We start from the raw sequence: 68,784 nt of genomic DNA, 5'->3' as shown, positions 1-68,784 counted from the left end.
CGGCATTTCTCTATGGTCCTGACGGCCTACAGCGGTGGTGTGCATTAGTGTTGTTAACCCCATCTCGATTGTTCAGGCATTCGGCATTTCTCTATGGTTCTCCAGTCTCCACGCATCATCACGCTGCTCAATTTGGTGGTGGCGATAGGACAGACACTGATGAAGGATGGGCCTGCACTGCGTTCAAAATGAGATTGGAATGCCGCCGCTGGCCACTGCCATGTGAGTGTGACCTGCCGACCATTGGGAGCCTAGCCTGTCCGTCTTTTGCTTCTATCTTTTCGCCAGACCACGTACGCGCGGTGTGTTCCTTCCTGAGCTCTCGAATTGTTTATCCAGACAAGTACTAATGCCATATCGCGATGATTGCTAGGTGTATCGTCATGATCGCTGATCCCGTATTATAATCTGGTTCTGCTCACGGAATCGGTCATTAGACATCAACCGGCCAGCTCTAAACATTCAGTCGATCAGGCATCGATCGGACGGGGCTAGCATAGCATCTGAGATTCCAAAGATGATCTGTATCGGAAACGAGCAAGCGAGCAGAGACCTTGGTAACGTCTCACTAGAGATGAAAACGGATCGGATATGGACGGATATCATCGATATTACATTTGTTTTTATATTTATGTCCGGATTCAGATTCGAATACGGATAGTGTCAACTATGTCGGATAGGATACGATTGGATATCGACATCATAAATATGCGATTTGAGTATTCGGATACAGATACGGTATCGGATGTTGGATATCCGGACTCGGATACGGACAGATCTCAACCCATCTAAACGGATTTGGTTTCGAATACGGTCGGAAAATATTCGTACCGTTTTCATCCATACGTCTCACGGAGCCGGCGTGAGCTTCTCGAGGATCGGCAGTGCACTGACGACGTCATGATCCCTGATCCCGTATTACGATATGATTCTGCTCTAGGAATCGGATCGAGACATACCGCATACGGTCATGGGAGCAAACTGTTAGATTGATCTCCCAACCAATAAGCCCAACGGCCTATTAGGCCTTGGTCACGCGCTCTGATCGGGGGCGCCCAACCCTACATGGTTGGTGGGCCCCCGTCGCACTGCGCTATATAAAGAGGTGGGGGCCGGCGGCTCGAGATACGAGGTTCGCCGTGAGCCGCAAACCCCACCGACAAACCCTAGACCGATCTAAGAGGGCGCGCAGCTAGCGACGGGAAGCTCCGCTGACTTCGCCGTCGTCACTGCTACGCCATCCGTCTGCACTGCATCGACGTCCGTGCAACCTCTACTCCAACCGTCGCTGCCCGTGTGCTGCCTCCATCAACGAACCAGCGATGGCCAGCTCAACCACGACTTCCTCCGAAGGCTCAGGTTCAACACCAGCACCCCTCTCCTTCCTCCCACTCTCTACTTGTTCTAGTTCATCATGTTCAACAACACATCCGCCTAGATCTACCCTAGTCGATCCATAGAAGTACACAATGGTACCGGAGCCTTTCTAGCGGTAGATCTGGATCGGGGAAAGAAAGAAATCGAACCCTAACCCTCAATCGGGTACGGGAAAAGTGCGAACAGTTTGAGACATGGTCTCAACATCAAACCCTAACCCTAACAGTTAGTCAGCCTAGGGTGGAGATCTCAGTTTTCCGAATCAAAAGCAACGAAAGATGAATGAAAAGAAAAGTGAATTCGAACTCGATTCGAATTCAATGGAAGCAACACCTAACCCTAACTCTAGAGAGCTCGGGAAAAGGAAAGAAAGAACCGATTTCAAATCAGGAGAAAAAGAAAACAGTGGCCATCCCAACCCTAACCCTAACCCTAATCGGCAAATCGGGTCAAATCCGAACAAATGAATCAATCAAAAGAAAGAGGAAAGGGGATGGCCTACCTCGGCGTCTGCGCGGCACTGCAGTCATGCCGGCGCGCGGGGAAAAGAAAGGCCGGCCGAAGGGGGCACGGCTCGTCGGGATCCGGCCACAGGGGCGCCGCGGCCAGGTCGCTCGACGGCGGCGCGCTCACCCGCTGGGGAGCGCGCACGCCGACGAGGGGGCCGGCGACGGCGCCGGGACCTCGCTGCTTCGCCATGGTTGCTCGCTCGGTGATTCACTGAGGAGAGAAGGGGAGAGCAGTGAGGCGAAGAGAGAGAGTGTGCGCGTGAAATGAACCTAGGGTTTCTGGAGGGGTGCGGCCGGGGCGTTTTTTATCCGGCTGAAAAGCGAGGAGCACCGTCGATCTGAGATCAACGGCCAGGAGGGCTCGGGCCTCTTTTGGCCCAGGCGGGCGATGCTGCTCGGCCAAAATCCCGGCCCAGGCCCAGGTTGCGGCCTGGGCGTGGGGGAGCGCACTGATAGCCGCTGCAGCCGTGGGCCGTGGGCCGGTTGCGCTGCTCTGGGCCATGAGTATTGCTGCTGGATCGGGCCGAAATGGCCAAACAAACAGTAAAGTCACAGTTTTTTATTTTCTTATTTTCCAGAAAACAATTTGATTAATTTGAATTGAATTTTTATGATAATTTTCTATACAAAATTTATCCAACGATATTTTTTGTTCAGTAAATAGTAAAGTTGCTTCTGGAAAATAGGAAAATGATTATTGAATGTTAATGTTTCCGCTGCATATTTAAAGTAATTATGGACTTTTAATTAAATTCGAACCAACAGGAGAATTTGATTTTAAGAGCCAAGAGATAAAAATGAGTTGATTATGATATTGTTATTTTCTGACCAACGTTGTTAATAGCAATATTATAATTTTAATGATTATGCATTATTTCTATTTCTGCCCAACGGTGATGTAGATTTAATGTATAAAATAATTGTATGTTTTAATTTTGACCAACGTTAAACTAAGGCATGCAATTATTGTTGTTATTTCTGTTCTCACACTATTTGAATTGTGTTTTCAGGAGGATACAACTTGATGAGTTGTATCAAAGAGATCCCCACTCTAAAAAGTGATAACTATATTGAGTGAAAGAAAAAGATAGACCTAGCTTTTATCCTCGCTGAGGTGGACTGGGTTGTCATTACACCGTGTCCCAGAGAACCAGTGGCACCGGTGAGGGAGACAGATGAGACTGATGCTGCATGGCAGAACAGAGAGCGGGATTTTGCTCCCGTAAAGATGTCCTATGACCTTGAGCATAGGAAATGGGTCACTGCCAACAAGAAGTGTTTGGCAGTAATAAAGAACACGATTGAGCCTGCTATTGTGGGCTCAATTTCAGACTGTAACACGGTCATAGAGTACCTAGAAAGAATAAAGAGTCAGTTCACTGGCTCTTCAAAGACATATGCAACCCAGCTGATCACGCAGTTGGTTATAGAAAGGTACTCTGGTGGCGACGGTGGCATTAGAGAGCACATACTGAGAATGAGCAATCTGGCATCTAAGCTCAAACCAATGGATTTGGCACTCAAGGATGAGTTTCTTATTCATTTGATTTTTGCTTCTTTGCCCAAAGAATTTGACACCTTTGTTGTTAATTACAACATACAGCCTGAAAAATGGGATTTAGAAAAGCTCATAGCCATGTGTGTGCAGGAGGAGGAAAGAATAAAAGTTTCACAAGGTGGTACTGTCAACTACCTAAAAGATAAGAAAAAGAACTATAATAACAGCTCTTCCTCCAAGTCATCTGGAAAAGGTCCCATGCAACAGTCTTAGAACAAGCAATTCCCAGTGGATAAAGACCAGTGTCTCTACTGCAAGAAGATGAGACATTATAAAAAGAATTGTCCTGATTTCTTAAAGATGATTATAAAAAATAAAGGTGAGAACATCATTACATTTGTAAATGAATCCTTGTATGTAAAGTTTTCAAAATCTACATGGTGGATTGATTCAAGTGCAACTATTCATGTTGCTAATTCATTACAGGGATTCCGTTCGATGAGAACTTTGCAAAGAAGCGAAAGTTTCATTAAAGTCGTAAATGGAGAACAAGCAGATGTTGAGGCCGTTGGCAATCTTCCTCTAGAGCTTGCTGATGGCTTCATAATTTTTCTTAGAGATGTTCTTTATGTACCTTCTTTGCAAAGAAACTTGATTAGTGTATCAAAGTTGGACCATGATGGTTATGATTGTCATTTTGGAAATGGCAAATGTCAGATATTGTTTAATAATAAATATGTTGGTCTTGCATTCCGACAAGACGAGCTTTATTTGTTATCACTTTGTGAAAATGTGAATTCCGTATGTGATGTGAATGAAAATGTATCCTCATCGAACAATGGAAACAGAAAACGAAAGAGAGCTCACGATGCGTTGTCGAAATTATGGCACTGTCGTTTAGGCCATATTTTGAGGGGGAGAATAGAAAGACTAGTTAAGAATGATATTCTTTCTCCATTAGAGCTCTCAGATTTAGAACAATGTAGAGATTGCATAAAAGGAAAGTATGTAAAGAAAATTAAGAAAGATGCTAAATGAAGCGTAGGAATTCTATAGATTATTCACACAGACATATGTGGTCCTTTTCCTGTGAAAAGTGTGGATGGTTCTGATTCATTCATAACATTCACAGACGATTACTCTCGCTTTGGCTATATTTATCCAATTAAAGAAAGAACAGAAGCATTGGATAAATTCAAAATATTTAAAGCAGAAGTTGAAAATCAGCATGGTTTAAAGATTAAGATAGTCAGGTCTGACCGTGGAGGAGAGTACTACGGTCGGCATACCCCATATGGACAAGTTCCTGGACCTTTTGCAAGGTTCTTACAGGAGAATGGTATAGTCGTCCAGTATTCAACACCGGGCGAACCTCAGCAGAATGGAATAGCTGAAAGACATAACCATACCCTGATGGATATGGTGCGTAGTATGATAAGTTACTCTACTTTACCGATGAGTCTGTGGATGGAGGCGTTAAAAACCGCCATTCATATTCTTAATAGAGTACCAAGTAAGTCGGTGCCCAAAACACCGTATGAGTTGTGGACAGGAAGAGTACCCTCACTTAACCACTTGCGTGTGGGGGGAAGCCCTGCTGAGGCTAAAGTTTTTAACCCAAACATTAGAAAGCTAGATCCCAAAACAGTAAGTTGCCATTTCATTGGCTACCCAGAAAAGTTAAAAGGTTTTCGTTTCTACTGTCCTAACAGACATACAAAGTTTGTGGAAACGAGACACACTGTCTTCCTAGAGGATGAAATGATTAGGGGGAGCATGGTAGCTCGAGAAATTAACCTTGAAGAGAAGCGGGTGTATGCACCCGCTCCGATCATTCATGAGCCATTTTTCTCACTACCTGCTGTTACTGCACCGACAGTACAAGACACTGTGGTGCCAGCACCTGTTGTTATCCTGCCTATGGCAACAATGAATAATGATGAGGAACCTGTTCCTCAGGATCCTATATAAACTATTGTCACACATGAGGGGGAGCAACAACAGCCTCAAATAGAAAATGTGCCAATTGAGGAGGCCCCTAGAAGGTCTCAAAGAGTCAGAAAATCAGCTATTCCTGCTAATTATGAAGTATACAACACTAAAGAATTTTAAATAGAGGATGATCCCACCTCATTTGAAGAAGCCATGAAAAGTGATCATTCATCAAAGTGGCTTGAGGCCATGGAAGATGAGATGAGATCAATGAATGCAAATAAAGTTTGGGATTTGGAGATAATTTCTAAAGGAGCCAAAACAGTAGGCTGTAAATAGGTCTACAAAACAAAACTTGACTCTCAAGGGAATATAGAGAGATATAAAGCCCGACTTGTGGCAAAAGGCTTTACACAAAGAGAAGGGATTGATTACAATGAGATATTTTCTCCAGTCTTATGTAAGGATTCCTTCAGAATCATAATGGCATTAGTGGCACATTACGATTTAGAATTGCATCAGATGGATGTAAAGACGGCATTTCTCAACGGAGACTTAGAGAAAAATGTTTACATGGCACAACCGAAAGGTTTTGTCATGGAAGGAAAAGAACATTTGGGATGCCGCCTAAAGAAATCCATTTATGGATTAAAACAAGCTTCAAGACAGTGGTACTTGAAGTTTGATCAGACAATAAAGAATTTTAGGTTTAAAGATAATGTTGAGGACAATTGTGTCTACGCAAAGTTTAAGAATGGGAAGTTTATCTTCCTTGTCCTGTATGTGGATGATATCTTACTTGCTAGTAGTGATGTCAGTTTACTACTGGAAACAAAGAAGTTTTTGTCCTCAAAATTTGATATGAAAGATCTTGGTGAAGCTTCGTTCGTTCTAGGGATTGAGATTCACCGAGATAGAAGTAAAGGGGTATTAGGACTGTCACAAAAGGCATATATAGAAAAAGTCTTAAAGAAATTTAGTATGCACAAATGTAGTCCCTCACCTGCTCCTATAGTCAAGGGCGATAGATATGGGGATTTTCAATGCCCCAGGAACCAATATGAGATCGATCAAATGAAAGTGGTTCCATATGCTTCAGCTGTCGAAAGCTTGCAATATGCTCAAGTGTGTACGCGCCCTGACTTGGCATTTGTTACCGGGTTACTTGGCAGATTCTAGAGCAATTCTGGAATAGAACACTGGAAATTGGTAAAGAAAGTCTTGCGTTATTTGTAAGGAACGAAAGGCCTCATAATGACGTATAGAAGATCTGATTCACTCCATATAGTGGGATATTCAGATTCTGATTATGCGGGAGATAATAGAAAATCCATGTCTGGATATGTGTTCACTCTCGTAGGGGGAGCTATTTCATGGAAAAGCTCAAAGCAAACCGTCACTACATCGTCCACAATGTATACCGAGTTTGTAGCGTGTTATGAGGCAACGGGGCAGGTGAACTGGCTAAAGAAGTTCATACCCGGTTTGAAGGTGGTTGATGACATCAATAAACCACTGAAGTTATACTGCGATAATAATCCAGTAGTACAGTATGCTCACAACAATAGGTCAAGTGGTGCTGCCAAACACATTGACATAAAGTATTATGTTGTGAAGGATAAAGTCCGAGATCAAATGATAAGTCTTGAGCATATAAGTACCGAAAAGATGCTCGCGGATCCGTTTATAAAAGGCTTACCACCCAACGTGTTCAGAGAACATGTAGCCGGCATGGGTTTAAGGGAAAGCCTATGATTCCTGGACTATAAAGGGCCTAAAAGTTAAAGTAACTATTTCAGATCAGAGACGTACATTGTAGCTGTTAAATCTATCGGCGATTGACCGTGACGATGAAACATGCTCTATGCATCATCTGTGAAGAAATGAGTAAGGATGAAAGGATTGAAGTTTAAAGTTTAAAGATAAAAGTAATAGTGAGATTAAGGGGAAGAATGTTAGATTGATCTCCCAACCAATAAGCCCAACGGTCTATTGGGCCTTGGTCACGCGCCCTGATCGGGGGCGCCCAACCCTATATGGTTGGTGGGTACCCGTCGCACTGCGCTATATAAAGAGGTGGGGGCCGGTGGCTCGAGGTACGAGGTTCGTCGTGAGCCGCAAAACCCCACCGACAAACCCTAGATCGATCTAAGAGGGCGCGCAGCCAGCGACGGGAAGCTCCGCTGACTTCGCCGTCGTCACTGCTACGCCATCCGTCTGCACTGCATCGACGTCCGTGCAACCTCTACTCCAACCGTCGCTGCCCGTGTGCTGCCTCCATCAACGAACCAGCGATGGCCAGCTCAACCGCGACTTCCTCTGAAGGCTCAGGTTCAACACCAGCACCCTTCTCATTCCTCCCACTCTCTGCTTGTTCTAGTTCATCATGTTCGACAGCACATCCACCTAGATCTACCCTAGTCGATCCACAGAAGTACACATGCCATCCTAGCCATGTCATGATCACCGGCAACTGGGACCACATCTCCATGATCTGGACATTCTCAGACGAGCTCTAAACATTCAGTCAGGCTTCGATCGGACAGAGCTATAAATAAGCCTGTAACATAGTACGAAGCATCTGAATTCCAAAGTTGTGCTGTATCATCGTAAACGAGCAAACGGTACCGTGGACCCTTGGTAACGTCTCACGGAGCCGGCGAGTGCAGTGGCGTCAGATGAACGAACGTCTTCTGTGACGCTTGCCACTGCTTGCAGTTTGGAACTAGTTGACGCCAGAGGGAAGGGGACAAATTGCAGTTCGTTCCAATACCGTCAGAAATTCAGATCCAGATAGGCTATCTTCCCGGGCCCGTTCATGGCTATCGGACGGCCTTACAGAAGGCCCAAATTTCGGTTCTGAAGTCCACACTTATCAGTATAGGCCACCGCGACTGTAGCCTGTGAAAATCAGCGGCGTCTGACGGGCCGACGAAGATATCTGCACGGGCCGGCGGAGAACGAAGGTTCGGCCTGGGCTTCTTATCGTATCGTCGTCCTAGCTGTGTGGGCCGCATGGAAAGCCGCCGGCTGGGCCAGGGCCACGACCACCGCCCACGCGCGGGGCCATCCATGGACTCGGGCTCCTCCCCCCGCGCGCACGCCGACTGGCCGAGCCGAGCTGACAGGCTACGTGCACGGCACGCCGGACACCAAGCACGCCACGGCTAGTCGGCTACGCTAGCTCCCCAACTTCCATGCAATTTCGCGCGTGGCACCAAGTGCAGACCTGCAGTCAGCAGACCGTGTACCTCTACGTGGACAGCCATGCCGACATACTGTGGCCAGTGGCCTCACGCGTCCGTTCGGTTCGAGATCTTCCCAGCAGGTCGGCAGTCCACGAGGCACGAGCGCATGGGCCACCATGGCCAAGCCGAAAGCGCGGTTGGTTTGTGGATCTTGCTTGCCGAAAGCGGAGTACATATCCGTAGGAGTAATTTGGGCATGAATCGTCAGATGATTTGGGCTTGTCTGCACGTAATCTCGGTTCCGGAGAGAGGGACAGGGACGGAGGCCGGGGCCGGGTCCCGTGGAATGGAACACGAGCGACACTGAGGCCTTGCACGGGGTGTAAAGTTGCGAGGTGTCACATCAGATATTATGTAGGGTGTCGTATGGGTGTTTGGATACTAATAAAAAAATAAATTACAAAATTCGATAGTAAATCGGAAGATAAATTTATTAAGTCTAACTAATCCATCATGAGCATATGTGTGTACTGTATTGTATTAAATATTTGATAGTGTACTGTATTGTATTAAATATTTGATAGAATATGACGTAAAGTTTGGGAAAGGAACTAACCATGGCCTGAGATATCGGCGGGGCGGTGACGTGATATCGGCCGGCGTGGCGCGTGCGCGTGCGCGTGGGCCCCCGAGCCTGGACACCGCGGTCGGTCGTCCCCCATCGTGATCGTCCAGGTGGTGCGTTCGTTCGCTTTCCCGTTTTAGAACATGGTCGTTGTCAGTTTGTCACTGAGATCTTTTACGAATACTCCCTCCGTCCCACTAATAAAACTACATCTACCATAAGTTTTTTTCCAAAATAAAGGTCACCTGTAACTATCACATCAAACTATACCAGCCACAGGTGAGATCAAAAAAATAAAAAATTAATTAATTTATGTCACAAATAAAAAAAAGGAGAGAACCAACGATCTCGTTGGACTCGAAGGCTCTTGTAAGCTCTCTAGAAGCTCCTTGTCTTGTTCACAGGAACGCAGCTTCATTCTCCCGTTCAGCCTTCCGCGCCACTCCTTCCCCTTCCCCGGACGGCCTCCACCCAACCTACAGTGGCTGTCCAGCGCGAAGGCCGCGTGCAGCGGTTGCAGCCCCGCGTGGGGGGCGAGCGCGTGCAGCCGACGAGCACCCGCGGCGTCGGCCCGATGGCCCTGTCGCCGGCGCTGCCCAGTACCACGTTGCCACCGTCGAACTCCTCTGTCACCTCTCCGACGTCGTGGCCCAGGCAGCTCTGTCCGCTCCGCACACTCGCAGCACTGTGGAAGAGGAGGCGGAGATGGGCAATGGCGCGTGGGGATGAGAGAAGGGCGACATCGACGCGACTTCTACGGAGGAGGCGGTGGAGAGGTGCGGCATGTCATGGATGCGGCGATGCGGTGCGAGCAGTGAGAAGGGGAGGTAGATGGACCGGAGATTGGATTGGATTGGGATTGGGATTGGGTGTTGGGCGAAGCTCGACCAAGACGGCGGTGGAAGATATTTCGTAGGGGCAATTTCGTAATTTTACCTTTTTCTTGGTTTCCGCGCCAGAACCCAGACGTGCAAATATTAGTGGGACGGAGAGAGTATATATATTGGAGTTATATTTTGCTCTAGTTTGTGGCCAGACGTTTCGGTTTCAGGATGACACGGAACTTTACGATTACGGCCAGTGGCGGATGCACGATGCAGGATAAGGGGGGGCTAAAACAATGGAGATGTTGATTTGCATGAAGATTTAATGGTGAAATCAAGCTTTTGCTACAGTGATTAGTGGTGAAATCAAGCCATTAGGGGGGGCTGGAGCCCCCCAGCCCCCCCCTTTGGATCCGCCCCTGGTTACGGCCTAGCTATACTCCACTCTCCTATTATTTAGTATTTCGGTATAGTAAACAAGAAATATGTTGTTCAGTGACGTCAGCAACGGAGCTCATGCTCGACTGCATGCTCCGCTGCTCGTGTCACCACTCACCAAAGCTCTCCGGCTCCAACACGCAGGATAGCTAGCTAGTCAAGGTCAATTATCCGCGGAAGGGAAAAACGGGCACAAATTCCTCGTCTTCCCCTACTCCGAAAAAAACATGTGCAAGTTCAAAGCTAGAATTGCGACCGTCTTGCGACGCAGCCGTTGAAATCTTGGAACCACACACCGGGGCACCGGCACACCCTCCTCCTCGAGCTGTCGAGCGCATCAGGGAGGCGCGTCATCAGGGATCCTAGTTGTGCTTGTGCCGACGGCCGAGCCACACGGCGCGCATGGCAGACGGCACACCATCCAACCTCGCCCCGCCCAGAGTCCGCCGGGCCGCGACGCGTAGCGGAGATGGGGGCGGGTGCCGCCCGCTCCCCCGCACACGTCGTCACGTCGCGCTTGCCACGCGCCGGCCCCTCCGAGCTTGCCTTCGCGCCGAAACACTTTTTTATACTGATTAATGGACGAACGGAAGTTCTCGTCTGCGGGTCTGGGCAACCTGGCGGCGGCAGGCGTTGGGTAGTGCTGGCGGGAAACGGACGCCTTGTCGCGACGCCCGGCGCCGTCGCGCGCTCCCACGCCACGCCCTGGTTCGTTCGGGCGTTCCTAGGCGGAGCGGGGTGGTGCAGCCTGTCTGTCACCATGGGGGAGCGGGCGGAGGACGACGATACAGTGCTGCTGGCTGCATAGAAAACAGCCCGATGTTTAGTTTCAACCTAAAATTCTAAAAAGTACTACAGTAACCATCACATCAAATGTTTACGGCCCGTAATTAAATGTAGACAGAAAAAAAACTAATTACACAGTTTGGTGAAAAATTACGAGACGAACGTTTTAAGCCTAATTAGTCCATGTTGAACACTAATTACCAAATAAAAACAAAAGTGCTACAATAGCCCCAAATTCCAACTTCCTGAACTAAAAGCGCGCACAGTCGGCTAATGTGCGGTGTTTAGGAATACGTAGGAAGTTAGGAACTGCTCCTTGACTGATTTCGTATCTGAGCCCAATTCTAGATTAGCAGGCGTCCATTCAGTGCGGACGAAATTTTTTTTTATTGTGAGCGTACGGATGTGTATTTTCTATTTGTTCTCATGTTCACGTGTGCAGAACTTACAGAAGAAGGCGACATTATCTTCCTATAGGAGTAAGTACAGTATGTCTTATCTACAGTACGCGTAACGTTTCTCTTGCGATCTGGTATTTTCTTGCACTCCAAATAAACCCATAAAGTCGGACGGAGGGAGTAGAATAGAATCTACTCCTAGAAAGTGTTTAGCCCTTGTTTAGTTCGCAAAAAGTTAAAAATTTGGCTATTGTAGCACTTTCGTTTTTATTTGGCAATTAGTGTTTAATTATAGACTAATTAGACTCAAAACGTTCGTCTCGTAATTTCCAACCAAACTGTGCAATTAATTTTTTTTCGTCTATATTTAATGCTCCATGCACGTTTCGCAAGATTCGATGTGATGGATATTGTAGCACTTTTTGGGAAACTTTTCGTGAACTAAACAAGGGCTTAGTTCCAAAAAGTTTTCCCAAAAAAGTGCTACAGTAGCCATCACATCGAATCTTGCGATACGTGCATAGAGCATACGAAAAAAAACTAATTGCACAATTTGGTTGAAAATCGTGAGACGAATATTTTGAGCCTAATTAGTTCATGATTGAATACTAATTGCCAAATAAAAACAAAAATGCTACGGTAGCTAAATTTCTAAATTTCACACAACTAAACAAGGCACTAGTTCGTACATTGCTGCACAAACAATAGGGAGCACAATGAATGAATGATGCCACACTGATCCACGCTCTCGCACATGGCTCTGGCTGCACAAACATTAGGGAGCACAACGTAGCATAGCATTCGCCGGTCCCTAGTCCCAACACATACTCTGGAGTAGAAAAACACCATCACTGTGTCTGGCCATTGGTTTAGGGTTTGTCAAAATTTTTTGTGAAGTATTCATCACATCGAATCTTGCAGCGCATATATGGAGTACTAAATATAGATAAAAAAAACTAATTGTACAGTTAGGTAAGAAATCGCGAGACGAAACTTTTAAACCTAATTAGTCCATAATTATATACTAATTGCCAAATACAAACGAAAGTGCTATAGTTGCTAAAATCAAAAAAAATTTGATCTAAACGGGGCCTTATTCCATCGCGCAATATTTATGTCCCGATTCCCGAACCAAACCGGCCGATGCAAAAGTGCGTCCAGAACTCGAGATTACGAAATGTCAACAGGAGCACGTGCAGCCGGCATGGCACTTGAGGACGAGCAGATTGGTGATTGGTACACGTAAGCAGTTTTACAGGTTGTCTCGTACAGTGTCACTTAGACTTTTAGGTGACATGGAAGAGAGTGCGACCGAAAAGAAAGAAGTGGTTGTTTGGGAAGCAACTACCTCGTAAACTAAAATTTAGATCTACGAGATAATTTATACACCATTGTATAATGGGTTGTTATCACCTAGTAACTCACAAACATTCCTTTATTATATGCATAAGGACTATACTTGACTAGCTGGGCCAGGCATGATGGGCCGGCAGTGGCACGGCACTAATAAGCACGGTCTAGGCACGGCATGGCCCCGCTCACACCGTGCTCGTGCCTGGCACAACCCGATCGTAGCGCCGTCCCTGGGCCGCCATGTCGACATGTAGTGATGGCCCAGGCACGGCACGGATAACAGGCTGGTACGATGGTGGCCCGGTTATTCTTAATCGTTGGATCATCTTCAAGTATTCCTTGCCATTGGATGTAGCTCTTCATAGAAAACCTAGGTATAAAAGCTACATCCATCCTCATTCTCTCTCATTTTCCTCCATCCCAGCCGTAACTCTTTCGCTCGGTCCTTCTCTGAGTCCCAAACGGTCGAAGCGCCGAATCCTCTCCACCTCTCACTCACTAGGCCAGTGGCCGCATGTCCTAGGCCACTCCCTCTCCTACTCCCTTCTCCCCTCCAGACATGGCTACGACGACAGCGTGACGACGTGGCAAGGCACGGCGGCCTGTGGCGGCGCGGCGGCGTTCGCCTGAGGCGCTGCTGTGGTGGCGCGACAGCCTCGCGCAAGGCATGGCTGCTGCGGTGGCGGAGCGGCGGCCACGAGCGCAAGACGCGGTGGCGGCACGACATCCTCGAGTGCGAGGCACGGCTGCGGGCCGACACGTTCACGCGCGGGCTGCCGTGCCTCCAAGCATGGCACGACACTGCTAACCTCCCTTAGTGCCGTGCCTGGGCCACGACCTTGCCACGGCGGCACTAACAGGCACGGCACGGCTAAGCTGTCGTGCCTGGTCGTGCCCGTGCCCATGGCCGTGCCGTGCCATGCGGCCCGGTTGGCCATGTATAATAATGACCATAGAATTACTATAATACAACTTAAAAAAATAAACTATTATACACGTTACCTCTTAAATCGTCTCACAATTACATGACAATGCATGAGACCGAGGGCCGGCCACCCTGGGCCGGTGCCCGGGCTCCTCCGCTGGTGGCTGCACACACCAATAGTTAGTCATAGCTATCGTACAAACTTCCCTCAAAACAAAAAACAAAAAAAAAACTATGTACAGACCCTACTCAAAAAGAAAAGCTGTTTCTAAATAAAACTCAAAAAGAAAAACTACACAGAGATGAGGTAGGGAGCAGGCGGCGCCTAGGACTTGGTGATTATTTTAGTTTAAAAAATTTAAAACTACTTTGATTGTCTAATCTTGCTTGTATATTATATAATTATGTGTCCTATTTTACATAGCTTTGTTAGAGCACTAACAATACTAAAAACCATAGATAATTTCTATGTCTATTAATTTATGTAGACAATATACATAGAAACTACTCTCTCCGTCCCACAAAGAATGCCATTCTTACAAGTAAAACTTTTTTAACTTTGACAATTATATATAAAAGAATATTAATATTTATAATACATAACTGGTATCATTAGATAAATCTCTAAATATATTTTCTTAATAAATTTATTTAGTAATATAAATGTTGCTAATATTTTCTATAAAGCTAGTCAAATTTAAGAAAGCTTGACCAGCACGCATCTCATAACGTCTTTCTCTTTTTGACGGAGGGAGTATATTCCTATTGGATAGTTTCTACATAATAATCTTTTATTCAATGATATATCTTTTCTCTCCCTCATCTATCTATCACAACTCTTCATATCTTAGTTTTCGTGTAGACATGGTTTCTTATTAAAAAATAATTTCATTCTCTATTTTAATTACACTATCACATCATCTTTTTACTTAGTTGATATCCTAATTAATGATTTCTTTGTTGGAGTGACCTTACTCGGCCTGTTCGCTTGTTGGTTTCAGCCAGCCCAAACCAACCAGCCAACAGTGTTTTTCTCTCACAACAAATCAGCACCAGCCAACCCAAACCAGCCCAGAAACCAACCAGCGAACAGGGTGACTATTAGAATGGCGTTTTATCTCGCCCAGACTCCATAAAAATTCTGGCTCCACCACTGCATGTGACTATCTACGAGACAATACCAATGTGCTTGCCCTAATCTCTAGCTCGTGGTTTGGAACTCACGTGGGGCCCGTTGGTCAGCCTCTAGCAGAGTTAATCGATTACGAAACAGTGCGCTGTTAGCCTGTGACAGTCCGTACCCTATGCTAGATACGGCGCTTCATGTGTTTAGCAATGTCATGCCGAACCAAACCCGAGGTATTTGTTGGCCTAATCTCTAGCTCGTTGTTTGGAACTCACATGGGACCCATTGATCAGCCTCTAGCGGAGTTAATCGATTACGAAACAGTACGCTGTCAGCCTGTGATAGTCCGTACCGTCGTCGTTCGAAACGCACGGGGACCCATTGATCATCCTCGAGCGGAGTAAATTGATTACGAAACAGTGCGCTGTCAGCCTATGATGGTACATACCCTGCGCTAGATACGGCGCGTCATGTGTTTAGCAACGTCATGCCGAACCAAATCGAGATTTTTGCCAGCCTAGGGAGTGTTCGGCTGGCCGGCTTTGGCTGGCTGGTTGCTTTTTTTTTTTTATCGGAGCAGTGTTTTTCTCTCACAAAATTTCAATATGAACAGTATCTTCCAGCATAAACAGTGAAACTTAATCTCTACCTCGTGGTTCGGAACTCACGTCGGACCCATTGGTCAACCTCTAGCGAAGTTAGGGGCTGTTTGGTTCCTTCCCCTCCTCCTAAAATTCCTGTCACATCGAATGTTTAGACACATGCATGGAGTATTAAATATAGACTAATTACAAAACTAATTACATAACTTGTGACTAATTTACGAGACAAATCTTTTAAGCCTAATTAGTCCATGATTTGACAACATGGTGCTACAGTAAACATGTGCTAATGATAGATTAATTATGCTTAAAAAATTCATCTCGAAAATTAACCTCCATCTATATAATTAGTTTTGTAATTAATTTATATTTAATACTCCTTATTAACCTCTAAACAATTGATGTGACATAAATTCCTAAAGAACCCAACACTCCCTTAATCGATTACAAAACAGCGCCCTGTCAGCATGTGACGGTACATACCCTGCGCTAGATACGGTGTTGTCACATGTTTAGCAACGTCATGCTGAACCAAACCGATATATTTAGCTCTTGATTCGAGACTCACGTGGGACCCGTTGGTCAGCCTCTAGCGGAGTTAATTGATTACGAAACAGCGTGCTGTCATCTTGAGACGGTACGTATCCTGCGCTAGATACGGCGCACACGTGTTTAGCAATGTCGTGCCGAACCAAACCGAGATATTTGCCGACCTAATCTCTAGCTCGTTGTCCGAACTCACCTGGGACCCGTTGGTCAGCCTCTAGCAGAGCTAATCAATCATGAAACAGCGCGTTGTCAACCTGTGACGGTACGTACCCTACGCTAGATATGGCACGTCAAGTGTTTAGCAATGTCGTGCCAAACCAAATCGAGATATTTAGGGCCTATTTGGTTCATCTAGTAACTACTAAATTTAATAGCTTTTAGTCACTTTAGTAACTTTTTAACCAAACGCTATGGCTAAAAGCTACTAAAAGAGCTTTAGTCCTATCTAGTAACTCTGGAATTACTAAAAGTGACTAAACCGTTTAGTAGCTACTATAGTTTAACAGTTTAGTAGCTCGAACCAAACACCTTAGTTCGTGGTTTGGGACTCACGTGGGACCCGTTGGTTAGCCTGTAGCAGCAGAGTTAATCGATTACGAAAAAAGCGCGCTGTCTGTGACGGTACGTACCCTGCTATAAATACGGCGCGTCACGTGTTTAGTAACGTCGTGCCGAACCAAACCATTATATTTGCCGGATTAATCACTAGCTCATGGTTCGTAACTCACGTGGAACCTGTTGGTCAGCTCTAGCAGAGTTAATCGATTACGAAACAGCATGCTGTCAGCGTATGACGGTACATACCCTGCGCTAAATACGACGCGTCACGTGTTTAGCAACGTGGTGCCGAACCGAACAAGATATTTAGCCGACTAAGGATAGTCTCAATGCTTATATCTATTAATTTCTACCGACACTACGTATAGAAACCGTAGTCCCAATAAATAATTTATACATAACATTTTTTTATTCAATCACATATATTTTATCTCCATTCTCTACCAATCACATTTATTCGTATCTTGGTTCTCGTGTAGATATAGTTTGTAACTTAGACCCGATTTCTATGATTTTTGCTCTCTCTCCAATAACTATCTTACTACATCAGCAAAACGCTTAGATGATAGTACAATTAGAGAGTGTTTGGTTCCATGGACTAAATTTTAGTCCATGTCACATCGGACGTTCGGATGCTATTTAGGAGAACTAAATATGAGTTAATTATAAAACTAATTACATAGATGGAGACTAATTTACGAGACGAATTTATTAAGCCTAATTAATCCGCCATTAGCACATATTTACTGTAGCACCACATTGTCAAATCATGGACTAATTAGGCTTAAAAAATTCGTCTCGCAAATTAGCCACAATCTATGCAATTAGATATTTTTTTGTCTATATTTAATACTTTATGCATGTGTCCAACATTCGATGAGACAGGGACTAAAATTTTCCTGTAGTAACCAAACATCCCCTTAATATCTATAGAAACTACAATGATTTTTTTTTTTAAGTAGCCCAACCGCTCGATGCGACACGGGAGCCGCGTGCCTGCGTCGCGATACCAAAAGCGTTTAAACCGTTGTTAAAAATCCCACCAGCGCACGGGACGGCGAGGTCAGTGGGTCACGGTCACGGCCAAAGCAAAGCGCGCCTGTCAGACAAGTTCGTAGAGTCTGTTAGTTTTCTTTTTCGCCTCTCATCTAGGTATAACTGTGGTATCGGTTCGTCGTAGAGTCTGTTAGTTGGTTGATTTCTGAATTAATAAGTTGCTACTGATATATTGCGAGAAAAAAACGCTGGCCAATAAGACATGGCTGAAAAAAAAAACATGCTGGCAGTGTGGAGGTCCGGGAGGGCCCCGGAGAACTTATCCCCTGCACCGCCCGTTTCCCACCGCCGATTCCGCGATTCGTTTCGGTGCCGCCGTAGTGGAGTGCCGCGCGCGTCCGGGGCCGACCGAGCGAGCGAGAGAGTGGCAAGGCAAGTGGGGATTGCGGGAAGGAAGGAAACCCCCCCGCGCGAGACTCGCGTCGCGCCTCCGGCCTCCTCCTCCTCCCCTCTTCCCGCCCCTGCGTTTCGGATTCTGTTGCGCCCTCGCCGAGCAGGCGGTGCGCGCGAGCGGCGGAAACCCCGGCGGTGATGGCGATGGCGAGCAGGGCCGCCGGGGTGGTGGCGCCGGCGGGGGACCCCAGCAGCCCGAGCGCGAGGGCGTGGGGCGGCGGCGAGGACGAGGCGGCGTACGGTGCGGGGAAGGTGAAGCTGATGTGCAGCTACGGGGGCCGGATCGCGCCGCGGCCCGGGGACGGCGCGCTGCGGTACGTGGGCGGCCAGACGCGGCTCATCTCCGTCCCGCGCGCCGCCTCCTTCGGGGAGCTCCTGCGGAAGGTGGAGGCGGTGGACGAGGCCTCGGCGTCCTCCGGCGGCGGGGTGCTCGTCAGGTACCAGCTCCCCGGGGAGGACCTCGACTCGCTCATCTCCGTCTCCGGCCCGGAGGACTACGACAACATGATGGAGGAGTACGAGAAGCTGGCCGCCGCCGCGCCCGACGGCTCCGCCAAGCTCCGGGTCTTCCTCTTCCCGGCCTCCGGGTCCGGGACCGACGCGGCCGGCGGCGGCTCGGGGCCCCACCACCTCGCTGCCGCCGCGGTGGACGAGTCCGGGCAGCGGTACATCGACGCCATCAACTGCGTCTCCGCGGAGGCCATGGCCGCGGCCATGCGGCCTAAGGACAGCGTCGCCAGTGCCGGTTCCTCCGCGCACAACTCCGAGGCATCCGAGTATAGCGGCCTGGTGGAAGGTATGTCGCCGCGGGCGGTGCCGCCGCCTGCGGCCGTCGCTACTGAGTATTCGTATTCAGGTGGGGGCCATTACCTTAGTGCTTTCCCGGAGTCGGTTGGGTTCGCTGCAGTCTCGGTGTCACCTTCGGCGATGGGCATCCCGGCTCAAAATCCCATCCTGGTTAGGACAGAGCCATCAACGTTGCAGCCTCACCAGGTTGCTGCTGCTGCTTATGCAACACCGCATCAGCCGCCTCAAGTAACCACTTATGTGCAGCAGCAGCCTCAACTCACCCATTATGTACCACACCAGCAGCCTCAGTCTGCTTCTTATGTGCAGCAGATGCCGCAGTCGTATATAGAGCCGCAGCAAGTACACTACATCAACACCCAACAATTTGGTGTGCGTGGGGTGCCACAATCTGTCAATTATGTGCCTGTGCAAATGAGCCAATTCATGCCCAGCATTCCTGCGACGGGTTCTATGGCGACCACTGCTGCTCAAGTCGGTACGTTCAGGCCTGCTTCCGCAGGTGCAGAACCTGTTCTGGAGACCACGCAGTTCACAAGGCCAGTGCAAGCTCAGGTTGATCAGAGTTACCGTGTGGTGCAGACTCCACTGTCGCAGCTTCCTCCTTTGTCTTCTGTGCATCTGCAGACAAATGATGCGCAGAGGCAGAGATTTGGTGTTCAACCTGCGATGACAAGTGCAGTAAGCATGCCAGTGGTGACCAGCTCAGGCACAATTCCTGTGGTGGTTAGCTCGGCCACTGTTCCATCGTTGAGGTATGATGATTGCACAATGTGCCAAAAAGCATTGCCACATGCCCATCCGGATAATATTATCCGGGAGCAGGGAAATTCTCGTGCAACGGGCAACCTTGAGGCAGCTCCAATGTTTTACAGTCCGCATCAAGACAGTGCATCCAACAAATCTAGTCCAGGTGCAAGCTCAGGAACACCCACGAACTATCTGACGGAACCAAGAGCTGGGAACACAGCAGTGATAACACAATTTGATCCGACTCTTCCTGCCAGAAAACCTGCAGTCCAGGCAACTACATCTCTAGATACAGGTGTGCCGGTTCAACCCACCATGATTGCTTTACCAGTGTCTAGTGCACCTGCTTCAAATGGAGTATTTGTGGGCCATTCTCCTCCGGCTGGAGCTGAAGATCATATCAGGTACCAGCAGCAACCGTTCTCTTATAGCATGCAACCACCGCAAGTTCCAGTGAATGGCTCACAAGGCATTGATGCCAGTGCATACAAGGATTCAAATCATCCAGCAGCGGAACTGCTTAGAGAATATGCACATGATCTTCCTCATGACTATGCCAGAGCTATTGATGCACGAATGCAAGCAGTTCATTTGGGTCCTATTGCACCACCAGAATCTAGTGTGCATGGAAAGCCTTCTATTCCTCATGGTGTCATTGATCATGCCAAAGTTGGGAAGCCACCTGTAAATATTGATGGTAGTTCTATCTACAAATCTCAAGCTGGAGGGTATCATATGGGGATTACAAATGCCTTTACTGCTCCTGCTTTGACCCAAGAGGACAACATTGCCAGGCACAGTGAGCAGCCACCTTATGCTTTTGATGTTGGTGCACAAAATGTCCATCCTGACATAATCCAGCGACCACCCAATCTGCCTGTCCAGAGCAACCTTAGAGTTCTGATTGAACCACCTGTTTCTAATGAAAAGATTACTGTGCAACCACCTAACTCTGGTGCTCAGGTTCCTGCTGGGCCTCCCCTACAGCATCCCAAGGAAATGCCCAATCACTTGGTTTCTGCTCCTCCCAATGGAAGCAGTAAATTTCCATTGCAGGCTACTGTTGGAATTGATCCTGTTGAAGCTACACAAGAACCAGCTTACACAGATTCACTTTTCTCAAATCAGGATCCTTGGAAAGCAGTGGGCAATACTTCTTTAGTGCCTCCAAGACCAAGCAAGTTAACTAAGGAGCCTGTTGTTTCTGGAGGTCAATATACTGATGGCCATATGCCTGACATGAACACACATGCTGCCGTACTCTTTGAAGAAGACCCAACTTTTAAGGATATCCACACAGTTAAATTGAACAAAGGTTGGTACGCTCTGTCATCCTATACTATTTGGGCAGTATTACTTACTATCATATTATTTCAAAATCATAATGGACTAAGCAACAATTCCTCTGCCTCTCTCTTTCATACTTCTTTTACTTCTGAAAGGATTTGGAGAAGATAATATTAAGCAACAATTACAAGCTGTTGCTGAAGGGGTAGCAGCATCAGTTCTTCAGCCACCCTTTCCTGAAAAACCAGCTGCATTCTCTGGGGATCACATTGATTCACATGGAGCAGTAGTTGATGCTAAAGTTCAGGTGGGAGATGTTTCTATCTTCGCTGGCCTAAATCATTGTTCTTTGGTTGGTTGTAATCTTTTGGTTTACTTTTGGGTTCAGGATGAAGGGAATAATCAGTCAGACAAAACAAGCCTTCAGGTTTTTGTCTAGCTATTATTTGTTTCCACATTTTATGCGAAATTTTAAATGTGTTGTCCTTATTTTCCACTTTGTTGATAACAGATAATAAAGAACAGTGACCTTGAAGAATTGCGTGAACTGGGTTCTGGAACCTTTGGTACTGTTTACCATGGAAAGTGGAGGGGTTCGGATGTTGCTATAAAGAGAATCAACGATCGATGTTTTGCTGGGAAGGCATCTGAGCAAGAGCGTATGGTATGAAATGTTTTGTTTTAAATTGAATCCACCATGTTCTAACCTTTCTTTTGTCTGTAGAGGACTGATTTCTGGAGTGAGGCAGGCAAGCTTGCATCTTTGCACCATCCAAACGTAGTAGCATTCTACGGTGTTGTTCTAGATGGACCTGGTGGATCTGTTGCAACGGTAACGGAGTACATGGCTAATGGCTCACTCCGACAAGCATTGCAAAGACATGAGAAGTATACTACTCCTTTCAATGCCAACATAATGCTTTTCATATGATGACAACTCTAAGCTCATCTTATCCTATCAGCAGGATCTTTGATCGGCGTAGGCGTCTATTAATTGCCATGGATGTTGCATTTGGAATGGAATATCTCCATGGGAAGAATATAGTGCATTTCGACTTGAAGAGTGACAATCTGCTTGTCAACCTAAGGGATCCTCAACGGCCTATATGCAAGGTGCTTATCTTCATAAACACCCTCCCCCCTAATTGTGCATGCACAGTAAACTAGATCAGAACCCTTAATAACTTATGCCAGTGAAGTAATGCACTTGTATCTTATGCTTATACTTGAATGTGTAGTTTTTTTTAATTTGTCTTTAAGGCAGCAAGTGACTAAGTAAGGTCCAATCTTTTTTTCACTTGTATATTAAATTATTAATCAAAAGCACACTCCCACTCATATGGATGAATGTGTTTATGGAGCACAATATTATATTTATTTTATAGAACGTGCAATCTTTGAATGTGAGAAATGTCTTCGACTCTTGCCATACCAAGGATGTAATTCTTTAGAGAATTGTTGGTTCCAGCACTAGCAGAACAGCATGCAAGGTTTTAAGCATCTCTGATATTCTTGGTTGCGCTCGGACATGAGGATGACCTTCCTATTTTTGTAGGTTGGTGATTTGGGATTATCAAAGGTCAAATGTCAGACTCTAATCTCTGGTGGAGTAAGAGGAACACTTCCTTGGATGGCCCCTGAGTTGTTGAATGGCAGCAGCAGCCTTGTCTCTGAAAAGGTTTGGTTCCGTTGCACCCTTTGGCCTAATGTGTGCACTCCTTTTTCTTTGACCTGCGTCTGGAGGAATATGTTCCTGTTCCCTGGGTGACCATCACATTCTCTGGATGTAGGTTGACGTTTTCTCGTTCGGCATTGTGATGTGGGAGCTACTTACGGGTGAAGAACCTTACGCTGAGCTGCACTATGGTGCCATTATAGGTACGCGCATAACTTATGCTGTTATTATATCTTACATACTTGGGGAATCCAATGCCATTCTTGTCCCTGAACTTTCTGCCAACTTCACTCAGGTGGAATCGTGAATAACACGCTGCGACCTCCGGTGCCCGAGCCCTGTGATCCCCAGTGGAGGTCACTGATGGAGCAGTGCTGGTCAGCTGAACCCTCGGAGAGGCCGAGCTTCACCGAGGTTGGCAAGCGCCTGCGCGCCATGGCGGCGGCTGCTCCTACCAAGGCACAACAACAATCGAAATAGATGCTTTAGCCTTCTGCCTCTGGCGCCCTTCTGTTTAGCAGACTGTTTCAGTCTTCAAACCGAGGTGGTGCCATGACTAGCTGGGTTTTGTACATGAATAAGTTGAAGAAAGATAGGAGAATGTGGCATGCTTATAGAGTCGGTGGTTGGTTGATGCTTCCTGTCTTGCTTTTGGCATGGATCGTGGAAATATATGGTAGTACAGCGTAGTGTAAGAGAGCCGTGAGCATGTAGATCAATCAGTACATGAGGTGTTACGGGAGCGGTTGGCGAGTGATGCTCATGCGCTCTCGTCGACTCGTGCATTACGATTTCTTTTTCGTCCGTGTTAATGTACCAGTGCCGTGGAAAAGAAGTGCTGTTTGTGCCGTCTCACTTGGAGGTGCAGAGGTTGAAGATTCGTCATGAGTGGAGCGTTTCAACAGAAAACAAGCAGAGTGACCGCAAAGTTGTGAACTTTGTGCGGTAGGAGTACAATCCAAATGTAACACGCCACGTTTGTACTCTTTGGACTGTGATGGTTGTCCGCAAATGACAAAATTGTGGTACGGTCTCTTTTGGACTGTGATGCTTGCCCGCAAATGACAAAATTATGGTACGGCGTCTTCTGTTTTGTGGTGGAACCGGACGTGTCTAACGCGACGTAATGCCGTGTCAGTCAAGAGGAACAAGACAAATGACTGAACTTCGAGTTGGTTAACAAATCCAAGCACCCTCGTCCTAACATAAAAGCGACGAAAGCTACGGACGTGAAAAAAAAGGAAGGCTAACTGCGAAGCGTTGATTGTCTGTCATTTTTTTTTTGTTTTATTTTTGGACTGAGCTGCTTCTATTGATATAGCAGAGAGTATAGGTGGGTAACCTTATTTTTATTGTGTCTGTCAATATGTGTGTTGTTGCGTAGCAGTGTCTGCTACGCTGAAATTATAACGCACAATTGCACAAAGCATCGTTTTTTTCTGTAACTTAATGGTAGCTTGTTGAGAATCTTGGAATGACGCTTATTTGATGCACACGATTGATGTTTTTTCTTTCTTTCTGATGGTTGGAAGATAACAAATAAACTCGACTGGTGTTGAGGAAACTTTCAGTTTTCAGCCGCTGCTAGCTGCTGCCGGCAACAATTTGGCTCGTAGTTGTAGGATCGATCGTGTCAGATTGTAAGAGTATCCAACATTTCTGGTGATACCACAATCAGGTTGAGAAGGGAATGCACACCAGAGATTGAGATTTGAGAGAAGGCCCGTAGAGCAAATTCAGATGCCGTTAGAATTTGTGAGACGTTCAGAACTCCAAACTACGCCTTTCAGTGCATGAGAAGCACTTGCTGACTTCGGACGATCCAACCATTCCACCATTGCGGCGCGTGCAGAGGACACAGGATAGATCATATGCTAAGGATCCGAAGAATCCGATTGTTATGACAGGATAGAACATCTGCAGAGAACAGGATAGAGTATGAAGGTTTTTTTTTTTGACAAGAAGAGCATGGAGTTATTATTACTCCTATAGACTATCAATGACCTGGAGCTCTTCTATCTGTGAATGAAAATCTGCCTGATGAAGTAGCTAGCTGACCTTGGCTGTGAGAGCATCAATAAAAGCATTTCTAAATCTCACTATCTAAATCATCATTTAGAGCGTCATTTACATAAAAATCGTTTTCTATATCTTTTCACTCTCCAATAGTCTTTCTATATCTCATGCGCACTCTAGAGAGCCATTCTCCAATAGTCTTTCTATATCTCATGCGCAAGTGTTTCGTATGGAATTTGCAAAAGTAGATCGGGATGTTGCATATGTTGCAATGGTTGTATATGTACGTTGCAAACGTCTGTTCCCAATGTTTCATCTGTTTTTTCAGATGTATGTTGCAAGTGTGTTTGTCTGGACGTGGCATATATTTCACACTCACACATATGCATGTTGCAAGTGTTTTATCTGGATTTTGCGTATATGTTGCAATGGTTTTTCAGACGCATGTTTCAAGTGTTTCATTTGTCTTCAAACGTATGTTGCAAGTGTTGTATTTGGATGTTTCAAAAGTAGATCGGGTTTGTATCTCCCTCCTCGCCTTCTGCTACATCGCCTTGGTGTCTCCTCCTCGCCTTTTGCTGCCTTGCATCTTTCTCAGACTGTGGAGGGGTCACGGCGGGGCCGGTGGAGGGGGCGCGTTGCCATCCCTGTGGAGGGGTCACGGCGGGGGGGGGGGGGGGGCAGTGGAGGGGGCACGCCGCCATCCCGCGGCGTGAACGCGAGCGCACGCGCGCCCCTTCTGTTATGCGGGTAGGTAGCTTCGGTCCCTTCAGTTTTCTGTTATGCGGGATGCTGAGATGGGACGGTCCTTCTGGTGGTCCACAATGCCAGCCCACAGTTCGGTTGGTTGAGCTGCATCTGGACGCGCTGCTGGCGCCGAACGTCTGGGCGCTAGTACCTCTGTTCCTCTGTTTCTAATATAAAGGAAAACATAATCTGGTCTTTGCACTCATTGCTGAGTGTATGCAGCCCAATAATGTTACAGACGAAGTAGCACTTAGGCTACAACACACCACGTAAAGGACACATTTACAAACTAGCAACAAAAGGAGATAAATCTAGGCTTCAATTATATTGCTAAATTTCCAACCAATCCAAATACACGTCGGACACACAAGGTGATGCATTATAGGGAAATACATATGAATGGGGATGGGAAAATATGCAAAGTAATGTCTACCACAAAAGGATAAAGTTTTACATTGAGTACTATGTTAGAATATGAACACATGAGCAAGGAGTGTGTGTGTGGTGTGTGTGGGGTGGGGGTGGGGGGCTGGCTATAAGTCACATATATATGCTTATCCTGTTTGGTGTATGTTTGCGATGAAGTTTGTGTTGTGTTTTCGATTCCTCTATGGTTTACTGTTATATTATAAGTACAATATAAAAGCTACAGTAAAGCATACTTTTTTTACCTTCAAGTTATATGTTAGTCTGATTTTCAACCCTAAACTACGAATCTGGATAATAGGAACCCTCTGACTATTGAAACCGAACAAATTTGGTCCTCTGGCGGATTTCAAATGTGGCTATCTTTTTTTAAAAAAAATATATGGATTGATCTATAAAAATCCATGGTTAGTTTATTTTAAACCAGAAAATTATGAAAATGGTTCTAATTTTCTTCTTAAAATGTTAACTATCCATTGAAAATAGACTTTACCCTAAAAGGTAATACTCAAAGTTTGATAGATATCTATAGAGATCTTCTTCATGCTAAGGTCTTGTGGAAGGCGCAACAATTCTATTTTTTTCTAAGTAATACGTGCATGCTGCCTACCCTTTTAGTTAGTGGTCAACGTACTGAAGTCCACATAATGTTAATTAGATATCACCCACGACTTGGTTAGTGATCAACGTACTAAAGTCCATATAATGGCAATTACGTAGATATCACCCACGCACGCCCTCTCCTATTTAAATCACAGGGGCCGTAGTGTTTGTTCACAGCTACCAGCAACTAAAGCTAAGGATCTCCATCTCTAGAGCTTGCTTTCCACAAATCCAGATAGCAAAGCTAATACTTACTACAGTCTTTAGTTCCTCTTTGCATTCTCTGCAATGGCCAAATTCCTCGCCCTCGTAACCATCACCGTTGCCGTTGTCAGCTCCTGCCATGTCTCTGCAACGGAACCGGCTGGCGCCGATCGTAATGCGCTACTCTCCTTCAAATCTAGCGTCCAAGGTAATAGCCTTTCCCATTGGGGCTCCCATAGGACTTGGAAAAGTGTTAAATGTGACTCAAGAGGGCGTGTAATCTCCCTCGAACTCTCTGGCTTCAAACTCACCAGCGTCATCTCACCGGCGATCGGCAACCTGTCTGCACTTGAGATTCTTGATCTCAGCGCCAACCAATTCTCTGGCGTCATCTCACCGGTGATCGGCAACCTGTCTGCACGTAAGATTCTTGAACTCAGCGCCAACCAATTCTCCGGCGTCATCTCACAGGCGATCGGCAACCTGTCTGCACTTAAGATTCTTGATCTCAGCGCCAACCAATTCTCCGGCGTCATCTCACCGGCGATCGGCAACCTGTCTACACTTGGGCTTCTTGATCTCAGCTACAACCAACTCTCCGGCAGCATCCCCCCAGAGCTTGGCAAGCTGTCACGGCTGGGGTATCTGAGCCTTCACAACAACCTTCTCACAGGGGTAATCCCTGAAACGCTTGGCCTTCTAAAAAGCGTGACTTACATTTCCCTCTATTACAACAATCTCACTGGTGACATCCCAGATATCTGCAATTGCCACTCCATGACCACCATTATCCTATACGAGAACAACCTCACCGGAGAGATTCCTTTCTCTACACGATGTCAGCTTCCACACCTAGATACGCTCGACCTCTCCGACAACAGGCTCGTCGGCGTCATCCCGTCATCAATATCGAATTTTACGAACCTTACCATGGTGCACCTGGATGACAACAAAATTAGCGGTGCAATTCCTCGCGCCATCGGAAGTCTTCCCTTGCTGGAAACTTTAAACCTATCCAACAACATGTTGGAGGGCCCAATCCCCTCAGAGATCTTCCAACTGCAAACGCTTAGTGAATTAGACTTGTCATATAACCAAATCAACGGAGGAATACCAGAGACCCTGTCCAACCTCACTGAGCTGAACCAGCTTATCCTTCGCAATAACCGGATCAATGGTGAAATTCCCAAATCCACAGGCGCAGCTCAACAATTATTTTTTATCGACATATCCTATAATTGTCTTCAAGGTGCGATACCGGAAACCTTGTCGAACCTCACTTATCTGCAGCATCTTGTTCTCAACGATAACCAGCTCTCAGGCCCCATAGCATGGTCTTAGCTGAAGCAAGAAGCATGCAGCCTGTTCGATTGGCTGGTTCGTATCGTTGCTGGTTTGTTTATGTGAGATAGAAGTACTGCTGACTGGTTCATATGAATAGTATCCATGTGAGGAAGTTGGCCAGCCAGCCCCAGTTGATCGGGCTGGGCCTTACTAGTTACCAATAGCATATATTCAAGTTACTATTACCAATAAACCTGGTCTGGGCATAACGCCGTCAGAGTCAGTCAGTGTTGTGCAGGCACCTAGCAACAGATAGCAGTAATATACATGCGATGGTTCGTGAGGGGGTTCGTGAGGGGGTATGTCCCCCGATATCTACAAGATAACATGGGCCGCACCATCAGAGGTGGCACAGCCCACAAGATCAAGACGTGCACGGCGCTGCTCGGCGTGCACCGCAAGCTATTGTATAGTACCAAATAGGATACTTTTCTTGTAACCCTACCCCTCCAGAGTATATAAGGAGAGGCAGGGTCCCTAGCGGACATGATAAATACATCTGCAGTCACGCGATATCATACGGTAGCTAATACAAACCAACATCGCGTCCATGCTGGTCTCCATGGCGCGGTCGTGGCCTTCTCCACGGCGGCGTGGTCTCACCGGACTCTCCACGGCACTCGCCCGCGCCGGTCTCCATGGCGCGCGCTCCTTCACGGCGCACCCGCGCCCTCCACGGCGGCAAGCGCGCGCCCAGTGCGAGCTGCCATGGGGCGGCGAATGGAGGCGGCAGATAGAGATAGCGAGAGAGAAATGCAGTAAGAGCATCTCCGGTAGTCCCCCGATAGAAATGTATTGGTGGTCATCTATTATTGGAGGAGATGCTCCATTAGATTACCAAAGATCTTCTCCCAAAATGTGGGACCCACCTGTCATTAATTTTTTTTTATTTTTCCCTTTCATTTTCCGCTCGGTTCATCTCTCCCACGTCGTAGAGGCTCGTAGCAGATCTCCATGCCGTCGTCCATAGCCTCAACCTCCACCGCTGGGTCAAGCACAGGGAGGAACCTCCGCCGCCGGGTCGAGCACGACAAGGAACCTCAACCTCCAGCGCCTCAACCTCCAGCGTGGCCCTGGCCCCGGCCGCCGCCACGTCCACTGCTGTGCGCCCAGACCCACCCCCGGCTAGCGTCGCCCCCATCCTCGGCGCCAGCAAGCGCCATGCCCAGCTTCGGTCATAGCCATGGCGACCGGAGATGGAGATGGAGGTCGAGCGGGTGGAGGTGGAGGTGGAGCGGCTAGAGGTGGAGGTTGAGCGGCCACGTGGTTGTCCTAGCGTAGGAGGTACATGGAGCTGCCGGAGCAGGACACCGCTTCGTCGTGGTCGTCCCGGAGTCGAAGAAGACGTGGACGCTTCTTCCTCACGAGGTACGCCCGCACTGTGGAGGACGACGGTGGCCTGTCGTGGACGAGCTAGCGCATGACGTGGGGGGCCAATGCACCACCTCCTCCAGACCGCTGCCGCGTCCATCCAATCCACAGCCCCCGCCGCGCCCATGCCCATCCCCATCCACCACCACCGTGCTGTGGGGGCTCTGTTGGTCGGGTGTCTTACGAGGGTAGGAGATGACAGTTAGGTGGGCCCCACTATTTTTGTTGAGATGCAACTCTCCCTCTATTTGAGGGGAGATGGGGTGTCTTTGGTGGCTAAAAAAAGACCATATTGGAAGCTGTTGAAGAAGGAAATTTAACTCATCTCTCCCAATATAACAGTTTTACGAGGATTGGAAGTTCTATTGAAAAACTGTTGTACATGCTCTAAGCCCGTAACAAAGAAAGCAGAAGAGGATAGAGCAAAGACATCTCAGCTATCCACTGTGATCCACCAGTTCAGAGCAAACTAGTGTTAGAATTGGGCCAGGCTTGGATTGGTTTAGGCCACTTTGGGCTGAATCCAGACCTTTATTAAACGAAAATACTTCGACATGCCATCGGTCCGCATCCACCCCCTCTGTCTTGTCCGCTTCTCTTAAGAAAAAAATCTTCCCGCTCCGTCTCTCCCTTCTCGTGCCACCACCGTTGCCTTCTATCGGTGTTTTGGACCGGCGGGCCCTCAACCAACTAGTGAAAATGTACTGCGTGCTCCTAATCCCGGATGGTGATGCAAAGAGACACAAGGTTTATACTGATTCAGGCAATAGGCGCCCTACGTCCAGTCTAAGAGATCGATCTTGTATTCCTTGCACCGAAGTGCTTGTAGTAGGGGGTTACAAGCAGGGTGAGAGAGGGAGCTTGTCCTAGGTCTTTGCACGGAGCGGTGTGAATTGCTTGAGGTGTTGATCTCGGGCAACGGGGAAGCGTGTGCGTTACAGAGTGTTGGGCGTATGTTCGTCTATCTCGTGAGCTCTCTCCGTGTGAGCATGTTCGTAGACCTGAACTCGTCTCCCCTAGAAACGGCCCCGGTCTCTCCCTTTTATAATTGAAGGGGGATAGGGGTGATACATGTGTTTGCTATGCGGTGTCCTATAAGCAGAGGCGGCATGTCCGAGCCCTGTAGCTTGTGACTGTGGCGGCATGGTCGACGGAGCAGTCTTGTACCTGATGTACTAGAGTGACGCGCCGGTCACGCTCGATCCTGTGCCACGTGGGAGCTCCAGTGATAGCTTGAAGCAGGGCATGGTGGATGATGTGCCTGGTCGCTGTTCGTCGATAGCGTAAAGAGCCGAGGCTCAGTTGGTGCCGAGGCCGAACCGTCGTGGGGGGCTCGGCGGGCGCGAATCCCAAGGCTGCCGAGACCTTGAAGTGGATTGCCGAGGCTCGGAGGGAGCAGTTGGTCTCGTACACTTATTCCGAGGCTACAAGGACCTGAACTTAACTCCCCACACCGCGTTGTCCTCGGAGCAGTTGGAGTTAGGCAGCATAGTGCGGTATGGGTGTTAGTCGTGGGCACAGTGCTAAGCACAGCGGCCGGTAACCCCTGCTCTGTCCTATCTCGGACGGCATAGCTCCGATGTGACTTACGTCTTGTCGGCCACTCCGCTGTGTCGAGCCGTCGTTCGGCCAATATCGCGGGAGCAATTAAACGCGCGGGTCGGACGTGATATCTTGTCTAAGAAGTTGGTCGAGGCGGAGGCGACAGGGTTGTTTTGCCGAGCTGGCCTTAAGCGAGGCAGAGAATCAGTAACTCGTCCGAGGCCTTCTGAGCAGGGCCTCAGGCGAATCGGAGAATCGGTTCCCCGTCCGAGGCCTTATGAGCCAGCCTCGAGCGAGATAGAGAATTGGTAGGTCGTCCGAGGCCTCTCGTGTGGGGCCTCTAGTGAGGCAGAGAGTAGGTGGCCTCGGACAAGGCCAGGGTTTAGCCAGTAGTTGTCTCTTGGCTTTGATTTTGATAGGGTCTAAGTGATCTTTTTTGGTTGTTGCTTAGGGGACCCCTTTTTATGATACCCGACAGTAGCCCTTGAGCCTCAGGGAGAGTGTGAACGCTCTTTCTGAGGTTTTGACGAGACTTGGCTTACGGCAGCTCCTGGCGGGATAGTGTTTCGTACTCGAGGCCTCGGTGGGTGCGCATGAGCACACCCACCGGGTGTAGCCCCCGAGGCCCTGGAGGAGTGAATTTATTCCTCCAGGGTCTTTTCTCATGTTGTGCGAGGGGTTTTATTGCGTTTGCCGAGCCCATGAGTGCGAGTTCGGATCGCTGAGCCTTGGTTTAGTTGCAGGAAGAGCCCCCAAGTCTCTGCACAGAGCGAGAGGGTGATCAAGAGTTTTCCTGTCTTTTTCGTGCGGCCCTCACGCATCCTTTTTGTTCAGAAGGAGGGGTGGAGGATGCCATGCTACCCTCGGTGGGCGCGAGCAGTGACACCTCCGGTGAGCTGTTATCGGGTAAGTCTGAGTGGAGGCTCGTGCCCCATTCAATCGGGGTTGGCTAGCGGTCTAGAGACACACTCCAAGAGTACCAGAGGGCTTCTCTAGTGGGTACCAGGGCCGTTCGATTGGCCCTGGGGGCTCGATGCCTCCCTACAGTGGGATCCCATTTAGAGACCTCCCTGTCGGTCTCGAACACGACTTAGGGCATCCTGAGTGATCGCTTGCTCGGCCCTCGGCCATGTACAGGCTCGCCCATAGTTGTCCCTGACTCTGTTGCCCTAGGGTGGCTGTCGAAACCTTCGGGGGCCCACCCTTCGAACCCCTGGACCGTAACAGGCTCGATGCCCTTTATCGCATTTTTCCTTGCGAGTTTGGGTTGCTTGTCTTCGTCCTGGGTGCAGGAAGAGCCCCCGAGCCTCTGAGAGGGCGATTAGGGGTTCCCTTGGCTTTTCATGCGACCCTCGCACGTCCTTTTTGTTCAGACAGAGGGGTTGTCTACCGAGCCCTCGAGTGCGAGCCTAGGTCGCTAGGTCTCGGCAAGGTTGCAGGAAGAGCCCCCTAGCCTCTACATGGAGCGAGGGGGTCGTTAGGAGTTCCCTTGGCTTTTTGTGCGACCCTCGCGCATCCTTTTCATTTGGAAGGAGAGGTTTGTTTGCCGATCCCCCTCGAGTGCGAGCCTAGGTCGCTGGGTCTCGGCAAGGTTGTAGAAAGAGCTCCCTAGCCTCTACACAAAGCGAGAGGGCCGTCAGGAGTTCCCCTAGCTTTTTGTGTGACCCTCACGCATCCTTTTCATTCAGAAGGAGGGGTGGAACATGCTAGGCTACCCTCGGTGGGCGCGAGCGGTGACACTTCTGGCGAGCTGTTATCGGGTAAGTCCGAGTGGAGACCCGTGCCCCATTCGATAGGGGTCGGCTAGCGGTCCAGAGACGCACTCCAAAAGTACCAGAGGGCTTCTCTAGTGGGTCCCAGGGCCATTCGATTGGCCTCGAGGGCTCGATGCCTCCCTACGGTGGGATCCCATTTGGAGACCTCCCTGTCGGTCTCGAACATGACTTAGGGCGTCCCAAGCGTTTCGCTTGCTTGGGCCTCGGCCCCGTACGGGCTCGCCCATAGTCGTCCCTGACTCTGTTGCCCTGGGGCGGCTGTCGAAACCCTCGGGGGCCCAGCCTTCGAACCCCTGGACCGTAACGGGCTCAGTGCCCAGTTCCTTCGTCTAAAAGGAATCGGATGGGGGATATTCCCCTCCCCTCGACTGACAACAGTAGGCGCACCTTTTGAGGTGGTTTTCTCGGGGAGGCGGAACGACACCTGCCGCTGCTACGGTCGGACACAACGCTGTGTCAGTGGATGGGACATAACTGTTCATGTGATTAATAAGGGAAAGTTGGGTGCGTGGGCGGTAGAATCGGATCTGGATTAACTATATCAGATTTGAGGGAAACTTCCCTAATTTCGTTGCCCGTCCATTTTGCCCCCTTCCTGCATAGATACGCAATGAGCCTTGCCCCTCCCCTTCTTACCCTGCCTGCACTTGCCTTTACCGCCCTCAAGCCGTTGCTAGGAACAGAGAGCGCCGGGGAGAAGAAGGGAGAAGGGCGAGAGAGAGAGAGAGAGAGAGAGCGAGGCTTACTGCCGTAGTGGCATTCTCCACCGCACTCATGGCCGGCGTTGTTGTCATCGAGGCGGATCCTTGGGGTCAGTCCGATGTGTCCGTGGAGACGCTGTAGTCACTCATCGACGACGGCCTCCTCCGCCCGGTTACCGACCCCAATAGACCGGAGTGGATTGCTTTGGGGGGCGAGCCAGAGCCACGGCCACATGATGGCTATGTTGTGAGCTTCATGTCCTTCCATGAGCGCAGTCTCGGCCTACCGGTGGACTAGTTCATGCGAGCGCTCCCGCACTACTACGGCGTGGAGCTCCACAACTTCAACCCCAATTCCATCGCGTAGGCGGCCATCTTCATCGCCGTCTGCGAGGGGTACCTAGGGATTGCCCCCCCATTGGGAGTTGTGGCTCCACCTCTTCCGGGCGGGGCACACCACCAAGCCGATGGGCACGACGGGCACGAGAAAGGCGGTGAGGGCCGGAGGCTACACTCTCCAAGTGCGCCAAGACCGGCAGCACCTTTACATCCCGGCCCAGCTCGTGTCATCCAATCGCCGCTAGTACACCAGCTGGTTCTACCTCCGCAACGACGACGGTGGACTTCCCCCCTATATCAGGCGGGTCATGGAGAGCCAGCCAGAGAAGTGGAGGTATGGCATCCCGAAGGAGGATCAACCCAAGCTGTAGCCGCTCCTGGAGGGGCTAGAGAGGCTATGGGGCCGCTGCCTTACGGTAGCTATGGTCGTGGTGGCCTTCCACCGTCGGAGGGTGCTACCACTGATGGCTTGGTGGCGGCGCCTGTTCGACAAGAGACCGGATGAGCCAATCGAGGGCCTCTGGATGTCTGCCTTCGCCCTCTCTGACAAGGAGATTCTATGTCAGGTGAGGGAGATGGTGGAGGGGAAGCTGAAGAGCGGTGGTCTAACCCCTATCGCGATGCGCCCATCATGGGGGTACCTCTCCCTAGTAAGTCACGTGCCACTGTTCCTCGTTCCTCATCGTTTTCTGGTCCCTTATTTGTGTTCGCCGTTCCTGCAGGGGATGAGGGATGTGCGAGGCTCCCCGCTACCCGTTCCCGAGGACGCAAAGCGGCGAGCGGTGAACCGGGCGCACGCTGAGGCATAGAAGAAGTGGAAGGATGTCGAGGAGGCAAAGAGCACGAGGAAGATCCTTGAGCGTGAGGTACTGGAGAAGCGTCGCCGACAGCAGGGGTAGGACGGTCTCTCGGTGGAGGTGTCTCCGTCGTCGTCGCTGTCGACAGACTCTTCGGGCAAAGAGGATGAGAGCAAGGTGGGGCAGGGACCCCTGGACTATCTCCCCGACATTGGGGGGGCAGCGCTCGAGGCATCGGTGAGTAGCCCGGCGCTTCCAGGAGGAGGAGGAGAGGACGCCTCGGGGCTGGCGACCGCTCGCCCTGAGGCCGAGGCCGACACGCCCGAGGCACAGGGCGTTAGGAAAGCGCGTCGTCAGCCTGGTGGGCTCGATGGTAGAGGTGGAGCAGGTGGCAGCGGAGGCGACGCAACTACCCCCGTAGAGGACCAAGGGGGTGCCGGAGTCCAGCGAGGGCCGGCTGGCACCAGCGGATATGGAGGTCATGCCACCACCGCTGCCACCGCCGTTGCAGAGGAGGGTCGCAGTGCCGAAGCGGTTGCACCCTCGCTCGAGGTGAGTGTTTCTTCAGTGGGGTTCGTATCGTCTCCCGCTTACTTTATGGTCATATGCTGACCAAGTGGGTGTTCTGCCTTCAGCCGGAAGCGTCAGGCCGAGGTGCCTGCCCGGGCACCGCGCAAGTCGCTCAAGGTGAGCACGGGCTCCATCGCTCAATGGGTTGTAGAGGCATAGGCCACCGTACAGCGTGGTGTGGCGTCGGCGAGGGCCGACCCAAAGGAGCTGGTCACCCAAGGGGAGGCTACCGGGGCCTATGCCCCATGAGGCCGAGGCCTGCGAGTTTGATGGGGCCGAGGTGCCCTTAGTTGCCGAGGCCACCAAGGGTGAGACAGAGGCCCCTCGGACTTCCGAGGCCGAGGCGATGGAGGCCGAGGCGCCCAGGACCACCGAGGCCGAAGTGGCAGGGACCGGAGCCCCCGAGACAACCGAGGCTGGGATGGCGAGAGCCGGTGTGAGCACGGCGAAGCCGGTGGCCCAGGAAGTGGAGGCGGAGGCGGGGCAAGCCTCGATACTGCCATCGGTCCAAGGCCCGCTGCCTTTGCAGGAGAGTGCCCGAGACATGGAGGTCCATTCGATCTCCTCTGACGATACTTCCCGGGCGAAGGAGGTGGTCGATGCTGAGGCGGCCGACACCATGGAGCGGCCGGCTCTAACCTCTGGCGAGGGAAGCTCAGCCCTCGTGCGGGTACGACCCGAGCCCCATGGGTAGGATCACCCGCGTGTCTTGTGGCAGAGCCGGGATGACCCTGAGGGGGAGCCTCTGTTCGCCCTTGAGGATATGGCTGAGGGGGGCACTGGGACACCTTCGAGCAATACCACTAGCTAGTGGAGCGGTCACTATGGACAGCGTTGTTTGTCGTGGCTGATGATCTGCCCGGGGTCACCCAGGTTCGCGCCTTCTTTTCTCATGTGGTGCCATCTTTTTTCGAGTTTTCTCACAGTGAATGACCCCTATTTTGCCTATCTAGGAGCTCGAGACCTGGTCCCTTAGGAAGTCATTGATCCTTCGATGAGAGAGGGACATCTAGGACCAGCTCCAGTGGCAGAAGGGCTTGCTCGCCGATGCCAACGAGCTTCTGTCGGTGCGGGCGCAGAGGTGGAGGACCTCCACCTTCGCTGTGCTGATATGAAGGTCGAGGCGGCCACGGCTTAGGAGCAGGTTGCCCCTTTGGTGGCATGGGTCAAGGAGTTGGAGGAGGAGCTGACCCGGGTGGTCAGTGATCGGGACACCTTCAGGTCTCGGGCTGAAGAAGTGACGGCCTCTACCAAGGTGCTTGCTGGGCAGCTGGGGGCGAAGCAGGGTGTGCACCTGCTGACAAAAGGCACCCTGGCAGAGGCCCTCAAGGTGGCCAAGGCATCCTAGACCGAAGCTATGGTCTAGAAGGGAAAGGCTGAGGGTGAGTCTTATTCCCCTCGTTTTACTTGTTTTTCTTGTGTTCGACCCCTAACTCCCTGGTGTGATGCAGAGCTGGAGAAGGAGGTTTCCAGGGCGGCCGAGGCTTCTTGGGTTGAGGTCCAAGGCTGGAAGGAGAAAGCCGAGGCCTCCCTGGTTGAGGTCTAGCACTGGAAAGAGAAAGCCGAGGCCTCCCTGGTCGAGGTCCAGCGCTGGAAAGAGAAAGCCGAGGGTGAGTCCCGTAGGCCTTCGCCCCTGTTTGGCTTGTTTTCTTTTGTGCTTAACCCCATCCTACTTGTTTTGACACAGGTTTGGAGAAGGAGGTCTCTCGGGCAGCTGAGGCCTCTATCGCAGTTGGTAGTGGCTTAAGAGGCTGATCACCTCGGGCAAAAGGGTAAATCATGACTCATAGTGAAAGTGTACAACCTCTGCAGAGTGTAAAACTGATATATCAGCCATTGTCACGGTCATGAGCGGCCTTGGACCCTGCACCAACACTCACCATTGAGGATGTGATAGGCTATTTGCGGGCGGTGGACGAGCGCCTAGAGCAGACGACAGCAACGAAGGACAGTGGTAAACTACTGCTGATAGAGGAGGAGTGGGCTGCTCAGAGGAACTCCGGGGTAGCCTCCTCCAGCCGTGGACAACGATGACGACGATGATGATGGTGATGATAAGGTGATGAAGGAAGAAGAAACGGTAGCCAACGATATCAAGTGGGACAACCTGAAGAATGAGGATGTGCTGACAGGCATTGGACAAGTGGTGCTCGAGGCTGAGATCGAGGAGCACGACACGCTGCAGAGCACCACTCGTACTGTCTGCAAGGCCCTGGAGGTTGAGGGGGTCTAGTCGGGCAGCTCCCTTAGGAGCCGCTTGACCATGTTGAGCGGCCAAGTGCGTGAGTGACTCCAAGGAGCGCTGCACATGGGCATCAAGCATGCCCTGGCCGTCATCGCCTCGCACTACACCAGCGTCGACCTTGAGGCCATCAGTGATGGCTATGTCTTGGCTGAGGACAACGAGGAGGCTGATGAGGAGGTCGCGAAGCTGACGGAGGTGGCTGAGGGCCTCGGCATGGCGCTGGCCAAGCTATTCGAAGAGGAGGTGGTCCCTCCCACGCCGTTCACCGACGCTGGAGACCCTAAGCCTTGACCTGGGCCCAAGAGGCCATGTAAACAGATTAGGGTTATTTTTGTACCATAACGCTTGTGGCCTGTCTAGGCCTTTTTTAAAGTACTTATGCGTCTACGCTTCTTAATCATTTTTACTGTATTTCCGAGCCTCTGCCCTCTGTCTCATCTCTAAACATATCTCTTGCAAAAAACTTCCTCGGAGCCTAAGCTGCACCTCAGGCAAAAGGTGGTGAGGGAGTGCCGTAGCCTGGAGGCATAGGCTATCTCGTGACTCGGCCGGCCTTTTGGCTCTGAGACAGACTTTCGGTCCTTAGGTCTTCTACAATTGATTTGTCAGAGCGCGCTAGAGAGTTAGGCATAGAATTTTTTTTGAAAAACGACTAAAAATGGTACGTGGGACTTAGGGGGGAGTCATCCCTCCTAGCCCTCGAGGGAGGCTCGGTTCTGCAGAGGCAGAGCCATGTCTTGTTTGAGCCCCGTAGTGGGCACCTCTGCAGAGGCGGAGCCTAGTCTCCCTTATGGTGTTATCATAATGCTGAGGCCCATGATGGGCTCAGGGGGTTTCTCAAAAATTAGAACAATTAAAGAACGCTTCTTTATTGTACTTCAAGAAACAATGTATAGAATGCTTGGAAATTTAAGGGTAAAAGCGACGTAGTTGTTCTATGTTCCAAGCGTTGGTGAGGATTTCGCCCTTTTCATTAGCTATCTTGTAGGTCCCGGGCTTCAGCACTTGGGCGATGATGTATGGCTCTTCCCATGGCGGGGTTAGCTTGTGGCGGCCCTTGTTGTTCTGCCTCAGTCTCAGCACCAGGTCACCCACCTTCAGGTCTTGGCTTCGAATGCGCCGGGCTTGATAGCATTGTAGGGCTTGCTGGTACCTAGCTAAATGTAGCAGCACAATGTCTCAGGCTTCCTCTAGTTGGTCGAGGGCGTCTTCGCGGGTGGTGCGGTTGCTTTGCTCGTTGTAGGCCTGTAGCCTCGGGGAACCGTATTCCAAGTCAGTGGGGAGGACGACCTCGGCTCCATAGACTAGGAAGAACGGTGTGAACCCTGTGGCTCGGCTCGAGGTGTTCCTCAGGCTCTAGATGACCGACGAGAGTTCATCAAGCCATTTCTTGCCAAACTTCTTCAACCGGTCGTAAATTCTTGGCTTGAGGCCTTGTAGGATCATGCCATTGGCACGTTCTACTTAGCCGTTTGTCCTAGGGTGTCCTATGGCCGACCAGGCCACACGGATGTGGTGGTCATCTTAGAACATCAGGAATTTTTGGCCAGTGAATTGTGTCCCATTGTCAGTGATGATGGTGTTCGAAACCTCGAACCTGTGGATGATGTCAGTGAAGAACAGCACCGCTTGTTCGGACTTGATTCGATTGATCGGACGAGCCTCGATCCACTTGGAGAACTTATCGATTGCTACCAGCAGATGGGTGTAGCCCCTGGGGGCCTTCTGCAGAGGCCCAACCATGTCAAGCCCCCACATGGCGAATAACCATGTGATGGGGATGGTTTGGAGGGCTTGGGCCGGGAGATGCGTCTGTCGTGCGTAGTACTGGCATCCCTCGCAGGAGCGTACGAGCTCGGTGGCGTCAGCAACAGCCATTGGCCAGTAGAACCCTTGGTGGAAAGCGTTTTCGATGAGCGTCCGAGGCGCCGCATGGTGCCCGCAGGCTCCCGCGTGCAAGTCCCAAAGTAGGGCTTGACCTATCTCGGTGGTGATGCATCGTTGGAGGACGTTGGATGGGCTTTGCCTATATAATTCGCCGTTGCTGAGAACGTAAGTCTTGGCTCGCCGAGCAAGCCATCGGCCTTCGGTCCTGTCTGCGGGAAGCTCTCCTCAGACGAGGCAGTCAAGGAACAAGACTCGCTAGTCCATGCCCTGGTTGGCCTCGGGAGGTTCCGCGTTGACTTCCATGACCTCGGGCTCGGCCGAAGGGGTCTTGGTGACAGAGGGGGCCTCAAGCCCTGTGGGGGGCTCGACCGGTGGACCCTCTTCCACCACCAAGGCGTAGTCGATGGAAGGCTTGTGGAGGTCTCTGGCAAAGACGTTCGGGGGGACCGGTGCCTGAGCTGACGCCATCTTTGCCAGTTCGTCCGCGGCCTCATTGAATTTATGTGCGATGTGGTTGAGTTCGAGACCGTCGAACTTGTCTTCTAGGCGACGTACCAACTTGCAGTACGCCTCCATTTTGGGGTCATGGTAGTTTGACTCCTTCATTACTTAGTCGATGATGAGCTGTGAATCACCCCGTACGTCGAGACACCATACTCCAAGTTCGATAGCGATCTACAAACCGTTGACGAGGGCTTCGTATTCGGCTGCGTTGTTGGAGGTGGCGAAGTGGAGCCAAATCATGTGGCGCATGTGCACTCCGAGGGGTGAGATGAAGAGCAGACCTGCACCTACCCTGGTCTTCATCAGGGACCCATCGAAGTACATGGTCTAGCACTCCGCCTGGATTTGAGCAGGTGGCAGTTGGGTGTCAGTCCACTCAGCCACAAAATCAGCCAAGACCTGAGATTTGATTGCTTTCCGAGGCGCAAAAGACAGGGCTTCCCCCATGAGTTCGATAGCTCACTTGGCTATCCTACCTGAGGCCTCCCGGCTATGGATTATCTCTCCTAGGGGGAAAGATGACACCATGGTCACCGGGTGAGACTCGAAGTAGTGACATAGCTTGCGTCAAACCAAGACTACGGTGTAGATCAGCTTCTGGATGTGGGGGTAGCGTGTCTTAGTCTCGGAGAGCACTTCGCTGATGAAGTAAATAGGTCGTTGGATGGGTAGGGCATGCCCTTCTTTCTACCTCTCAACCACCATGGCTGCGCTAACCACCTAGGTCATTGCGGTGACGTAGAGTAGGAGGGCCTCGCCCTTGGCTAGTGGTACCAAGATGAAAGGATTGGCGAGCAATGCCTTAAGCTTGGCGAGGGCTTCTCTAGCCTCGAGGGTCCAAGAAAAGCATTCCGATTTCCTCAAGAGGCGGTACAGAGGCAAGCCTTTTTTGCCAAGGCGCGAGATGAAGCGGCTTAGGGCCACAAGGCATCCCATAACCCTCTGCACTCCCTTGAGGTCTTGGATTGGCCCCATGTCAGTCATGGCCGAGACCTTCTCTAGGTTGGCCTCGATGCCACGTTCTGAGACTATGAATCCTAAGAGCATGCCTCGGGGGACCCCAAAGACACACTTCTTGGGGTTGAGCTTGATGCCCTTCTCTCTAGGGCATCTGAAGGCTATTTCCAAGTCACTGACGAGATCACTGGTCTTCCTGGACTTGACCACGATGTCGTCCACATAGGCCTCGACACTTCGCCTGATGTGCTCGCCAAAGACATGGGTCATGCACCGCTGGTATGTGGCCCCTATGTTTCTGAGGCCGAATGGCATAGTCACATAGCAGTACATGTCGAATGGTGTGATGAAAGAAGTCGTGAGCTGGTCGGACTCTTTCATCTTGATTTGATGGTAACTGGAATATGCATCAAGGAAGGATAGAGTTTCACATCCCGCAGTGGAGTCGATGATTTGGTCGATCCGAGGTAATGGGAAAGGGACTTTTGGACATGCTTTATTTAGACCGGTGTAGTCTACACACATTCTCCACTTCCCATTTTTCTTCTTAACTAACACATGATTAGCTAACCACTCTAGATGGGACACTTCCTTGACGAATGTGGCCGCCAAAAGCTTGTGCACCTCCTCGCCAATGGCCCTGCGCTTTTCTTCGTTAAATCGGCGTAGGCGCTGCTTCACCAGTCTAGAGCCGGCCCGAATGTCCAAGGCATGCTCGGTGACCTCCCTCGGTATGCCCGGCATGTCTGAGGGACTCCACACGAATACATCGGCATTCACATGAAGAAAGTCGAAGAGCACAACTTCCTATTTGATGTCGAGGGTGGCGCTAATCCTTAGTGCCCGATCGTCAGGGTAGGTGGGGTCGATCGGGACAAGCTTGACGGCCTCCATGGGCTCAAAAGTCCTGGCTCGATGCTTGGAGTCAGGCGCCTCGCTACCAAGCCAGTCGAGGTTGACGATGAGGGTCTCGGCCTCTATGATAGCCTTGGCATACTCGATGCATTCGATGTCGCAGTCATATGCATGCTCGTACGTGGACTTGATAGTGATGATGCCATTGGGGCCCAGCATCTTGAGCTTGAGGTAGGTGTAGTTGGGGATCGCCATGAACTTGGCATAGCATGGCCGTCCCAGGATGGCGTGGTAGGTTCCCTTGAACCCAACCACCATGAAGGTGAGGACCTCCTTACGGTAGTTGGAGGGAGTACCAAAGCAGACGGGTAGGTCAATGCACCCGAGGGGCCGCATGCGTTTCCCCAGCACAATGCCATGGAAAGGTGCGACGTCACTCTGGAGCTATGACCTGTTGAGCTCCAGGAGCTCTAGAGTGTTAGCATAGAGGATGTTGAGGCTGCTGCCTTCGTCCATCAACACCTTAGTGAGCCAGGTGTTGCTGATGATGGGGTCGATGACAAGTGGGTACTGTTTGGGGTTCGGGACATAGTCGGGGTGGTCATTCTGATCAAAGGTGATCGCCTCCTAAGACCAGTTGAGGTACCAGGGAGCAGCCACCTTCACCGAGAAGACCTCCCGATGCTCCTTCTTTCGTTGTCGTGCCGTGAGGCATGCTGAAGGGCCACCGAAGATCATGAAGGCATTATGCACCTCAGGGTACCCATCGTCCTTGTCGTCGTCCCTATCGTTGGCGCCCCTCCTCTTGGCATCATCGTCGGGGAGCCCGAGCTTGGCGTAGTAATGCTGGAGCATGGTGCACTCCTCGAGGGCATGCCTCACCGGGTCTTGGTGGTAAGGGCAAGGTTTCTTAAGCATATCATCGAAGAGCCCAGGGCCTCTGGGGCCACGAGGATTCTTGCGCTCTACGGCCGCGACTAGGCCGGCCTCGAGGACTTCTTGCTTCCCCTAGTGACCCTTCTTCTTTTTCTTAGGGAGGTAGGGAGCCGAGGCCTCGAGGGCCTCGTCCCTCCACTTCCCTTTGGCGTCGTTGTCGGGGAAGATGGCCCCAACGGCCTCTTCACCCAAGGCGAAGTTGGTGGCGATGTCGAGGAGCATGGCCACCGAGGTTGGCATGTTCCGGCCCAACTCTCGGACCAGGTCTCGGCAGGTGGTGTCGGAGAGGAAAGCTTGGACAATTTCCGAGTTGCCGACGCTTGGCAACTCGGTGCATTTCTTCGAGAAGCACCGAATGAAGTCTCGGAGAGACTTGTCCGGCCCCTAGCGACAACTCTTGAGGTCCTAGGAGTTCCTAGGGCGCACGTATGTGCCCTGAAAGTTCTCGACAAAGACCCTTACCAAGTCGCGCCAGTCGTGGATCTACGAGGGAGGGAGGTGTTCGAGCTAGGCTCGCGCCGAGTCTAACAAGAACAACGGGAGGTTGCGGATGATGAGCAGGTCATCGTCTGCGCTGCCAAGCTGACAAGCCAGGCGGTAATCGGCCAACCAAAGTTCAGGATTGGTCTCGCCGCTGTACTTCGTGAGATTGGCCAGTTACCGAAATCAAGCCAGGAAATAAGCAACGCGGATAGCTCTGCTAAAAACTCGAGGGCCAGGCGGCTCAGGAGAAGGACTGTGGTCCTCCCCACTATCGTAGCGTCCACCCCGGTGTGGATGGTAGCCTCAGGCATGCCCCTCGTTGTCGTGGTGCCGTCGCCCACCGACCACATCGTGGTCGCCTAGCGCCTCGCGTCAGTTGCCAAGGCGGTCGCGCACCGAGGGGACCCTATTGGCTATCGATGCCTGAGCGGGCTTAGGATGAACTGAGGCCCCCCCCCTATCCTACCGAGGCAGTGCCATGGGAAGCTCTAAAGCACCCCCGCGCCATCTAGAGGCGGAGCTTTTGGCCTGCTGTACCATGGCGGTCTCGAGGAGATCCCGGAGCTCGCCGCGGACCCATCGCCCCTCTATGGTAGAGGGCTCGGGCATCGCTGGGACTAGCATCGCCACTGCCATGATGTTCTGGCTAGCACAATTAAAGATTGGGGGTTGCTCACCCCCTTCGTCGTCGTTGATGCGGCGGTGGACGTCGCGGGCCCTCCGTCGGGCTCCTCCGCCATCACCGCGACCTCGCTGCTCCTGCTCGAGAGTGTCTCGGAGCTGCTACAGAAGGAGTTGGTCTTGTTCGACCTTGGCTTGAAGCTCACGGAGCTGCTCTAGGTCTATGCATTGAAATTATCTGGGGGCAAGGTTCTCGTTCCACGCTGCCGGTGGGACAACATGTGGAGGTGTGGCGTCGCCTGCCCCCCAGCGAAGTAGGGAACGATTGCCTGCCCCTTCATCCTCATCGTTTGCTCTCGGCATCCTGAGCCCAATGTGGAAACACTCGTGAGTGGGGTCGTAAGTGTCTTCGTCATCGGAGTCAGAGTAGCCGAAGCAGTAGTCGCCTGCGTCCAAGAAGCGGCGCATGGCTTCAGGGTCACAAAGCTTGGAGAAGTCCACTCCAGACCACACCTCGTCCTCCTTCGAGGAGTTGGCGTGGGTGTGAGTCGAGGTTGTGGAGTCGAGGGCGAAGCATTGGTAGCGTCCTAAGGGCTCCGCGTGTGCGAAAACATAGGCGGAAGCATAGGTGGCGGCGGCGTTCCTCAGCCTGAAGGGGTACGGGGATGGTGCCATCTCCTGGCTTTGCTCTACCGGAGTCAACTCCTTAGGAGGTGGTGGGGCAGAGCTTGATGACGGGGCGCCGCCGTGCACCACCGGCGCCTTTCCCATGTCCAGGCTCAGGCTAGATAGGTCCACAACCAGGGACCTTGTGCCAATAGCTAGGCATGGGATACCGGCGGAACATGGTGCGTCGCCCTGAGCTCGTGCGGTGTCGGGGTGGCCCCGCTCGCGTCGTGCTTGGCGAGCGCGATGAGAGCGGCCGCCCGGGCGCCGTCTGCGCCTGGGCTGCTGGTGTGTGATGTCGTTGTCGGTTGGTGGGGCTCGGGGTGTGAGGAGTACCATATCGTACTCACATCCTAGAGACATGAACTCTAGGCTCCCAAACCAGATCACCGTGCCGAGACGCAGTGGTCGTACGAGGTCTGCCATCCGAAACTTGTTGGGATGATGAAGCTGACACGTAGAGGCCCCTACCTGGCGTGCCAACTGTCGGTGTTTTGGACTGGCGGGCCCTCAATCAACTAGTAAAAATATACTGCGTGCTCCTAATTTCGGATGGTAATGCAAAGAGACACAAGGTTTATACTGGTTCAGGCAATAGGCATCCTACGTCCAGTCTGAGAGATCGATCTTATATTCCTTGCACTGAAGTGCTTGTAGTAGGGGGTTACAAGCAAGGTGAGAGAGGGAGCTTGTCCCAGGTCTCTGCGTGGAGCGGTGTGAATTACTTGAGGTGTTGATCTCGGGCAATGGGGAAGCGTGCGCGTTACAGAGTGTTGGGCGTATGTTCGTCTATCTCATGAGCTCACTCCGTGTGAGCATGTTCGTAGACCTAAACTCGTCTCCCCTAGAAATGGCCCCGGTCTCTCCCTTTTATAGTTGAAGGGGGGATAGGGGTGATACATGTGTTCACTACGCGGCGTCCTATAAAAAGAGGCGGCATGTTCGAGCCCTATAGCTTGTGACTGTGGTGGCATGGTCGACGGAGTGGTCTTGTACTTGATGTACTAGAGCGACGCGCCAGTCACGCTCGATCATGTGCCATGTGGGAGCTCTAGTGATAGCTTGAAGCAGGGCATGGTGGACGACGTGCCTGGTCGCTGTTCATCGACAGCGTAAAGAGCCGAGGCTCAGTTGGTGCCGAGGCCGAACCATCGTGGGGGGCTCGGCGAGCGTGAATCCCAAGGCTGCCGAGACCCTGAAGTTGATTGCCGAGGCTCGGAGGGAGCAGTTGGTCCCGTACACTGATTCCGAGGCTACAGGGACCCGGACTTAACTCCCCACACCGTGTTGTCCTCGGAGCAGTTGGAGTTAGGCAGCATAGTGTGGTATGGGTGTCAGTCGTGGGCACAGTGCTAAGCACAGCGGCCGGTAACCCCTACTCTGTCCTATCTCGGACGGCATAGCTCCGATGTGACTTACGTCTTGTCGGCCACTCCGCTGTGTCGAGCCGTCGTTCGGCCGATATCGCTGGAGCAGTTGAACGCGCTGGTCGGACGTGACATCTTGTCTGAGAAGTTGGTCGAGGCAGAGGCGATGGGGTTGTTTTGCCGAGCCGGCCTTGAGCGAGGCGGAGAATCAGTAACTCGTCCGAGGCCTTCCGGGCGGGGCCTCGGGCGAATCGGAGAATCGGTTCCCCGTCCGAGGCCTTACGAGCCGGCCTCGAGCGAGACGGAGAATTGGTAGGCCATCCGAGGCCTCTCGTGTGAGGCCTCTAGCGAGGCGGAGAGTAGGTGGCTTCGGACAAGGCCGGGGTTTAGCCAGTAGTTGTCTCTTGGCTTTGATTTTGACAGGGTCTAAGTAATCTTTTTCGGTTGTTGCTTAGGGGACCCCTTTTTATGGTACCCGACACCTTCTTTCTCTACCCAAGTCGACCACACCACTTCCTCCCTCAGTTTGTGCAGTGCCTCCTCGGCCTCTTCCCCAACCTAGCCTCTTTGGGATGCCTCGTCGCCACGGGCCGCTGCCGCTGCCCGTGCCAATGGTGGTTGGGCGCACATGCCGAGGCACCTCAGCTCGTCCCTGGCCAAGCCAAGGGGACCCACGAGCGTGCCCGGTACTGGTGGTGCTCGCGTGCCGCCGCGACCACAGGCTCCCACCCTGACGGACAGAATCGACCGACCCTGGTCTCTTCCCTTATGTTGCAAACATATGTTTTAATTATTTCAGAGGTATGGTGCAAGTGTTTCATATGGATGTTTCATAAGTAGATCGGGATGTCGCATATGTTGCAATGGCTATACACGTATGTTGCAAGCGTCTGTTTCAAATATTTCATCTATTTTTTTACGTATGTTGCAATTATTTTTATTTAGATGTTGCATATATTTCACACATATGTTTCAAGTGTTTTTATCTAAATGTTGTATATGTTTTGCAATTGCTTCTCAGGGCCTATTTAGACTAAAGAAATAAAAAATATAGGAATAGAAAAAAACGCATGAAAGGAAGGCAAGCGTAGTGGCAAAACTAAGTAAAGGAAAAAACACAAGAAAGGAATAGGAGGAGCCGTTTGGAACAAAGGAATTTGTAACACAGGAATTGCAAAGCATGTGATAGATAAACGGTAATTAACACATAATGATGATCTTTATAAAAACAAATGATGATCTTTATAAAAACACATAATAAAAGACTAATTAATACCCACGGTGGTTGTTTTGTTTTTATTCTTACTTTTTAGTGGATAGGAGCTCGTGTCCATGAGCTGTAACTTCGAGTCGTATGGACGTATGACTGCATATGCCTGGCGGGAGCAAGCTCGCATTGCATTTTGTCCTGTTAATCACTCGTTCTCCAACTGTGTTAGCGGCAGCGTGCCTCGGACTTTCGCAAAGCGGAGAAAACCAGCGCATGGAGTGTATGTTTTCATTCATGTGAAATTATGAAGAGGCTACGGGATTCCATAGGAAAGGAAGAGGTGCTTTCCCGTGTTCCAAACAACAATTTTCGTTTCCTTTCCTTTGTTTTAGTTTTCCTTTAAATTTTCTTTGAAAATCCCGTGATCCAAACGGCCCCTCTAGTGTTTTTAGTTGTTTGTGTAAGTGTTTTAGACGTATGTTTAAGTGTTTCACCTGTCTTTAGACGTATGTTGCAAATGTTTTATCTGAATGTTTTAAAAATAGATTGAGTGTTGTACATGTTGCAATGTGACTCACCTGCCACAGCCACATGCTACAACTGTTGAGAAGCGGAGGGATGGAGTGGTGCGCGGCTGTAGGCGCGGGAAGCAGCACGGGGGTGCAGGGCGTCCGAACGTCCACGCGCTAATAATTTCCTTATTTTAAATACATATATATTCACTTTAATCGACATGTGTTCAGCATACATGGATTATGACGAATCTACTTACATCTTACGAGACTGACTAATATACTACGATGAAATATGGGATCTATTTTTTTTTTTGGCCTCTTCAATCAAATAACCTTAAAAATAAAAATAAAAATAGGGTCCTTTCGATACCAGAATATTAGAGTTGATATATCCGGGGCTCCTGGAGATACTCGGCCCCAAAAGGCCAAAACCTCAGAAAGCTGCCGCCCACTTTGCTCGAATCCCCGCCGCGGCGTCTCCAATCCGCACGAAGCGCCCCCAAAATGCCGCGGGTGACGCCGGCGGGCGCGAGGCTCATGCTGGACCACGTCCTGGGCGACCCCTCGGTCCCCGCCGCCGCCGTCGACAAGCTCCTCGCCGCGCTCCCCTTCCCCTCCGACCCGACCCCGCGCCTCCTCCGCGCGGTCCTCCTCCGCCGCCTCGCCGCCGACCCGGTCTCCGAATCCTCTCTTGACACGCTCCAGCTCCTGGCCTCGCTCCCCGCTCCCGCCTCCCCAATCGCCGCCGCCCACATCGCCGTCGCGGCCTTCATCGCGGCCTCCGCGTCCGACTTCGACGCCGCCGCGAGGGCGCTCTTCGCGCGCCCCGACGGCCGCGCGCGCCTCGCGGTCGACGAGGGAGGGTCCCCCGCGCTCGCCTCCGATGAGGTCATCGCCACAGTGGACCAGTTCGAGGCCGCCGTCGGGAACTCATTCTCTCAGACCGTCCTCAGGGGCCTATGGGGCGACCGGTCCGCCACGGAGGAGCGGGTCAGGGAGCTCCTCGCCGCCGAGTGGGCTGCGATTGGGCCGTCGCTGCTCGTTGCGGCGGCTGAGCGGATCGTTGGGGATGGGGCCGTCGAGAAATGGCGTGCCGCTGATGAGGCCACCCGTGCCAAGTTCTGCATTTTGGGTGAGGATTTTTGTTTTTTGGTGTGTGCTTTCCAGGGCATTGTGGTTTGATGAGTAAATTTGTTGGTAGCCTCTGGATTGGATGAGTCACGATGCTATAATTTTGCTCATGCCAGAGAAGATAACCTAGATAGTGTACGAGAAGCACAGATGCAACTCTAAGTTTATATACAAGCAACATACTCGTTGCACATTGAATTTTGTTGCAGCATTGTGATTTGAGTAGATTGCTTTGTCTGTGGTGCAAATCAAGGAACTAGCGTGTAGTGGGCTTTCATGTCTTTTTTAGTGATATAATAAAAAAAGGGAACATTGAGTTGGGATTTAGAGGTCATATTCATCTTGGTCTAGAAATCTGTTTGCCTTAAAGTGTTATCTCTGAAACAACCATGAGTTGAAGCTATCCTAAACAGGTAATTGGAGTGTACTTGCTAATTTTTCTGCTTCTAGTTTTTTGTTTATCATAGATCAAGCTACATAATTTTAATCTTGTGAATACTTTTGACGGTGTCACTACAATATTTTAATGGCTTTATACCACTCACGTCAGTTATTTTAGTACTCCCTCTGCTCCAAATTATGACGTTTTGGCTTTTCTACATACATAGTTTTTGCTATGCACTTCGATATACACTATGTCTAGATACATAGTAAAAGCAATGTATCTAGAAAAGCCAAAACGTCTTATAATTTGGAACAGAGGGAGTATCTTTTTGTTTGTTTGCATCTATGTTTCTTATTGATTTTGCAATTCTATGCATTCCATATAGAGCAGTTTGGGTTTCATCTCTTTTGGGCCAGCTCTAGGTCTTTATGTGCATTGTTAAATGCTAGATGTTTTACTTTTCTAATTTGTTGTGATTCTGGTGTTCACAAGGTCATGGCCTTCGTAGCCTATAATTGATTATATGAAATGAAATTTACAGCTGGGGAAGAAAATACACGTGAGGTTCTCGGCAAACTTGAAGAACCTACCTCCAGTGCAAATCCAATTTCAACACCAGCTGTTGAGAAGGCGATTGACGCGCTCAAAACAAGCTGTGCTGACCTTCACAGTGTTGTGGAGGATCCGCTTCCAGCTGCGAAGGCAGTTGCAGATGAGGTATTGGCTGCAAGGTTGGAGAAAGGCGTTAGTTTGAATGCTGAAGAAGTAAGAGGTCAGCCAACAACTTGTGGCACTGCAGGCCCAAGTGCTCCTAATTATAAAGACAAGGGTCCAAGTACAGGTAAACCTCATAACCTTATGGATTGGAACCCAACAGCACGGACCTTTCAGGTGAGCATTTGTTTTTGAAGGAGTTATCTTTGCTTTTGAACTTTGTCCATACTGAACTTGCTTTGATTGTTAAATTGAATTTATGATTGTAATAACTAGCTTTTGTTTCCATTGTGATTGAAAATGATACCAGTGTCTATATCATGTCAATATTTTGCATTAAACATTGTGTGTGTACATTTCATTCATTTCTCTATTGATAGTTTTCATTACAAAGACATTGCCAACTTTCTGCTCCTGCCTACATTCCCTATGTTTTCTGCAAAATCTGGATGATATGTGTTGTGAAATATTTTGAGGATATATGCGTTCTTGGTAAGATGCTCTGACCATGACAAGAAATAATCAAATGGGGTCACAAAACCTAATAGTTGTAGGATTTTGTTTCACTTTAGGAAGGTAGCTGCTGAAATTGGATTTCGGATCATGAATGCTCTACTACAGTCCCTCTTTGTGTTACACTCAAACGTATACTTACTGTAGTCTAATTTAAGCTCAATGAAGATACCTCATAACTTTTTAGTTAGCCCATAGGATAGCTTTATCACAATCACAAAATGTTAGATTCTGGTCATGTTCCTGAAAAGAAAACCCTTGTTTGCAGTGGGAGGAGTCACCTGGTCCTGAGAGTTCAGAATCATCATTACGCAGACCGCACTTGCCTAGCCCAAGGAGAGCACCAGTTTCTCCTTTGCCGCCATTAGAAAACAAAAATAGGCGTAGAAGGACAAGGAAGTGGTGCTTGTTGGAAGAAGAAACACTAATACAGGGTGTTGAACAGTATGTTTTGTCTTGATGTTCAGATATTTTTGTTTCGCATCTCAGCTTTCTTGTTCTAAAACACTAGTGTTTAGATTGCTTCTGTTGTATGTTCCTCATTGTTATATTGTGCTTGTTTCATGTGTAGGTATGGTAGTGGCAATTGGAAGGACATTTTAAATAACAATCCTGACGTTTTTATCGGCAGAACACCGGTGGGTACTTGGTTATTACAGTGAAGTTTCTGGGGTTGCCAATCAAGGTACTGACGGGTTGTATGTATGATGTATTGTAGGTGGACTTGAAGGATAAGTGGAGGAATATGATCAAACCGATAATGTAATGGAGAAACATGTAGGTGGACAAGTTACTGGAGCCTGTGCTCCTTCGGACAGGACTAACTTCACGCTCTAAAGCACCTTCTAATGGATAGCCTGTTAGGCTGTTTCCATTTACCAGTTACCACTGTGGTCGTGATGTATTTAGCAACGTCTCTAAGTGAGCACAGTAGACTATCGAACTCCAGTTTCGCTAATCTCGGCTAAACTTTATGACAGAATGCTTATCGAGTGGCTGATTCACTGGCAGGTGTATTATGAACTCTATTTTATATTTTTATGTATGTTGTCCTCGCGCCTGCACGCTTTGCATTGTAGCTTACTCGTATATAATATGAAAAGTATACATATGCAGTATATCAACGTTACCCTGCGTAATGCTGGATGCTTGACGGCCATTAAGGCCCAATAAATAAAGGGCCCGAACATTGAGCTTTTAATAGCTGGGCTTCCTGATTCAGTACCTGGAAAGTCCAATCGGTCCGGGAAGGGAATCCTACGGGCTGAGGAAAGAAAAATCCTCGCCGCCATCCAGGAGGAAAGAAAAAAAATCCCCTCAAAAAAAAAAAAAATCGTCACCCGCACTGCTCTTCTCTCCACAACGGCAGCAGGAAGCCAGGAACCGCTGCCGCTTTCTCGTCAAGCCCGGAGCGCCGGACGCCATGTTGCCCCCGCTTTCTTCGGCTCCTTCCCGTCTGCTCCCCAGGCGAACTGTCGCTTCCGCCACCGCGGCCACCGCCTCCTCGCCCTCGCCCTCGCCTTCGCCCGCGGGAGGGCACGGCCGCCGCCCCCTGCGCTACGCCGTCCTCGGCGCCGGCTTCGCGGGTCTCTCCGTCGCGTGGCACCTCCTCAAGGTCACCCTCCACTAGTCCACTTCCCCTCTTCCTCCTCCCTCCCTGTGTGTACTATGACAAGCAGAAATCGGCTGAATCGACGCTGGCGCGATTTCAATTTTCAGCATAGCCCCAGTGATTCCCGCGTGTCGGTGGACATCTACGACGAGAACGGCGTCGGGGGAGGCGCGTCGGGCGTCTCGGGAGGGCTTCTCCATCCCTACTCGCCTAAAGGTCTTCCTCCATCGTCTCAACCAAACCATCTGAAAGTCATTGGTTTCGTACCCCACCTATGGTTACTCAGCGAATGACCTGGCATCCAGCTTAATTCATTTCTGTTATGCGTTTGAATTCTTTGTTAACTACAGTGAAGCTTCTCTGGAGGGGTGCTGAGTTCTGGAAAGAGAGCATGGATCTCCTTCGAAGCGCAGAGCAAGCAAACAGAACCACGGGGTCAGATACAACTAATGAAGATGATAACCTTATCTGGAGAAGGCAATGCATACATCTTTGCAGCTACTGTAATCTGTAGTCCTTCACTTCTTGCCTCCACCTGCTATATATTTAAGGGGAGTCTATAACTGAGCAGGGGAATTGTACGGCCACCTACAACCGAGAAAGCTGCAGACATATTGCTGGAGGTACTCCTGGATTGAGATTATGCAGATGCGCTAAGGTGCTTCTTTTGTGTTTCTGGCGCTGCATTTTAATTGCTTCAACCTAATGTTCAGAGTTGCCTCGAGAGTTGCAGCCTTCAACTGCTTGATTCTGATGCTGCACAGCGTCTGATCCCTGGGCTGTGTACCCCATTTGACTTCGCAGTTTACATGCCACTGGCACTGAACATCAACCCTAAGAAATATCTACAGGTTCTGCATTGCTTCTTGCTTTGTGTCATTGTCACTTGTTTTGCCATTCTCTGTAGCCTGTACCTTGATAAGCAGATCTATTTCGTCCTTGGGCTTGTACAGGCACTGTTCTCTGCATGCCAAAATCTGGCAGATGAAGCATCCTCATTACAGAGTGAGCAGAAAGAGTTCAAGCTTTACAAGCAACATGTTGATAATCTACACCATTTGTCAGGTAAATTCTGGTAGTCTCCAGTGAGAACAATGGATATATTTCAATATTCAGCAACTTGTATCTTCTGTTGTGTCGTTGTCCCTCACATTTTGGCTTCCAAAACTACATTTGTACTTTTGGTCTTCGCTTAAGCATTTTAAGTGTATTTTTGGTCTCTGCTTAAGCATTTTAAGTAATGACACTAAATCGAAACTCTAATAGTGTCAGCTTACACTTAATCAGTGTGGTACAGAACTACAAATATTAATGGATTGCATATATTTGACAGTTTGTATGGCTCCTTGAAGCAATTGCACTGCAGTAAGAACTTTTTTTTATGACTAAGGCACTTCAAACATGTGCAGGCAATTATGATTCGGTGATCATCTGCCTTGGGGCCAAGGCTCGCTCACTTCCTGAACTTGCAAATAAGTTGCCTCTTAGGACCTGTAGAGGAGTTATCGCTGAATTTCAGTTGCCATCCAATACAGTGTAAGGAGTTTCTGCATAATGAAATTTTTGCACTATTTGTTTGGCAAATCTGATTGATGCATATTGCGTATACTTCCTGCAGAGAAGAGTATGGCAGTCAAAGCCCTTCAATCTTATCTGATGCATGGCTGGCATTCCAAGGTCCTCGAACTGTTTCTATCGGATCAACTTGGCAATGGAAGTCAGAGAACGATTCTTCAACTGTATCTGATGAAGAATCTCTTACTGCAATGGAAGAGTTGCTCCCAAAAGCTTCTGGCGTATATCCAAGAATAAATAAATGGAATTTTGTAGGTGCAAGAGCTGGAATACGAGCCATGCCTCCACTTACAGCTAATGGGTCGTTGCCACTGTTGGGTTGTTTGGATGATTTACTAGGCAAGAAGAGCAACTGCACATTTTGGCTAGTTGGTGGACTGGGTGCAAGAGGTCTTCTGTATCATGGTTTAGTTGGAAAGTTGACTGCCAAAGCTGTGATTTCCTGTGATGAAAACATAATACCTCCTGAGTTCACATGCTGGAATACAATTAAGCCTTAGTGAAAACTGAGATGTCGTTCAAACTTCAAGCATGCCGCTCTTCATCTGTAAGAAATGGAACCCTTGTAGATGAGCCAAAGTCTGACAAGGATAGTGCAAGACCCATGGTGTCATCCTGGTGCAGTGAGCCAGTCACTACTGCATATTGAAATCTGCCCAAGGCATTCCACGGCCATCCATGTAAATGCAAATGCCACCACAACTCTGCAAGAAAGCTGAGGTTCTGCTTCAGTTGCCTGAGCTTGCGTTCAAAGAATCGTGCCTGGCCTGTGTGTTTCCCCTGGTGAACTCAAATGGCAGCGCTGAAGCTTGGTTGAGGTGCAAGTCTCTTTGTGTCCTAGGAAACAATTGGCTATGAGTGGAGCAGAGGTCCGTTGACACATGTTCCTATACTTTCATATTACTCTCAGATCCCTTTGTGTTTCTTTTTCTAATTTCTTATGTATTTCCTACTGTTAGTTGAATCATCACTTCTGTAAACCTCTCAAAGGTTATGAGTTTTGCATGAGTAGAGTATTCAGATCAGTAAAGTATTCTGGCATTCAGTAACCAGTTAGATGAGATAGTGAGATTGTTACACTCAAACTAGGAACCATTTAGCATTTACCATGTTTGATGCTAGTTTCTCATGATTTAATGTATTCGGAATTGTAAGAAATATTTTGAAATGTAGGTGAATGATTAGTTATCCATTGGCTAATGGACTTGTGAATTGTGATACACTTCAACTTTACCCATAACTAGAAATCAGTGAAGCAAACAAAAAAAAATGGCTGACAGTATGATGATTAGATGAACAGAACTAAGTATATTGTACGGATGTTAGACTGTCTCCAATGAGGAGCCGCAAACGCAAAATCGGTCACGCAAAATCGGTCACGCACAGTACTTTTACCTGTCAAAATCACGCTACAACAGAAGACCCATTCAAGCAACCCATTTTGCATCCGACGCCGGCAAGAACGCAAAAAAGCGTCGTCGAGGAGAGACGACGCAAAAATCTTGCGCCGTGGTGGTGGGCGCCGCCGCGCCAGGGGAGGGGGCGCTCGCCCAGGGCCGCCGCCAGGGGGCGCGCTCGCCCTAGCGCCGCCGGCCGAGGAAGGGGCTCCCGCGCCTGTGCCGGGAGGCGGGCACCGCGGACGCCCGGTCGCGGCTGCGGACACCGCCGAGGCCTGGCCGCACCGGAGCGCCGGCGGGCGAGCACCGCGGGGGGCTGGTGGAGAGAGAGAGAGAGAGAGAGAGAGAGAGAGAGAGAGAGAGACGCACTGCTAGAGGAGGAGAGGGCCGAGGAGGGGGCTAGCCGCCGCCAAGGCCCAGCCGGGCGCGCCGCCACGCTGGATGGGGACGCAGAGGCGGGAGGAGAGAGCGAGGCGCTGCATGCCGTCGAGCACGGCGGCCCAGTCGGCGGTGGAGGCTCGATCGCGGGGCGTGCTTTCCCCGGCGTTGAGGACGCTGCCAGCCCCGAGGTCTGTGAGGGCGCGCGGCGTCATGCGGCCCAGCAGGAGGGGCGTGGCGGTGGATTTGGGGGTCTCCGTTGGAGAGGAGATATTTGGGTCCGTCGTTTTTTTACTGTAGACGACATATAACTCCGAATGGGTGTTGTATCTGGGTCTCTTCGTTGGAGTTAGTCTTACACCTCAGCATTCGCGTACCGTTGTATAGTGTATAGCTGTACAATGTAGAATTAAGAACACAACAATACGTAGGTACATATTCACTTGATCAGAGAGTTCACAAAAAGCTGGTGCCGCCCAAAAACCCACATAGTACACCAAAGGAAACGAAGAACACAGGACTCCCCCTCCGGCCACCGCTGGACGCCGTCGGCCACGCGGTGTAGCTCTACGGAAAGGTATCGACGCCGATCCCCTTCTGCTAGCTTCACCACCGACTCGACGCGCCTCTAGTGTCTGCAGCTCCACAAGTCTGCAGGCATCAAGAAGGCCGTTGAGATCAGCGGCTCTAGAGATGGCTAGTTCGTCGCCGGAGAAGACGGTGGCTAGGCTAACGTACCTTGCGACCTTGGCGGGCCTGCTCGGTGAGCTCGGAGGAGGTGGAAGGTCGGAGGAGATGGCGAGCTGGTTCAGGCCGTGGAGTGTCCTCTGCTCTACCGCCCACTGTGCCTCGCGCTCGCCCTTGCCGCTGTCCTTGTTCGTGAACGCCGTCCGCGCGAGACAAGCACCAAGAAACGTATCACTGGAGACGACGCGACACAGACAGAGAGACAACGGCAAGGCGACCGATCAAGGCTACGTCATCGTCAGCTCAAGATCAAGGCAGAGTAGACGACAACAGTGGAGCAGTTTGAGCGAGAGTGGCCAAGCTTGCCTTGTTCTGGACGTTGTTGCCCGTGGCCTTGCCTCTGAGCGCGGCGCGGATCATGAACTTGAGCACGTCGAGCGGGACGTAGGTGACGACGCTGAAGATCCAGATGGCGCCGCCCCACGCCCAGCCGATCCCCTGCATGCGGCAGAAGTCCCAGTTGGCGTACACCGCGATGCACGTCGCCACCAGCTGGGCGGCGAAGAAGGCGAAGAGCAGGAGAAAGCCCGGCCGCTCCACGAAGGACCAGCTCCGGGACCGCGTCACGAAGATGAGCGCCTGGCTGATGATGCTCACTTGGAGGTACAGCGCCGCCATCAGCTCCCTGTCGTTCTCCTTGATCGACATCACGCCGAACACGTCCTGCATCATATCGCATCTTACTGGGTGAGCGAGCTTGCTACCAGTGAAAGGACTGTCCTGGATAATGGACCTGGCAATGGCAGTGGGGGTAGGTGTACCGTGAAGAAGTCGGTGTCGTGGGCGAGGTAGAAGAAGACGGCGGTGACGATGGCCATGTAGGTGCCGAGCACGACGCCGGTGGCGAAGATCTCGTCGAGCTTCCATGAGTCGGGGGTGGGCGACGGCTTCACGCGGTCCTTGGAGATGGTCATGATGGTGCCGTCGTTGAGGATGGCGATGATGAGCACCATGAAGGGCGCGAAGTCGAACTTCCAGATGAGCGCGATGAGGAGGAAGCCCAGCACGATGCGGATGGTGATGGACACGGCGTAGATGGTGTAGTTCTTCATGCGCTGGAAGATGGAGCGGCTCGTCAGCACGGCGCTCACGATCACGCTCAGCCCGGGCTCCGTCAGCACGATGTCCGACGCGCTCCGGGCCGCGTCCGTCGCGTCGTCCACGGCGATGCCGATGTCCGCCTTCTTCAGCGCCGGTGCGTCGTTCACGCCGTCCCCGGTCATGCCGCAGATATGGTTCCGGTCCTGCAGCCGCTTCACGATCTCGTACTTGTGCTCGGGGAAGACCCCCGCGAAGCCGTCGGCCTTCTCGATGAGCTCGTCGATGTGCATGCCGTTCACCGTGCTGTTCTTGTCGCCCAGTAGCGTGGTGGAGGGGTACATGTTGGTGCCCATGCCGAGCCGGCGGCCGGTCTCCTTGCCGATGGCGAGCTGGTCACCGGTGATCATCTTCACGTTGACGCCCAGGTGGAGCGCGCGGCGGATGGTCTCCGCGCTGTCGTGCCTCGGCGGGTCGAACAGGGGCAGGAGGCCGATGAACTGCCACGGGTCGCCGGCGCTCTCCTTGCTCTTCTCCGGCACCTGCTGGTACGACACGCCGAGCGACCGGAGGCCGCGGTCGGCATACCCGTCGATCAAGGCATGGACCTTCTTCTCGGCCTCGGCGCCCATGTTGCAGAGCTCGATGATCTGCTCGGGAGCACCCTTGCTGACCCTGTGCCAGTCCCCATTGCCGTCGATGTAGGTGATGGCCGTGCGCTTCTCGACCGGGTTAAAGGGGAGGAAGTGGACTTCCTGGATGCCAGCGCGGGCCTCCTTGGGGTCGGCGAGCATGTTCACGATACAGGTGTCGATGGCGTCCTGGTTCTCGACACGGGAGGCCCTCGCGGCGTAGAGGAGCACCATGTCCTTGTTGACGCCCTTGGAGTACACCTCGATGAGGGACTTGTCGACGGTGAGCTTGTTGAGGGTGAGGGTGCCGGTCTTGTCGCTGCAGAGCATGTCCATGCCGGCCATCTCCTCGATGGCCGTCATGCGCTTGGTGATGGCCCCCTGCTGCGACAGGCGGTGGGAGCCGATGGCCATGGTGACCGAGAGCACGGTGGGCATGGCGATGGGGATCCCGCCGATGAGCAGCACGAGGAGGTTGTCGATGCCGTCGCGGTAGGCGCGGTGCTGGATCGGGTACATGACGACGATCTCGACCAGCATGCCGGCAGCGATGGAGATGATGCAGAAGTTGCCGATGGCCGTGAGCACCTGCTGGAAGTGGCCGACGTTGTTGGTGCTGTCGACGAGGTGCGCCGCCTTTCCGAAGAAGGTGCGCACCCCGGTGGCGATGACGACGGCCTCGATCTCTCCCTGCTTCACGGTGGAGCCCGAGAACACCTCCTGCCCAGGGTGCTTGTTCACGGGGAGCGACTCACCGGTGAGCGCCGACTGGTCGATCTTGAGCGGGTCGCCCTCGAGCAGCCTCGCGTCGGCGGGGACGATGTCGCCGAGCTTGATGCTGATGATGTCACCGGGCACGAGGATCGATGCGTCCTGCTCCTCCCACCTGCCGTCCCTCAGCAGCTTGGTCTTGGGCGCCAGCCCGGCCATGAGCGCCGCGGCGGCGTTCCCGGCGTTGGCCTCCTCGATGTAGCTGATGGTGGAGTTGATGAAGAGCAGCGAGACGATCCCGACGAAGTCCTGCCAGTCGGGCGGCCTGCCGCCGCCATTGGCGAGCGCGATGGCCATGATGGCCGCCATCTCCATGACCCACGAGAGCGGGTTCCACATGAAGCCCAGGAACTTGAGCAGGTTGTTCTCCTTCTTCTCCTCCAGCATGTTGGGTCCGAACGTCCGGAGCCGGTTCTCGCCCTCCGTACTGGACAGCCCCTTGCGGTCGCATTTCAGCGTCTTGAACACCTCCTCCACCGGAATCTTGGACTGCAAATCCCAAAGCCATCAAGCTAGCATCAGTACGCGCGCGGCGTGTGACGGTGGTCGACAAGGACGGTGATCGCGGCGGCGCACGTACCAGATTGACGTCCCCGCCTATGGTCTCCGGGGAGATGGACGCCATGGTTGCTTCTTTTTCTTGTTTTCTTTTATTGGAGTGCGTGCGGCGAGCCTCTAGACAGAGGGGCCGGCGGGCGGCGTCCGGCTGGTCACGAGCTCACCGCGCCAGGGGCGGAGGTCTTCGGAGCGTACGGAGGGAGGGCGGGGCACGCAACCGGCTGCCTGCCTCTGCCTCTCTCTCCGTGGATGGACGAAAACGGCATTGGCCGTAACACGGCCGCGGCCGCCTTATAGGGAGCAGCGGGCGCGGGCGGTGCCCCCGCGACACCGAGCTCTTTTTTTGGCTGCCCGTGCCGGCCTTCGTGGAGCGCCTCTGGTTCGCGGCTTCGTCTCGGCGTGCGCTGGCTCCGAGTGCGCGGGCCTCGAGGCGTTCCGTGCGCGCGGGGAGGAGGCGACACGCGGAAATACCAAACCGCGGCGCCTTCGTGCCGTAGGATTCGTGTTGGTTAACTCCTGTTGTTGGAGCATCTCCAATGATGTTTAGAAAACAGTCCAAATGGCACGGTTTTAGTTCCTTGCCAAAACGCAAAGTCTAATACGCGACCTCCGGCGCGACCGCGCAACGCAGGCCCACTCTACCCTCACAGCTGGCGTCGGAGACGGAGACCTCACCAGCGTTAGGGTTCTGGCATCTCCCTCTCCCACGCTCTCCCTCTCTTCTCCCCCAACTCCGGCGGACTTAGAAGGGGGTTCGGGGGGAGGCAAGCCAACCAGGCGGTTGGGACAGCGTGAGGGCATCGTTAGGGTTCCGACGGCGTAGAAGACGACTGAGCCAGGTCAGGGCACGACGCCCATGGCCATGTCGACGGCGGGAGGGGGGAGGGGATGGAGGTCGCCGTGGGCGGTGGGCGAGGAGGAAGACGAACACAGAATCTAGACATGAACGCATGAGGAAGGTCGCGTGGGAGGAAGAAGGGTGGCAGGCCGCCGACAGTGGAGGGCTCCCCGAAAGGGAGGAGACAGAGGTAGAAGATCGGGGAAGGAGACGCGCGGCGAAGACTGGTCGTGCATTGGGAAACGCGCAACCCATCACTGCTTAAATTCGTCATTGCCAAAAAAAAATATTGAAGGGAAAAAAACTTTTTCGTCGGATAGTGGTCCTGTTTTTTGTTCCCAAAGAAACTCTCATGAATCTGATATATCTATGGTCTAAGCTCTTACTATCACTTTTAACCGCTTAAGATCTTCCAACCGCTTAATGTGAGAATAATCATTGTTTGACAGTAGACATGGAGGCCCTTTTTTGCTGGTTACTATAAGACAACAGAGCATTAGTAAGAGATGGGGAATATTCCATGACAGCATTAGCAAACCTAATAAGTAAATTATGTACTCGCTCCTTTCCAAAATATGATTGGCGTTGAGCTTATAAGCCAGAATCAGTCATACTTTTCAGCCATAAAACAATGTTTTTCATAGAACAGTGTTTCTCTTGCAACAAATCAACTGCAGCCGCAGCCAAAAATCAACCTGCCAAACAAAGCAAAGCTACGAATATAGAAAAGCCAAAACATTTTATAATTTGGAATAGAGTGTGTAGTGGTAGATTTCAAAACAGACCAAAGCTGAAACGAAAAAATAGCGAACCGCATTTCAAATGTGGAACTCAATCAGAACAGAAGGAACTAAAGAAGACCCTCCAAGGTAAACAATTTACCCCCAGCAGCTCAAATCAGTAGTAACAGATGAGCTAGATAAGCAGCCTGATAAATTCACATGAATGGTCCAGTTCTGACTGTGAAATGATCACCGGATGGAACGTAGGTTTACACAAGCTATCCATCGATTAGGGAAATCATCTTCACAGACAATAAACCATGCATACTAATTCAACTAAGCAGCAACGCCTCTACTGATTCACAACTTTTCTATGGAAAAAACCCACAGGTCAGGAACATCTATCCAAGTAATTCAGTGTCAGGAGTGAATGCCTCTCCTGATTGTCTGATTCACAGGTTTTCTATGGAAAACACAGGTCAGGAACATCTATTCAAGTAACTCAGTGTCAATCTGTCAGGAGTGAATGCAATTTAAATAGCAACATAAATTTTGTCGCAAGAGCTCCAGCAGCCAAGAAAGAACATCCAATGTATAATTCAACAGCTCCATGGTCGTGCTCGTGTAACAAAGTGTACATATACAGCAACCAACTTGACTAACATGTTTCTGATCTAAATAAACACATTATAACCAAGCAATATAACTCCATTAGGAACCTTGATGGAAACTACTAAACTATCATGCCAGATCATATATCAACACTGCACGAAAGAATGCTCTTAGTATCATGGTACAAACAACCAGCACGAAGCATTGGCCAATTTCTCATAGATTATAACTAGATACTACACCATTTTGAGTACAAGGAATACAGGAGGACAGACAATCTGAATTCTGAAATTTTGGGTACAAGGAATACAGGAGGACAGACAATCTGAATTCTGAAATTTTGGGTACAAGGAATAAAGGAGGATACAAACAATCCAAATTCTGAATCGCCTTGAATTGCACTAGCTTCGGCACAAAATAGCACAGGAGACACGACTGCAATGGCACCCAACACTATTCACATGCCTACAGCATGTCACCAAATAGAGGAATTCAAATCAATGTTTTTGAGGCGTCGCCTAGGCGACAAGGCGTGGTCGAGGGCCTAGGCGTCGGGGTCGCCACGACCTCAGCGTGTATGGCGTCCGCCTCATAGGATTAGGCGTCGCCTAGGCGCGAATGGCGTCGGGTGGACGCCTACAACCGCGCCGCGGACACCAGATGCCGGTCGTAGGGGAAGGGCGCCAAAAGGAGCGCGGCCCCACAGGAAATCGACCACGCGCCCGCGGGAAAAGGAAGAGGCGCGGGAAATCGACCGCGCGTGCGCCCAGGTAGCCTCTTCGCGTGGAAATCGACCGCGCGAGTCATTCACCGCGAGTGCGGGCGAGGGGAGAGGAAGAGAGAAGGCGGCGGACAAACCTCAACCTCCGCTGGGCTGCTACTCTGCTCGTGTGCACCGACCGGCCACCCCTGCCGTGGAGCCGGCTTGCATCTCCGCTTGGCCATCCGCCCCTGCCGTGGAGCCACTCCAGCATCATCGCACATCGCTGCTGCGGGCGAGAGGAGAGGAAGAGAGAAGGCGGCGGACGGACCTCGACCTCCGCTGGGCTGCTACTCTGCTCGTGTCCACCGGCCGGCCGCCCCTGCCGCGGAGCCGGCCTGCATCTCTGCTTGGCCATCCACTCTGCCTCCTCGTGCTCTGCTCTGCATTTGCCGTCCGCTCTGCTTGGCCATCCGCTCTGCCTCCTCGTGCTCTGCTCTGTCGTCCGCTCTGCATCTCCGCTTGGCCCAGGTAGTCTAAATATTGTATACTCTCTGCTATGCTATGCTCTGTCTGCTATGAATATGGCGTGTGCTCTGCTTTCCCAAACATAAGGCTCTTGCACTAGTATATAAAATTCTAGCTTACAACGCCTTACAATGTGTGTATGGCGTCGCCTAGGCGTCCGCCACAAACGCCTAGGTGTTGTGAGGGGGGTCAGGAGCCCCGCCTCACCGCGGCGCCTCAAAAACATTGATTCAAATTATTGCAAAATTAGCGGATCCAATGCATAACAAATCACGAGTAAATAAACCAACCTAAGTCACAGAAAAGTGTTGAAATCAGACAGTTAAGTGAGGAATGCACAACCATGCACAATCAGAGAAGCATAGCAAACTGGCAAAATAATTGATTGGCTAGATATCAACTGATTAAGGCACTGCAGGTTAAATAAATTCAGCATAGCATAAAGGCGGTTCTTTAACCATCAGACAAAACATGATATTCTCAGTATGCTACTACAAGCACAACTGATAAGATCCCTTTAACACAAGCAAAATCTTATTCAAGAGCTTCCTAGCTTACAGAGCCCTAATCCTGCCCAAGCATCGTTGGCCAGCATCTCTTCCATCGCTCAGAATCCGAGCTTGGTGCGGCGCCAGTGCCTGCGCTTGGCGTTGTACCTGACACACAAAACAAGGAAAAAAAGAAACAAATGAGCGACCGAAACACGGGACACCTAGCGAAACAGGACGAAGGTGCTGAGGCCAACGAACCTGATGGTGTTGTCGGTGCGCATGCGGATCCAGTAGGGGATGGGGCGGTTCTGGCGCATCTTCTTGGCCAGCTTCTTCTTGATCCGGAAGGTCTTGTGGGACGGCTGCGCGGGGACGCAACATAACACGACGAGAGAAAGCGTGAGATCAGCGCGGAACACCACGACTAGCCCATGAATCCGAGAGCTTAAGCGCAAAGGTCGGAGATACGTACCATGGCTTCGGCGGCTGAGACAACGGAAGTAGCGGCGGCGGCGGAAACCCTTGGATGGGAGAGATCGAGAGGACGGAGGCCGCTAAGGCTTTTATTGGGGAGTCACGGGTGGAATGGGTTGGATGGGCTCGGGATATTCGGCCTTTGTTAACAAGGAGAGGGAGAGTGGGCTTTTATATAGGCCTCATGTCATAACATACGCTCCATTTGGGTCCGCCCCTGCTCATAGCTAAAGAAAACCGTCGTCGTAGTTTAGATATTCCTCGACGCAAAACATACCGTTTCCCTCAACTCTCAAAGCCAATTACCATAATGCTCCCGCAAACTGATTATGGATCAGTTCGGGTTTTGTGATGAACCTATCCATCTGATTTAAGTTCTCGACTTCACATGGGTGTCCATATTTTTCTAGATTTATTTCAAGATTTAACGGCGCTATGCTTTCAGTGGTAGACGACGTCCCCGTCAACAATGATGCGTATGTGGTGACTTCGTGAATCTCGAGATCTGCAAGCTCAGTCCTTCGGAGGTGCTTATAGGGATAGGTTTCCGTATGTATGTTCATAGGGGTGAGTGTGCATGCGTTTTGTGGGCGTCTACGTTTTACGGTGTAATTCTAAAAAAAAATTTACCATAATGCTCCCATGCCCCGCATCACGTAGCCTGCCCGTCGCGCGGTCATCCCTCACCCGGCCTCTTCCCCAACACCAACACCACCGGGATGACTCGTCGTCGTCGCCCCAACTAATGGCCATTGGGCGCACGTGTTGGGGCGCCTTAGGTCGTCCCCGGCCGAGCCAAGGGCATCCACGAGCGCGGCTAGATGCTGGTGGTGGTCATGCGCCATCACTCGCTGCCGACTCCCACCCCGACAGCTGGAATCGACCGACCCAGGCCTCCCATCCCCTATGTTACAAATGCATGTTCCAAGTGTTTCGGACGTTTCAGAGGTATGTTGCAATTGTTTCATATGGATGTTGCAAAAATAAATCGGAGATGTTTGCATATGTTGCAACCGTGTTTAAAATGTTTCATCTGTTCCAGACGTATGTTGCAAGCGTTCTAATCTAAATGTTGCATAAGTTTCATGCATATGCTACAACAGTATTGTTGGGGACCCCGGGGTGTCTCAAGGCGCCGATAAGTTAGCACGCAACTCATCAGGTTAACAATGGCCCGAACGACCGAGGCCCAGCTAGGACGAGCATGCCAAATCAACGCCTAGCCATGACCCCTTCTTCTACGTCAGCCACATGGAAGATGCGCGACCTCTCCCCCGTCACGACCCCCGAGTAGGATAGGGAGAGGTCAAGCATACCTTAGTATGCTTGCTCTGACAGGAGCAGGCGTGCCACGCTAACCCCGCAAGGACCGATGTGACAGCGGTCACCTCGGTCCGGTCAGACACCATCCCTATGCCACGCCGCACCAACAAGACAACACCGCACATCGGTGGCAACGGGTACGAAACCACCCACTACGGGATGGGATCCATGGCAAGGGTCTCGACCAAGAGACCTCCCTGGCTGAAGGAGTACCCCGAGCCCAACGAGCGGGGTCATGGTCCTCAGCCCCACAAAGCGACTAGGCGAACAACGACCCATGGCGACTACCTACTATGGGTACGACGCCCCAGAGAACCTGGGGATAACGGTGAAGACCATGACAAATGTCACGTTGCACAGGACGACTAATGAACCACCGATGTGCCTACAGTGCTTGCCACGTCCGGCACAGTAGCACCACGTCAGACCCGGTCGCGATGTGGCCACAAGACCATGACGATAGCCATGCCTAGGCGAGCATTAGAAGATGGCGTAGCTTGCAAGCCAAGTCAGCTAGGACCTCCCTCAGGCTTTCAAACCCTTCGGTCAGGGGAACCTCTTCTTTGTAAGGAGCCCTAGCCCTAAACTCTATATAAGGACAGCCAGGGCTCCCACCTTGAGACACATTCTCATTCTTCATCCTCTACCATTACATACATAGCAGTAGGGCTCCTAGAGCTTCTCTTTGGGCTGCCCCTCGTCTAGCATAGGTTCTACCACATTTTTCACCATTCTTGCACCCCCATTGTAAGAACTTCAGAGCATTCAAGCGAGGAACACGCACTCGATCTTCACTGAGACCGGACGTAGGGCTCCAGCCTGAACCAGTATAAATCCTCATGTCTATTGGATGCTACCATCATCTTCCTAGAGCAGTGCGGCAATTGTATAAATTTACTAGTCCAGTTTATAAAACACCGACAGTTGGCGCGCCAGGTATTTGACAGTCGCGCACTCTCGATTATTGAGAAGGAAGTGATGGATCCTCGCATCGCCGGTGGACTCGCTGGTGAAATGGCCTGTGGTGGTCACATCCGCCGTGAAGACTATGGGTTCATCGACATTAATAGGCCAGCGCCCGCGTCCACCATCAGCCACAGTCCAAACCTCCACCTTGGAAATCTGAGTTCCGTGGCACACGGCGGACACACTCCTAGAACTACCCTTGGGGGCTGCATCCCAGAGTTCATCTACCTAGAGGGGTCAGTACCCTTGATCGTCGCAAGCCATGGCCAAGCTTTCCATCTGAGAAACCAAAGGACCATGGCTCACGACGAACTCACCCAGGAAATGGCCTCGACCAGCTACATCCTTCTAGGGAACCACATGGTTAACCACACTAAAGGTCTGATGCCTACGTCTACCCTTGGCCACGACCTAGACCTCCACCATGGGAATCTGGGTCCCATAGCCTACGATGGATGCATTCTTGGAACTAACGATGGGTGTTGCATCCTAGAGTTCACCTACGTAGGGAGCCTAGGGCCCTCTCTCATCACCGGCCACGGCTAGGCCTTCCACCCAGAAAGCCGGATGGCCGTGGCTCATGGCAACCTCACCTGAGGAATGGCCCACGGCGGCCACATCCCCGCTGAGAACCACGAGATCACCCGAACTGATGGGGTAACACCCATCACTAGCTCTTACCCGATCTAGGCCCGCCGCATGGCAGAACTAGACCTAACTATAGAAACATGCCCTGGACATCGCCTTCGACATCAGAACATAATGACTCAGGGTGCGCACGAACAATGAGGCTACCAGCCGCCACGTGGCATCAATGTTGGTAACCTAGCCGCTAGATGGCATCGCGCCGCGCAAGATCAAACACGAAACCAGGGTCCAACCCTACATAATGAGCAAGCTATGTGACACACTTTGGTGAACTATTGGCCATTCCTCGAATGCACGTGCATCCAAGGAAGTAGGCTCCCTGAGCGCACCGCGCGCCACGACAAGCGGATCAAACTGAGTTGCGCTCAAAGCCAGCTCCCGCATCGATAGGCCCCGATAGTTCTTTGTCAAAATCGGCAACTACACCCAGAAGCAGAGGTGCGGCGACAACGATGCCGTCGTGCCAAGAAGACTCAAGCGTCAGAATACATGAGCTCTCTTGGATAGAAACTACACCAAGTCAGACATGAAAAGGCCCTCCTCATGGGCTCTTGGGCCCATCAAGGATATCGAGCCAGTAAGGAACGGCCCAAGGCTGCCTGAGAGGTCGACCCTCGCCAACTACGACCGCTCAGAACAGTGGAGAAGCGACCTCATTAGCTCGTGGCCCAAAGATCATGGCAAATCCATCATGAGTAGGCGCTCGGGGGCTCGCTGCACCCCAAGCAACGACAATCAGTCCCACGATAACTTCCGATACATCGGTCAGTTACATCCACTCTGACCTTAACCTCTCTGCCCAAACACGTCCATCTACACATGTAGCCTCGCCCATAGCTCTAGAAACTCACAACTAACCCATGGAGCGAGCCACAGAATAGTGTGTTCGAGCGCCCCGTCCTAGAGCCGCTCAAATCACCAAGTGACCTGATCCGACTCATGCCAGCGACCGGGCACGAGTCACACGTGAAGGCTACACATAAGGGTGCATATGTATGCCCCATGATGTAACACCGCTAGTCACCATCCTAGTGACCCCTTTGCCGAGCATCTCCTGATCGCTCCCCATGCCACGACGAGTCGGTAACCAGCGTCCTGACCTCTCGCTCGGGACGCCCTAGCCGACCCAATGGGCTAGCTCCTAGGCAAGGCCAGGCACCTATGCATGAGCCTAAGAGGAAATGGTAAACTCGTTCGCTCAGGACTAGGGTAGTGAAGGGAAGGACTCATGTCATTTCCTTGCTTTTTTCCGCATCGCATCGGATCTGCGGTCATCCTTCGTCTTTCTATCGCTCCAACAGATCACGCACATCTTAGCCCCATGGGCCAACCCCCAGGTTAAGATACACATCTATAGGCATAGGTCTAAGGGGATGAAGCACATTCTAATTTGAATGGAAAGTAAGTGAAAGAATGGTAGAATGACAAGCGAATACGCCAATCACGCTTCATTCACATAAAATCCAAGCAAGTTCTTTATGAAAAGGACACACACACACAGCTCTAGACGTTTACACAAGAGTCATCACATACCGGGGGCCCAGAACTAGCACCGTACAGTAGACACTTCATTCCTACTCCATAAGCGGTGGTACCACTCACAACAGAGGTTCTGTCGCACAACCTCCCCAACGTGCAACCTAGGGCAACGCCGAGGACGGTGCCGCCTCAGCGTGAACACCTTGACACCACAATATACCACTAGGTTACGTGTGATGGAGGACTACACAAAGCCAAACTACTAGAACCAAACTAGGGCAAGGCTATGCACTGCATGGGAGAAGGGAAAAGAAGACGCTCACGCAACCCGAAGGAAAACGAAGAAGGGCGTGATGCCATTGAACCTATTCTACCAATGTTTAGGTCACGAAAATGGAGTCATGTTGAACCAAACCTCATAGATCGATCCCTAGGTAGGGCTATGCGGCCACAACATTTGAACGACCAGACCAACAGCGGTCATGGATAGATGGCTGCACACAGAAGAATGGCATTCTAGGACATGAGTTGAAAGAAACATCTTCACTAAAAAATTCTCTGACGATGTCCATGGCAATGATGATGACGACGTCCATGGTGGTGGTGAAATCATTAACTAGCTCAACCCACTCTTCCAGACAAACATGCTTCGGGAACCCATGCACCACCCGAATAGAGGTTCACCCTGGTCCATAGCTGCATGATGGCAAGGGTGACGCTGGCCCCTTGCCATATCTGTGCCACCACTGTCCGTTCATGATCCTCTGCCATGATGAACCCCTAGAGGTGAGCTTCCTCCTCGTCGTGGCGAGAAACCACCAGTCGCTCCTCCAATGCTGACAATAGGACAATGTGAAGATCAGTGACTCCAAACATCCATCCAAGCATCGAGATGAAGGAAACCCTTACCTACGATGTGGGTCTAGGCGATGGTAGTTGCCACCTATGTGGCGGCAAACTCACCCTACGAGGTAGCGAGAGCAACCTTAGTGGCGTCAAGGTCGAGTTCCAGCCACCTCGCCTCATGGGCGACCATGGAAAACCATCGGTGAGCTTCGTCCACCTCATGGATGAGGCGATGAAACTCTCGACGACCACTCGAAGATGACAAAGATGAGCTCGACCCCGCCCCTAATGGGACCTAGCTAGAGCAATACCAGCAGCACTAACGACCCTTCCCGGCATAGCATGAGAGACGACCCTAAGGAGCACTCA

The 68,784-nt window shown here is 51.0% G+C and overlaps 5 protein-coding genes across 9 annotated transcripts; 4 read left to right on the top strand and 1 right to left on the bottom strand.

Moving 5' to 3' along the window:
• Positions 1-18,031: 18,031 nt before the first annotated feature.
• LOC136520437 (RAF-like serine/threonine-protein kinase PRAF) lies at positions 18,032-23,726 on the top strand. 4 transcript variants are annotated; one of them, XM_066513967.1, is made up of 10 exons: positions 18,032-19,172; positions 19,257-21,009; positions 21,137-21,288; positions 21,370-21,408; positions 21,493-21,645; positions 21,706-21,869; positions 21,944-22,094; positions 22,537-22,659; positions 22,772-22,859; positions 22,952-23,726. In XM_066513967.1, the coding sequence occupies exons 1-10, from the start codon at positions 18,276-18,278 to the stop codon at positions 23,134-23,136; spliced, it is 3,705 nt and encodes a 1,234-aa protein (XP_066370064.1). In that variant the 5' UTR covers positions 18,032-18,275; the 3' UTR covers positions 23,137-23,726. The 4 variants fall into 4 exon arrangements, with proteins under 4 accessions (XP_066370064.1, XP_066370061.1, XP_066370063.1 ...); XM_066513964.1 differs by having other exon boundaries at positions 18,032-21,009; XM_066513965.1 differs by having other exon boundaries at positions 18,033-21,009; positions 21,947-22,094.
• Positions 23,727-26,736: 3,010 nt separating this feature from the next.
• Positions 26,737-27,993, top strand: LOC136523170 (probable leucine-rich repeat receptor-like protein kinase At1g35710). Its single transcript, XM_066516945.1, has one exon. The coding sequence runs from the start codon at positions 26,737-26,739 to the stop codon at positions 27,991-27,993; it is 1,257 nt and encodes a 418-aa protein (XP_066373042.1).
• Positions 27,994-47,750: 19,757 nt separating this feature from the next.
• Positions 47,751-51,263, top strand: LOC136521398 (telomere repeat-binding protein 6-like). The gene is made up of 5 exons (XM_066515131.1): positions 47,751-48,469; positions 49,395-49,744; positions 50,349-50,524; positions 50,652-50,718; positions 50,799-51,263. The coding sequence occupies exons 1-5, from the start codon at positions 47,842-47,844 to the stop codon at positions 50,844-50,846; spliced, it is 1,269 nt and encodes a 422-aa protein (XP_066371228.1). The 5' UTR covers positions 47,751-47,841; the 3' UTR covers positions 50,847-51,263.
• Positions 51,264-51,336: 73 nt separating this feature from the next.
• LOC136521399 (uncharacterized) lies at positions 51,337-54,473 on the top strand. Its single transcript, XM_066515133.1, has 8 exons — positions 51,337-51,695; positions 51,800-51,908; positions 52,043-52,169; positions 52,264-52,315; positions 52,406-52,543; positions 52,646-52,757; positions 53,102-53,228; positions 53,311-54,473. Exons 1-8 carry the CDS (start codon positions 51,504-51,506, stop codon positions 53,765-53,767), a joined length of 1,314 nt encoding a protein of 437 aa, XP_066371230.1. The 5' UTR covers positions 51,337-51,503; the 3' UTR covers positions 53,768-54,473.
• A 1,357-nt stretch (positions 54,474-55,830) lies between these two features.
• Positions 55,831-59,337, bottom strand: LOC136521739 (ATPase 6, plasma membrane-type-like). Of its 2 annotated transcripts, XM_066515512.1 has the most exons (4): positions 58,811-59,336; positions 56,551-58,719; positions 56,096-56,452; positions 55,831-55,963 (listed from the first exon to the last, which is right to left on the bottom strand). In XM_066515512.1, exons 1-4 carry the CDS (start codon positions 58,853-58,855, stop codon positions 55,961-55,963), a joined length of 2,574 nt encoding a protein of 857 aa, XP_066371609.1. In that variant the 5' UTR covers positions 58,856-59,336; the 3' UTR covers positions 55,831-55,960. The 2 variants fall into 2 exon arrangements, with proteins under 2 accessions (XP_066371609.1, XP_066371608.1); XM_066515511.1 differs by having other exon boundaries at positions 55,861-56,452; positions 58,811-59,337.
• Between the last annotated feature and the right edge of the window lie 9,447 nt (positions 59,338-68,784).

This window comes from Miscanthus floridulus, chromosome 18 (assembly GCF_019320115.1).
Source record: "Miscanthus floridulus cultivar M001 chromosome 18, ASM1932011v1, whole genome shotgun sequence".
Lineage (NCBI taxonomy): Eukaryota > Viridiplantae > Streptophyta > Magnoliopsida > Poales > Poaceae > Miscanthus > Miscanthus floridulus.
Note: the sequence above shows the minus strand (reverse complement) of the source record. Positions and strands in the feature narration are given on the sequence as shown.

Bases quoted from the DNA above. Each gene is read 5' to 3' on its own strand.
- LOC136521398 (XM_066515131.1), top strand. From the start codon at position 47,842: ATGCCGCGGGTGACGCCGGCGGGCGCGAGGCTCATGCTGGACCACGTC. The intron at 49,745-50,348 runs GTGAGCATTTGT...CCTTGTTTGCAG, and splicing joins CAACAGCACGGACCTTTCAG to TGGGAGGAGTCACCTGGTCC. The intron at 50,719-50,798 runs GTGGGTACTTGG...GATGTATTGTAG, and splicing joins TTTTTATCGGCAGAACACCG to GTGGACTTGAAGGATAAGTG.
- LOC136521739 (XM_066515511.1), bottom strand. From the start codon at position 58,855: ATGGCGTCCATCTCCCCGGAGACCATAGGCGGGGACGTCAATCTG. The intron at 58,720-58,810 runs GTACGTGCGCCG...TGGGATTTGCAG, and splicing joins TAGGCGGGGACGTCAATCTG to TCCAAGATTCCGGTGGAGGA. The intron at 56,453-56,550 runs GTACACCTACCC...GATATGATGCAG, and splicing joins ACGACACCGACTTCTTCACG to GACGTGTTCGGCGTGATGTC.
- LOC136520437 (XM_066513964.1), top strand. From the start codon at position 18,276: ATGGCGATGGCGAGCAGGGCCGCCGGGGTGGTGGCGCCGGCGGGGGAC. The intron at 21,646-21,705 runs GTATGAAATGTT...TTTTGTCTGTAG, and splicing joins CATCTGAGCAAGAGCGTATG to AGGACTGATTTCTGGAGTGA. The intron at 21,870-21,943 runs GTATACTACTCC...TTATCCTATCAG, and splicing joins GCATTGCAAAGACATGAGAA to CAGGATCTTTGATCGGCGTA.
- LOC136523170 (XM_066516945.1), top strand. From the start codon at position 26,737: ATGGCCAAATTCCTCGCCCTCGTAACCATCACCGTTGCCGTTGTCAGC.
- LOC136521399 (XM_066515133.1), top strand. From the start codon at position 51,504: ATGTTGCCCCCGCTTTCTTCGGCTCCTTCCCGTCTGCTCCCCAGGCGA. The intron at 52,170-52,263 runs GCAATGCATACA...ATAACTGAGCAG, and splicing joins GATAACCTTATCTGGAGAAG to GGGAATTGTACGGCCACCTA. The intron at 52,316-52,405 runs GTACTCCTGGAT...CCTAATGTTCAG, and splicing joins CTGCAGACATATTGCTGGAG to AGTTGCCTCGAGAGTTGCAG.